Below are 72,089 nucleotides of genomic sequence, written 5' to 3' on the forward strand. Positions count from 1 at the left end.
GCAGCGATGCGGCGTCGCCGGCGTCCCGCGACGAGGCGGCCCTGCTCGCGAGCGACAGCGAGGGCGAGCCCCCCGCGCCCCCCGCCGCCCCCGCGCCCGCCCCCGCCAGCCCCGACTTCTATCTGGACCCCAAGATGGACCGCGCCAACCTCTCCGTCTCCACCCTCTACTACCCAGGCAGACCAGAGTAAGTTATCTCCTTAGTGTATCAGTGACAGACACTACGGACAGTGTAGAGATTGCCATTCTAGTAAGATAAGTTGTCAGCCGGTGCTAACTATCAAGGATGTGTTATGAAGTGAAGTAGAGATGATTTTTATTACTGAACCGATATTAATTAACCTGTATGTATGTAGATGTGTGTGTGATAAGTTAATTAAGTATGTGTATATGTTGTTCCTCAAATAAAAATTCTTATGTGCAGTTTATCTAATTTGGGTATTTTCAAGTAAATATTTCCTTTATATCATGTTTTTGTATGAACATGCTACTTACAGAATTACAAGAAGATATCTATTGCCAAAACTCTTATGTTAATATGTCAGTGCGAGAAGAAAAGAGTGTTTGAAGTGATTTGATTTATTGGAAATGTTGACAATCAATTGGAATTAGATTAAATTACTTTAAATTAGTGTAGATTACTTTTAATATCAAATTATCTCTTTTAACTTGAGACTTATTTTTTAAATTATGTGTCAATTGCTTTTCGCTATTTGTTAATTACTTTTAAGAAATGATAATTACTTATACTTCTAATCAGTGTTAATTTCTTTTACTTTGAGTTACTTACTTTTAATAATTTATGATAAATGAATGCAATGTTCTATGTGTGTCTTTCCATGGCCAGTGCAAAATTACCCCTTTATTTTTCCTCACAATTTCCCCTACATTGATATTCCCATCCCCACTTATGTGATGTAATACTCAATATTCCAGCTACAAGTCAGTGGGCATGCTGACGGGCTCGTGGCCGCAGAAGCCGCCCAAGCGCAAGCGGGCGCGGCGCTACTGGCAGGCGCCGGCGGGGGCCGCGGGGGGCGAGGGGGGCGCGGGGGGGGAGGAGCGCGCGGCGCGAGTGGACGGCTACCAGCGCCTGCTGCGCGAGCGGCCCCAAGACGAAGCGCTCTGGATGCAATTCATCGACTTCCAGGTAAGTGTATAGTGGTTATCGTATTAATTGAAAGTTATGCCACAAGACTTGTTTTTCAATTTAGGATTAAAAAAAAGTGTTAGCGAGCCTAAAATGGCTTCAGTTAGACCAAACTATCGTTATTTCTAAAAGACTGAAGTACTAGCTTGCTATTCTAGCCTGAAAAACTAGCCTTATGTATCCGGGCGTTATAGGTAAAAACAATCAACTTTTAAGATTTCAAGCCACTACAGCGTTTATTATGTCTTCTCAAACTCCTATAATTACCAGAATACAATCACTTAAATCTGGACATAGGCCTATTCTATTCTATGCACCTGGCTCTCTCGAATGGAATCTTTGTGCATATCCCCAAGGTCTAAACTGCCTTCCTAAGCTTGGACCATTTTTCCTACCACGCTGGTCCACTGCGGGTTGGTGGGTTCACATATCTAGATGTGCTAAATCTTGATATGCAGGTTTCCTCAAGATGTTTTCCTTCACCGTAAGAGCGATGGGTATACATTGTACTTAAGTTAAAAGAACTCATTGGTACATTTCAACGCCGGGATTCGAACCCGCATCTCTGGCTTCCGCATCGCTTACCCGACTGAGCTACCACCGCTCATAGGCCTTTTACATACAATTATTATTATTAGGAGTGTCACTGCGGCGCGGAGGCGGCCCTGGCCACGGCGCGGGCGGCGCGCGCGCGCTGCGCCGGCGCGGGGCTGCTGGCGCGGGCGCTCGGTCTCGCGGAGCAGGTCATGACCACCACCGACTACCTGCAGCTACTGCGGGACGAGCTCGCCACCGGTGAGGATGAGGAGACATGTGTCTCAATGGAGTTACCAAATTAAATTGTTGACTGCATGGTTAAAGTTGATTATGGACCGTCCCTTAGTGGTTAAAGTTGCATGTGTTTCAGAACGGTCTACTACCTGTGTCTCAATCTTCTTCTTCTTCTTCTTCTTCCTAGCCTTTTCCTTATTTAGGGTCGGCTTTGTGCGTCATGTCACGCCATTTTACCCTATCCTCTGTCATATCCTCATTCACTCCACACTCTCTCATATTTTCTTTCACACAATCAAGCCACGTCTTTCTTGGTCTTCCCCTCTTACGCCTTCCTTCAGGTCTCATTTCTCAATGGAGTTACCAAATTAATTTGTTGACTGCATAACTAGTAATGCTTATGGTTAAAGTTGATTATGGACCGTCCCTTACTGCCAGTTTCTATATCTCTATCTATCCATAACTGGTAGTTACTTTCATATGATTTTGACATAATCAAAATAATAATTTAAAAAATTAAAAAACCGACTTCAAAAAACCACTAAAATGTAAGAAATAATTTAAGGTTTACACAAATTCTACTCGTATGAGACAGTACAAATATACCTAAGCAGGAACTGTTCTTTTTTGATGTTGGTGCGGTGACAAAGTAATCTGAAGAAATATGGCACCAACTTCAAAAAAGAACAGTTCCTGCTTAGGTATATTTGTACTGTCTCATACGAGTAGAATTTGTGTAAACCTTAAATTATTTCTTACATTTTAGTGGTTTTTTGAAGTCGGTTTTTTAATTTTTTAAATTATTATTTTATTTAATAGTTTTTAGTTTATTTGTAATAATTTTCAATCAAAAGTAAGGTGCAAATGATACCAAAAAGTCCTACTAATCAATACGAATCATTCAAGCCTAAACACGAAGTAGTTGCTATATACCGTTGAGGAGTTCCCCTGACTGCCTTCCGTTTCCATCATCAGATCAGCTCAAGGTCACCATCATATTTTTTTGTTATAAGAACTATATTTACGTTCTTAATTTCATTAGAATCTGTTAATATGTGCCCAAAATGGAATTTCATACCCTGTTTTTACCCCTTTACCCACCCTTGGGGGTGAGATAAAATTCTGAAAAAAAAATGGGACCACCTGGGAGCTCAACCCAATACAACAAAAAAAGAATTTTCAAAATCGGTTCATAAACGGCGGAGTAATCGGTGAACATACATAAAAAAAAATATAAAAAAAAAAAAAAAGATCCCGACGAATTGAGAACCTCCTCCTTTTTTTGAAGTCGGTTAAAAAGTAACAATCTGTCAAAATCGAATGAAAGTAACCACAAAGTAACTACCAGTTATAGATAGATAGAGTTATAGAAACTGGCAATTAGTGGTTAAAGTTGCATGTGTTTCAGAACGGTCCCCCGATGCGCTGGCGCTGCTGTGGGGGCGGCTAGCGGTGGCGGCGGCGGGGGGCGCGGGGGGCGCGGGGGCGGCGCGCGCGGTGCTGGCGCAGGCCGTGCACGACACGCGCCACGAGCCCAGCCTCTACCCCAGGATTATACTCGAGTATGGTACGTACACCTCTTTTATACTCTTGTGCAGTTACCCCCTTACACTTAGCGTGTATCATAATAGAATAGAATACTCTTTATTTTGCACCATTAAAAAAACATTACAATTTCACAAGTTATGTATAAAATAGTACAACAAAAGTCGGTCTTATCGCTTAAAGCAATCTCTACCAGACAATTATTTATAGCGAGTTCATTTTCCCTTTAAAACCTACAAAAGAAAAATAAAATGTATGGATTTGATAGCTGTCATAGGGTTCTTCCCACGTTCTTCCTACATTTTGTAACTCAGTGTCCGTGTTTTTTGTGTTTTTAATTATTAAATCCTAACTAATATTATAAATACGGAAGTAACTGTGTCTCTCTGTTACTTTTTCACGCGAAAACTACTGAACGGATTAGAATAAAATTTGGTATACCGATGGTATAGACCCTGACAAAGAACATAGGCTACTTTTTATCGTGGAATTCTCACGGCAAAACTTTTAAAGCGAAGCTCGCGGGAACAGCTAGTTTGTTAATAATGTGTAGTGTAAGTTGTGTTGTAACTACCTCTGTGGTCTAGTGGTAGAAGCTTCGCTTCATGACCCAGAGGTCCCGGGTTCGATTCCCGGGTGGGACCATCAATTTGTGTTTCTAAATTGTGGTTCTAAGTTAGGTTAGGACATAGAAGGCTGATCACCTGATGTCCGAAACAGTGAAACGATCCATGCTGTCGGATGGGCATGTAAAGCAGTCGGTCCTGCGCCTAGCTCTCTCCAGTCGTGTCGGTCAGTCCGTCCCATTGGGTTATGAGAGTGATGGAACAGAGAGTGCTCCTGTGTACTGCGCACACACTTGGGCACTATAATATACTGCTGATCTCAAATGAGATTGGCCGCCGTGGTCGAAATTCGGCTAGGAGGACATCATTATTAAGTGGTCCTGTGTGTGCAGGCTGGCTGCTGCGCGAGTCCGGGCACGGCGAGGAGCAGGCGGCGCTGCTGCAGCTGCTGGCGGCGCTGGCGCTGGGCGGCGAGTGTGTTCCCAGCACCCCGCCCGGCGCCGAGGAGCTGCTGGCCAAGGAGGAGGACAAGGTCAGCCCCCCCACTCTTGAAAGGAAATGTATTGCGTCTGTCCTGCGTACTCAACATTAAAAAAAACATAACTTCTCTTCTAAATCGATTTTACAAAAAGTTAAAATACATAAATGTTCATCAAGATAAGGCTTTTTTTTTAGAATCTAGCAGTAAGAACCAAATACCCAGAATGTAGAATTTATTTTAGATTTTGGCCGAAAAATAATTTTTTGGCCTTTTTGCAAGTTAACTACTAAATTTTAGGCATTATATTATTGTTTGTAGGTTCTCCAAATATTATATTAATAATATATTACTAGGCATTACCTAGCTTATCATATTAGTATTTTTACTTTTTGAAAAAACTGCTCCGAAGAGAAGTTATGATTTTTTTATTGTTGGGAACGCAAGACAGACGCAATACATTGCCTTTCAAGAGTGGCACCACAGGCAGTACTATACTCAATCATTTATTGCTTGCAGTGGTCGTGAGTCGTGGTGGCGTCGGGTCTCACTCGTGTAGCTGTTCCTCGAATCCTGCCATGTACTTACCAATGATTTATTCAGAAACAAGAAACACATTTTTTTCTTTATTTTTTCACTGTGACCGAGCCACTTTAACGGACACCTTACAAGTTACAAGGCTCTGGTCACTAGTTTACAAATGAGTATTGTAGAAAGAAAATAAAGTATTGTAGTAAACGCCACCAGATCAGTACACAGTAGAGGTTTATTTATCTTCCAAGATATCTATTTACAGCCATGTAATAACCAATTTAACTCTTTCACAATATATTTCTCAATTCAGCGTCCCTTTCTCTCTCTATCATCCTCCATATTACTTGCCGATTGTCAGTTCCGCTCACATCCGGTGTTGCCAACACTTTTCATCTCTCAGAATAATCATGAAATAACTTTAACATTAGCATATTTTACAATGCACCTTACAGTATTAGTATTGGTATTTGCAGATCAACAGCAGTGGCATGCCGCTATGGGTGCGGTGGGCGCGCGTGGAGAGAGCCCGCGCCGCCGCGCACTGGGCGCCCGCCTCCCCCGGTCAGTACATTCATATAATAATAACATAATATGTGGGGACATCTCACACACGGCCATCCAACCCCAAGCTAGGCAGAACCTGTGTTATGGGTGTCGGACAGCTGATATATCTACACAAATACATAGATAGATAGATACTAAATATAAATCAACACCCAAGACCCGAGTACAAATATCTGCCTAGTTTGGGGTCGGATGGCCGTGTGTGAGATGTCCCCACATATTTATTTATTTATTTATATGTAAGTTTAGTATAGGTATCGATCGATATTATATATATTTTATATTGTGTTGTTTTATTTATTTATACAGTATGTACTGTTTAAGTAGTATAAATGTACGGAACGACTGAAGATGTTATAGTTTATAGTTAGTCTTCTTTGTAAATAGTTCATAGAAATTACCAGATAGAATAGTTAGCCCGATCACACTTACACCCACTACACACACCACTAGTGACCATCATGCTGACACCTACCTAAACTTAATTCATTCTATTGGTTATTGGCCGTCTCACAACATACCTACCAGAGGTTCTAGCTGTCTGGATCATGTCCTTGTGAAAAGCGTGAATACTACCACTACACTTATCATGAGTAGTTCAATTACCGATCACGATGCTGTTCTTTTTTCGCTACATTCAGCCAATGTGAAATCCAGACCAAAACGCCTTATTCCAAAACTTAATTACCCTTTAATTAGTAAAGAACTATCTAACTTCGATTTTAGTCCTATTTTACAATCGGACGACTGTAACTTTGCTTCAAATTATCTTGTTAAATCCGTATCTGACATTATTCAACAAAACACTACCTATGTCAAGTTATCCAGAAAACAAACACTGTTAAAGCCCTGGATGACATCAGGAATACTTCGTTGCGTTAGAAATAGGGACAGGCTACATACCCAATCTAGACATGAACCAGGAAACGTTATTCTTAAGACTACTTATTTGCGATATCGCAATTTTTGTAATAAGCTTATTAAAAAGTTAAAAAGGTTACACGATCGCACTGAGCTTGAAAACGCAAGTAACTCCGGTATTAAACAAACTTGGAAAGTCATTGATAAACTTACAAATAGAAAACCCAAAGTGACATCTGCGCATGATTTAATAAGTAATCATTGTACTCCACAAATAGCCGTTAATGAAGTTAACTCATTCTTTGTCAAGGTTGGCGAAAATCTTGCTGGTAAAATTGCTCCCATAGTAAATCCTGACTTAAACCGTTCCCGTTTCCATAACCCCATTTCCTCATTCGCGCTTATTCCTACTAACTTAAGGGCCGATTTTTCAATGCTCAGATAGACAGATAGATAGCGTTTATTCGACAGATAGCGAAATATTACATTTTTCAAATGTCAGATAGAACTTATTCGTCCAATAACTCAGTTACCTGGAGAATAAATCTATCTGCTGCTTGGGCCGCCAGATAGGGCTTATTCGATTGATAATTTGACATTTGAGGTTATTGTAAGTTCTTTTTTGCGTTTATACCAATTCTAAACTACCAAGCGCAGAGAATAATCGTCATTTTCAATGGATATTTTCGATGATATTGATGATATGGCGATCGAAGAAGAGGCAGTAATGAACTAATATTAATCCATTTGAAAGGAAAGTCACCGTCGTCAAAACGAGGCCTGATCATTATAGTATGGGGGATGCAAAAGAATTTCATCTCCGAAAGGCACCAGACTAGAAACATTATGTTGATTTATTTTCAATCATTAATTTTATAAAACAGGAATGTAGCAGCACTTCCTTCATAAAAAAATATTAAGGTACATATAGTTTTTCATTTTACGATAAGTAGGTAACCTATGCTATATATAAGTATCTAAGACATCCCTCCGGCTTGGTGGGATGATCTTCAATGTCCAGTATTGGACTGCTATAGGCTGAGGAGAAAAGAGAGAAACCATCCAGTACTTGATAATAAAACATAGGTGTTATAATTATTTCTTTCAGTTTTTATTTGTTAATTCTAAATTAAGGATATGTTGAATGGTGTATTGTTGGAGCAAATGCCTAACACCTTTTCTTCTACATCGATAAATGGAGGTGCATTTGAGGGCCCACCTCCAGTTTTGTACATCTACTGTCTTTGCAGGGAAGACTTCTTCTTCATTGTTTTTTTGATGCCCTCGTACTTTAACTTAAGGGTTTTCCATGAGCGGACACTTGTGGTTATACAACTGGAGTTAAAAGAAATCTCAATTTTCTTCCATGCAGTCTCCTTATCTATATTTGTTGCAGCATCGGCCTTTTTATTTTCTATGACATGTTTGAATTTATCTACCAAACTCACTACACAGTAACTTCAGCATTATTAAAATTTGCTAAACGCTCTCTGTTTTGTGAAACCATTGTGATTCAAAAATAACAAATTTAAATACCAAAATCAAAACAACCAAACCAAACAGTCAGTGAGGCTTGTGGCTTGATTGCTCTTTGCTTGACAGTGATAGTTGACACTGACAATTGAAATAGTAGTCTGTCCTGCTTTAGCACTAGTGTCTGCCATATACTTGTTTCATCTCTCCTGAGTTCAAATAGAAAAATCGGTAAGATAGTTATCTATGGAATAAATCACAATTGAAAAATGGTTAAGCAACTACCAGGCCGATAAAGAGCCAAATAAAATAATTCGTTAGATAGTTATTTGACGTTTTATCCTGGCATTGAAAAATCGGCCCTAAGTGAAGTTGAATCTGTTATTGACTCGTTAAAACTACTGGGTTCTGTCGGTTGGGATGGCATATCCTCTTCTATTGTTAAATTAAATAAATCATCTCTTTTGCTACCTTTAACTCATATATGTAACCTTTCTATCAATACTGGTACCTTCCCTTCCGCCTTCAAAAAAGCCATTGCTGTTCCTGTTCATAAGAGTGGTGACAGAACTATTATTAATAACTATAGGCCTATCTCTATATTGTCCTTCTTCTCCAAAATCTTGGAACGTTTAATTAACACTCGTCTGGTGGACTTCCTTGAAAAAAATTCTCTCCTGTCTCCCAATCAGTTTGGTTTTCGTAGTGGCAAGTCTACGACCGATGCGGTGACCGAACTTACTGATTTTATTGCTCTTAGCCTTGACAAGGGTCAAAAATGCTTAGGAATCTTCCTTGATCTTGCCAAAGCATTCGACACCGTATCGGTACCATTGCTCCTGCGGAAGCTTGAGTGTTATGGAGTTCGTGGAATAACTCTAGATTTATTTAGTGACTATCTCACGAATCGGTTACAAATGGTAAGGATAGGAGAAATCACTAGTGATCCCCTGCCAGTTACTTTTGGTGTGCCCCAGGGAAGTATTCTCGGTCCCACTCTATTTCTGCTGTATATTAACGACCTCTGTAACATTCCTTTACACAAAGGAAACATTTTTACTTTCGCGGATGATACCGCCCTGGTTTTTCAGGGAAATAGCTGGAACGATGTTTTTAGTAATGCTCAGAATGGTTTCAACCTAGTCAAGGAATGGCTCCGCTTAAACATACTGACCCTAAATACTGACAAAACTAAGTTCATCGTGTTCTCAATTAGAAAACCTCGAATACCTATATCAGAATTCAAAATATGGGCTCATGAAAACTCTTGCTCCGATTGCTCCGCTTCTTGTATCTGTCCCTGCCTTGAATCAGTATCACAAATCAAATACCTTGGTATACTAATCGATTCTCATCTTACTTTTAAACACCACATTGTAAACCTCACCATGCGAGTTAGAAGATTGATGTCCATTTTTAGCTCCCTCCGCCATATTGCTGATCCTAGACTACTTAAACTAGTCTACTTTACACTGTGTCAGTCTATTCTAATTTATTGTATTGCTTCCTGGGGAGGGACCTTCAAAACCTACCTTCTGCCTCTTGAGCGTGCTCAAAGAGCAATTTTAAAAGTAGCTACATTTCGGAAAAAGCAGTACTCTACTACTGAGCTTTATCAAAATTGTGGAGTCCTAACTGTTCGTAAGTTATTCATCTTTAACACTATTCTTAGAACTCATAAACGCGTTTTCTTAAATCCACTGTCCCTCAATAAACCTTGTTCATCACGTCGCTCATCTAATATATTTTCCACTTGTAGTTATAAAACATTTTTTGTGCACAGATTCCAATGTTACTTAGCTGGCTTCCTGTACAACCTAGCAAATAGGCTACACTTCATCTACAAAAGTAATTCCTTTGAGGCGAAATCTGTTTTGATTAAATGGTTATTTTCTCTCGATTATGACGAAACGGAAAAATTGTTATCTTCCCCCCTCCGCGGTTGATCTTGTCACTTTTGGTTGGTTTGGGTGTATTGAAATTGTTTTGATTTTTCGATTTGGAAAATTAGATAAACAGATAAATATTATTTAGTAATGTAAGTCTTTATTAATTTAATTTATGTGGACGTTTTTACTGTAAGTCCTTGTATTATTAGTACTTTTGTTTTTTGTTTTTAATTACTTTCTCTAATGAATGTATATATTATAAACTCATTCTACACTGTAATACTCTTTGTAGTGCCTACCATTAAGTTATAAAGGAAGAGCTTGTTATCTAAAGCACAGGTGATGAGCCTAGTTTAGGTAACAATGTAAATTCTTTATTTAATTGTTCAACTTATGTATACTTTACATATTTTTTCTGTCAATAAAGTATATTCATTCATTCATTCACTTGCGAAGGTTCTGGAACATTCCATAGTTTTCGTGAAGTTACCATAATGTTCTAGATTAATAAGTATAGAATAAATAGTTCGACAATAGTCCAGAAGGTTCTAGAACAATGGCCAGGGAATGTTCCATAACGTCCGCGAACCTTCTAGTCGCTAAGTTACATAGGTACTTATAGTTGTTCGTTGTATTGTTTACGTTTGTACCTACTTTGCTTTGGTAATAATAATAATAAATAGTGTGACCTCGGGTATCTCTGGAACTATCGGGGAGATCGCTCGCCGGACTATATAAAGGGATGGGTGTTTAATTTCTTGCGGGTTAGGTAATTGATAACTTCACTTTGATTTGTATGACACGTTTATTGTCACTTTTGCAGTAGGTAACAATTAAAATACATTCAACTCTTTTACGACATATCCAAAACCAAACCATACCGAGATGTAGAATTGGTTAGACAGCGCCATCTCGGGAATAAATTAGAAACTAAAAACTTATATAATTACACATTCCGCCCACCAAGGCGTCAGCCTTAATAAGCTCTTTGCTGACAGAACTTAAACACAATAAAAGAAAACAAGATAAAATAACACCGCCCACCGTGACAATACTCTAAATGAATAGGAACTATACCTTGAAAAAAACATAGAATAACTACTTAATAACTATGCGATGACAATTTATTGCAACCAGTAACCTATAACATAAGCTACAGCTGCTCAAAAGAACACAAACTTTAAGTTATACACAAGTTATACAAAAAAAGAACACAGTATCAATTTTTTGGTAAAATACACAATTTATTACAGGGGCGTTTCAGTACATTATTTTTACACCTTATTGAAACTACTCTTGTAATACCATCCTTACCACTATGCCTCGCAATCACTCTTCCTAGCAACCACTTAGCTGGTGGTAAATTATCCTCTCTAATTATCACCACATCATCTATTTCGGGTTCTATTTGACGATGCGTTCACTTATAACGTTGGTTAAGTGTAACTAAATATTCTTTGGACCACCTTCTCCAAAAATCAGTTACCATTTTTTGGACTAATCGCCACCTCTGTAGCCCTGTTACATGAATTTCTGAATAATCTTGGTCTGGAATAGCTATAAGTGGCTCTCCGACCAAAAAATGACCTGGGGTTAATGGAAGAGGTTCATCAGGATTCTCACTTAACTTTGTAAGCGGGCGCGAGTTCAGACAAGCCTCTATTTGTGTTAACACCGTGGAAAGCTCTTCGAAAGTAAGTGTAGAATCACCTATTACTTTCTTCAAGTGAGTTTTGGTAGAGCGCACTCCAGCCTCCCACAAGCCACCGAAATTGGGTGCACTAGGTGGTATAAAATGCCACTTAGTCTGTTCCAATGCAAGCAACTGCACAAATTCGGTTGGAAGCTCTGATTTCGCACGATTACACATCTCTTTAAGCTCTATATTAGCTCCAACAAAATTTGTGCCATTGTCACTGTACAGATCTTGACAATGACCTCTCCTTGATACAAATCTGCGATATGCAGATATGAACCCCTGAGTCGAGAGGCTCGACACTGCTTCCAAATGTATAGCTCTTGTAGCCATACAAATAAAGAGGCATATATAGCCTTTGTATGATTTTGACCCTCGACCAGGTGAAAAGCGTATGTTGATGGGACCGGCAAAGTCAACTCCGGCTGATTTGAACGGTCTGCTAGGTCTCAATCTTACTTCTGGAAGACGTCCCATCAATTGGTTGTTTTGTTTGCTATATCTCAAACAAGTTACGCACTCTCTGTAAACCTTCTTTACTTGATCACGCGCGCGAATGATCCAAAATTTAGATCGCAAGATATTGAGCATGACCTGTGGACCGCCATGTAGCGTTTTTTTATGAGCATCCAAAACTATAAGCTTAGTAAGATGACATTTAGTAGGCAATATTATGGGATGCTTTTTGTCATACTCTACATGAGCGTAATGAATGCGTCCATCTACCCTTAGAATACCATCTTTATCAAAAAATGGATTAAGAGTATGCAGTTGACTCTTCTTCTGCACAGTTTTTGCTGTTTTTAACTGTCGAATCTCTTCACTGAAATAAAATTCTTGCGTCTGTTTGATACACATGATATAGGTTGCTTCAATTTCATCTACTGACACCACATTCGAAAATTTCACGTTTTTAATCCGTAAGATCCTTCGGCAATACGACATTATGCGCAACATTTTTTGTAAATCTGAAAATTTTGTCCAGACACAACGAAATTCTTCTTCCTTGTCCGTGTGTGTGAATAAGACTTTAACGCTTCGTACCTCTTCATTTGTTGAATAGTGCTCGGTTGAAATATTAATGGTTTCTTCACGAAGCCAATTCGGTCCGTTCCACCACAGTGAATGTTCTGTCAATTCGCTTGGCTCTAGCCCCCTTGAAGAACAATCTGCTGGATTGCAAAGTGTCGAAACATGGCTCCATTGTTCGACGTCTAGAATGGTCAATATTTCTGACACTCTGTTACTAACGAAAGTGTTCCAGCGATTAGGCAGTCCTCTCAGCCACGCCAAGACAACTGTGGAATCAGTCCAAGCTCGTATATTTTCCTTTGGAATTTTCATAACTTGGCTCACCTCAAATGCTAACTTTGTAGCAAGTAATGCGGCACATAATTCCAAACGAGGAATTGAAACTTCTTTCTCAATAGGAGCAACCTTAGTTTTTGCTGTGATTAAACTCACACTAATATTTTTGCTTGCATCGACTGCCCGGAGATATACCACAGCTGCATACGCAGTTTGAGAAGCGTCCGCAAAAGTATGCAACTCAACTCGACTCTTTTTGGTTGTGTGAATCCATCTCGGAATATTAATGCCTACTATTTTGATGAGTTCATTTCTGAATCGAAGCCATTCATTCAAAAGTTCGGGTGTCAGATCAGTGTCCCATTGCAGTTGAGATTTCCACAACTTTTGAATAAAGACTTTGGCTACTATCACCACTGGTGCGATCCAACCCATCGGATCATACAGCCTAGCTATATCCGAAAGAACTGATCTTTTGGTGAATGGTCCGTTAACTCTTGGCAATGATATTGTATACTCGAAGCTGTCAGTTTGCTTGTTCCAATTAACTCCTAACACTTTAACCGTGTTGCCAACTTTGATTGGGATGGACTTATTCAATTGTTGATTCTCTTGTTCAATATACTTCAGTAATATTTCACTATTACTGCACCATTTTTGCAATTGAAAGCCACCTGACTTCATCAACTTGGTCATTTCATCGTAAATCTCAATAGCCTCCGCGTCTGTGTCACAACCAGTCATTAAATCATCCATATAGTAGTCTTCTAGCGTGATTTTTGCTGCCTTTGGACAATTCGGCATCTCATCTTTGGCTAATTGTTGCATAGCTTTGACTGCTAAATAGGGTGCGGATGCCGTCCCAAATGTCAATGTCAATAGCCGATTATGTTGAATTGGTTGGTCGGGCGACGGCCTCCACAAGATTCTCTGAAAGTTTGTATCATCTGGATGCACTCGAACTTGACGGTACATCTTTACCAAATCAGCCACTAGGCATATCTGATGAGACCTCTACCTCATAAGGATGTGACGAAGATCCTGTTGTAGCTTAGGCCCGACAAGGAGATTATCATTTAAAGACACATTGTTGACACCCTTACAGGATGCGTCAAACACGACACGAACTTTTGTAGTCTCCTTGTCTTCCCTAACCACCGCATGATGAGGTAGATATACCGCTTTTTCGTTATTCTTTTCTTCACTGTCGGTAATTAAAGACATGTGATTAAGCTGAGCGTACTCTTCAATCACACCTTCATAGTCTTTCTTTAAACCTGGATTCTTCATCAGTTTTTTCTCTAGTAACTCGAATCTCTTCCTTGCTATGTTTTGTGACTGTCCGTATTGACACTCAGGATCCTCTGTATTGAATGGCAGTCTCACAACATAGCGGCCTTCTTGATCTCTCTGGTAAGTTGTATTAAATATCTCCTCACATTTCTCTTCTTCTTTCGTCAGCCGTTTTGTTATACCATCTGGTTCGTTTTCCAGTTCCCAAAACTTCTTCAGAAGAAAGTCTTCTTTAACTTGCACATGCATGCTGATCACTGGTTTTGCTGAAGCTTGATTAGTTTGAACTCTACCTGAAATGATCCAACCAAACATAGAATTTTGTGCGATAGGTCCATTGTTGATCTTTATCAAACCCTCTAAAATGATCTCACCATATACTTCAGCTCCCAGTAGAATATCAATTCGACTGGGTGATTGTATGTCCGAATCAGCTAGTGGTAAGTTTCTCAGTTCTAGCCAATCAGAAACATTAACAGGTGATGCCTGCTGGAATGATGTCAATGATGACATCACAAACGCATTAACACGAATGGATAGAGCTGGGCTGTGGCGTGATTGTAGTATGAGTGAAACCATATTTTTAATTTTAGTTTCACCATCACCCAAGCCAGCTACCGAAGCATTCACCGGAACTCTTTTCAGCCTAAGTAACTGAGCTGTTGACTCTGTAACAAAGGATGCTTGGGACCCTTGATCGAGAAGGGCCCTGATTACATGGGATTGAGCATAGCAATTGTTTGATTTAGCTTTGACCATAGCCGTTGCCAATAAAACACTGTTTTCAGTGTGCTCATCTTTAACAAAATTTGCTACTACTCTCGTCTCTGCATCTGCAGTTGAAGCTACACTTGTTTTACACCTCTTTCGAAAGATGTTGACTCTGACTGCGTTGATTTCGGAATATCTCTCTCATAGTGAAGCATCGTGTGGTGACGTCTACCGCAACGTCGACAGCACGTAGCTTGATGACACTGCCTTACTGCATGTGTCGGTGACAAACAGTTGAAGCACAATCTCTTTGATTCTACTACACTAACTCGCTCTTGAGGAGATTGCTTTCCAAACTGTTTACATTGATAAAGCCAGTGTTGACCTAAACATAACCCGCAACTAATACTATTGTTATTGTCTTTTTTCTCTTCTGGTACACTTGAGGTGGTGGCATGAAACGACTTTTGTGTTAATGAGGAGCTAGATTGTTTGGCATTGTAGCATGATGGTTTCACATTATAAATATTAGATGAGTCTACCATTTCTAAAGCTCTAAATCTACATTCAAGGAAATCTACAAGTTGTGCCCAAGTTGGCAACTCATCAGACAAACTCACACTAAGTTGGTATTCCCACTGCTTTCGCGACTCTTGGTCTAATTTAGACAGAACAATATAACTAACGATAGAGTCCCAAGATGACGTAGAAACACCAATATTGTCCAATGACTTCAGGCACGACGTAGTAGTGTCCAGCAGCAGTTTGATTGCAGTTGACGATGCTGAATTTATAGCCTTTTGATTAAAAAGTCGCTTAAATATCTCATTTACATTGTATCTCTTGTTGTCGTAGCGACGTTTCAACTGCTTCCACGCTTCATCATAGTTTGCGTCTGTTGTTGGTAGGTTGCGAAGTAGATTCTCTGGCTCACCCGTTAAACTACTTTTTAAATAGTGAAGTTTCTGGACATTGCTTAAAAGAGTGTTCTCATGGATAAGTTTCAGAAACAAGTCGTGAAATGCTTGCCATTCGTCATAACCTCCCTTAAATGTCGGCAATTGTATGCGAGGTAACTTGACATCACAGCTAACTCCCGCTGTACCTGTTGGATGACTCTGAGCAGGCGCACTGACATTTTGATTTGGCACAAGCTGTTTCAGATGTTCCTTCATTAATGTCTTATATGAAATGTACAAGTCTTCGACCTGTTCATAAAAGTCCGATTCAAAATATTCAGACTCTTTCTTCTCATCTCTACTCATACCAGTCACAATCTCTAAATGATCTCCTTTAAATTCTGTCCATAACGCTTCTAAATTTTCCAGTCGTGCTTCTATATATGTAGGTTTTAATCTCTCTTTACTAGTCTTTTTGTAGTTTCTCTCAGCCTTAATTAGTGTCTCATATCTATTTTCTTGTCGTAATAAAATCGCCTCCATATTTAATTGATAGAACTAAAACCCTTTTTATTCTAAGTTCAGCCTTTGAAGAAATTTTCTAACACATTTTTTGAACGCAAATTTTCTAAGTCCAAGTTTAACGAAAATCCTCAAACACTTTTTTCTCACGCCAATTCGGCTAAGTCCCAAATTTGGCAAAATTATTCTAAGTCTTTTTCACTAGTAAATTCCAACAGTAATTCTTCTAAGTTCTTTTTAGACTCAAATTTTTCTAACACTTTTTACTAGTATATTTCAAGAGTACTCACAGACCTCACAGTCACACGATATTTTGTCCATCACTCACTGTACACGCACTTTATTCCCGGGTTTCGGCACCAATGTTTAATTTCTTGCGGGTTAGGTAATTGATAACTTCACTTTGATTTGTATGACACGTTTATTGTCACTTTTGCAGTAGGTAACAATTAAAATACATTCAACTCTTTTACGACATATCCAAAACCAAACCATACCGAGATGTAGAATTGGTCAGCGCCATCTCGGGAATAAATTAGAAACTAAAAACTTATATAATTACACAATGGGTCCGGCGACTAATATAGTCAGTCTAATAGTAACAGCAAAACAGTAAACAACATACAGTCCACTAGTACCAGCCTACAGTGAAGATCTCCAGAGACACTCGAAGTTAACAGTGAACAGCAATACCGGTGTTTTCTTTGGAAGACTCTACAGGCTAACAGCTACCTCAACAGTGGCATTTCATCATCTTCTTCAAGAACCAACAGGTGCACCGCCACTTCCTTCGAACCGTACAGTTATAGTTCCTAAACGGTCGAGGTGATCCGCACAATAAAGTATCAAATAAATAAATAAATATACCTTGCACCTCTACTCCCATTAATTATGTTAAAATTGTCTCTTCCATCCAAAGGTTGTCTGGTAGAGATTGCTTTAAGCAATAAGGCCGCCTTTTTTGTACTATTTTTTATGTATATAAGTTGTGAATTGTAATGTTGTCTTTAATGGTGCAAAATAAAGAGTATTCTATTCTATATGTGAGTGCACACACTGTTACAGAGGAGGCGGTGCTGGTGGCGGACGCGGCGCGCGGCGGGGCGCGGGGGGCGCTGGCGCCGCTGCTGCTGCCCGTGGTGGCTCGCGAGCCGCGCCTGCTGCTCGCCGTCAACATGCTCCGGTAACACACTACTACCTATTATATTCTATTCTCTGTGGGGGTGACTCCAATCGACATCTTTTTAAAACGAAACGGAAGAAGTAATCGAAGTATGTCTGTTCCAGGATGCTGGACATCCCCGTGCTGCCGTGCGGCGGGGCGGGCAGCGCGCTGCGGGCGCTGGACGGCGCGGGGGCGGCGCGGGGCGCGGCGCGCGGGGGGGCGGGGCTGCTGCTGGCGCTGCTGGCGGCCGCCCCCGCCCCCGCGCCCCCCGCCCCCGGCGCCGCCCGCCGCCTGCTCGCCGCCGCCGCCGACCCGCCGCACTACTTCACCGATCGATACGGTCAGTGCACTGCGATTACTGTTTTGATGTCAATGGAAATGGCGGCTGACTTGAGTTGTTATAGCTAAATTATTACAAGGCAAAGTCGGATTTTAGTAGAATCGATGCACTGCATTTTGATTACTCGCAAGGTATTAAACGCCATTAAAAACGTAATAAACGAGAATTTAAAGTAATAAAAAAATATTGAAAGTTATTATCATTTTTAAAGTAAGTAATTAACATGTAGGAATTAAATCAGATGTTGTATTTATCACTTTTTTTATATAAGGGTCAAAATAAAATAAAGAAATATGAAATCGTCTTTACGTCTTTATACGTCTTTCACTCTCTGCTTTCACTCTATGCTCCTCTGTTATTCGTCGTCATGGATACTTCACCTTGCGTTCTGTTCCACTCCCACACTCGGCCATCCTGACATTAAGGCTGCCCTCAGCCTTATTCATTACAATAACTGTAAAGTACAAGGTTACACACAATATAAAACATAGCATTATCAAACGTTAAAGATAATCTTCTTATTAAAACAAAAAAAACTAAAAACTTAGCAACTCAAGTTAACAACAATTTACATTAGTTAGATTTCAACTTAGGGTCTAGACAGAAAAACATAAACAACTATTCTATGCAAACAACATCTTGAAATACCTATTCAAAATACCTATAATACCTGTTTTGTTTAAACACACCTTTTGTAAAGAATATGAGCCTTAAGCCTTCAAGACTTAACCTTACAATCATTACAAAACCTATCTAGATTGACTTTATTTACTGCTCACATATAACTTATTTATTACCATCACTGACTTTTTCATTCATCATCACTATCATACCGACACCAATAGAATATTATGCAATAACAAAACAAAATAAGAACTTACTTACTCTTTATGGTCTGGCCACGGTTTCATGTGGTCTGCAGAGCTAGAAGTACGACCTGGACCTTCGCTGCTGGGATCTAATTTCTCTACATCATACCTGTCATTCCGCTTCACCTTCTTTACTACGTAGGGACCTAGGTACTTAGGTTTCAATTTAAGACACACACCAAATTGAGTCCTCTTAATTGCCACCAAGTCTCCCTCCTTGTACTTGTGACTCTCCTTCCTACCTCTGTCTTTCACCATTTTCCTATTTAACAATCTATAATCTACACAGACTCTGGTGTCCCCGTCTTTCTTCTTAACTAAAACTAAAGGGCTAGCATACTCTGAATAACTCACCTGAATAATGTTGTCGTCCAGCCACTCTCTTACTTGGTTTTCTACTACCTTTTGCTCTGCTAGTGAAATACGTCTCGGCCGCTGAGCCACCGGGATATCATCCTTCAGCACGATCTTCATCTGTATGGGAGCCTCCTTGACCTGTAGGGGCTGGTAGTTCTCTACCATCTCCGTCAGCTGCTCCTTGTACTGGATATCACCAATGTAATCTACAACCACAGAATCACACGTATAACACCCTACTTGTTTCATCCATTCGTCATCTTTCATACTTAAACTCACGCGTCCGTCTTCCATAATCAATACCACTCTTCTCAAAAAATCTTGACCAATTATCACATCGTAAGGCAAACAACTTCTATTCACAACATGAAACAATACGTTATTATAATGTTCTTTATCTATCTTCACACTTAAAGCGACTTTCCCTAGGGGTTTCACTTCCAATTGTCCGAGTCCCACCAAAGCACTCACATGTCCCTCGTCAAACTTAGGAGAACCTATCAGTTTGTAGTATTCGTCGGTTAACAAGTTAACTTCACTGCCCGTATCTATTAAAGCAGTCATTTTGCAGTCTGAAATTTCAATAGTCTTCATCGGCTTTCGTCTTTCCGTCTGTTTGTTTACATTTGCATTCGCATCTGTCATCTTGACGTTGACGTCCATACAGTTTGAACTGTCACTGGCTGTCATACCGTTTGCGCCTGAATCCGTCGTGCCACTCGTAGCGCTAGTGTAGTTCTCACGTCGTTGGTCGCTCCGACTCGCTGCTGAATTTTCGTTGTTTGACTCCGTAGGCATGGTGAACATTGAACGCCTCGGCCCACGCTGAGGTTGCTGCAGACCAGGTCGTCCTCGTCCAAACGCGTCGTTGCTCCGCCAGTTGCCGCTTCCGCCTGGCTGTTGACACTGCGTAGCAATATGTCCAAAGTCATTGCAGCGGAAACATTTAATACCTCTCTGTCTGTACGGGCAATCTGCTGACATGTGTTGACTCTCTCCACAGTTGTAGCACAGTCGCACGGCCGTCGTCCTGTTGCCTGGCGCGAGTGCAGCTGCTGCGGGGCCTGCGGGTGTAGTTGCAGTAGGTAGACGATCGAAGACCGGTGCCCGTCTTCCGCTCGACTTCTGCCTGATGGTCTCGTACACTTTCAACTTATCTTTCAGATCCCCATAGGTCGTCACGCCGTACAGCATCACCTTATGTAACTCGTCGTCTAGTATTCCGTCCACGATGTATTTTATAGCGACGTAGTCTGGCATCTTGCCTCGCTTGCCGAGCTCTTTCATTAACAGCATGTAGTCTAGGCACGTCTCATTTGCTTTCTTCTTCCGGCTGCTCATTAACTCATGGATCGTCTTGGAATCTACGGTGTCTGGGAACTCCTTGGTGACCGCCGTCTTCAGAGCCTCCCACGTCTTGAAGGGTTTCTCTGAACGCAGCCAGAGTGCCGCCGTACCGGTCAGTGACCTGCGCCCCACGATCAGCCGCTGCAGCTCCGTCCACCCGAAGATCTCGGCGTTGTCATCGACCTCCTGCGCCCACCGTGCTGCGGAATCGGTCTGGTCGCACCCACTGAACTTAGCTACCAGCTCCTCCGTGTACGTGATCGGTCCTGATGTTCCGACTGCCTCCCCGTCATCTCCCGTCGTCGTCCGTGGCATCTTCTTGTCGTCGTCGTTACGTCTTAAAATGGTATATGTTCAGACCTGAAGGCGTTGTGATGCGAAGAAAAATTTTCTTGTAAAATTTGCAACTGTCAGTCTTGTTCTTTTTATAAAAATCCGTCTTCATCCGCCGTAATCTCCGAGATTTTTTTAATTTTATTTATCCCGGACGAGCCCCCAATTTGTAGGAATTAAATCAGATGTTGTATTTATCACTTTTATTATATAAGGGTCAAAATAAAATAAAGAAATATGAAATCGTCTTTACGTCTTTATACGTCTTTCACTCTCTGCTTTCACTCTATGCTCCTCTGTTATTCGTCGTCATGGATACTTCACCTTGCGTTCTGTTCCACTCCCACAAACATGTATAAAAAATATATTTAAAAAACATAATATTTATAAAAAATATGGTCCGCTATCAAAGGTAATTTATAGTTATTAAAAGTTGTACGGTCTAGGGATCGTACTCTAAAATAGGAGCGAAATGACGAGAGTTGAATACGTTTAAAGATCTATATTGTACTGATATTAATGCTTAAAGTAAATGATAATGAGTACACGGCGGCGATTGATTGTGAACTGATGCACGCGCGGCCGGGCGCGCGTAAACTGCTAACGCAGCAATAAAATGTAGGGCAGTGCCGTACATATTCCCGGGGGACAGAAAAAAAAGACTGATAGTATTTAGGTAACATTACAGACACAGCTGAACAAAGATAGGAACTAAGACGATAAAATTGATTGATAAAAAAATTGCTACTACCTAACTATTTACCTACTGTTAGTATCTGACTAAACTAAAATGATGATGAGCTATGCTAATAACAAGGATGATAATTACAATAGTTAACCTATGTTAGTATGATAATTAAGTTTCTAAAGATTCGTATCTTCCGTGAAAACTATTTTAGAAATGATAGGTGATGATGCCCTATTCACTTTTTCATTTAAACGAAAATTGCTCATAGAGCCACTTGCGTTTTCACTCAAATTGCCCATAGATTCACTCACGAATTTAGACACAAACACTTTATGTCCACTACTACACGGATCTTCACTGATCCCAGCGGCGGGTGCCGCTGGTGGCCTGGGTAGCCGAGGCCTCCTGGCCCGGGCGGCGGCGGCGGCGGCGGCTGCGGCCGCGCGTCGGCGGCGGCGGTAGCGCCACACCACTCCTGCTACTGCTGCTGACGTCATCATGGTCACCAGCACATATGATAACGTGTAGTGATGAATGTCGTGATATGATAACTCAACATTCTCACTCGACTTCAACTTTTCGATGGATTCCTTTAAGTTTCGTAGATCCATAGTTGACTCATCCCCTTGTATTGTATAATTATCTGATATTGATATATTTATTATATGATTAATTTGAGCAATTTCTGGTATATTAACGTTAGGTGTTATTCTAATGTCAGATGATCTCTCCTTATGCGAATAAACTGTGAAGTCCTCTGTTTTGATGACACAACCATTTTCAATAGAAATAAGTCCCCCACTCGTTACTTGCTTCATTGTAATTTGATTCTCACATATGATTTTCAAAGTGCATTGTTCGGTGCAGCAAATAAAAATATATGTGTTGATTTTATTCAATTTCATCCATTTACTGTAACATTTTTGTTCTTCTACTTTGCATTGATTTGTTCTATGATCCTTTTTGCAGAGATTCTGGTCCGAGTTTAATTGATAAATGGGTTTGTCTAGCTTGCAAATCAAGACTGATTCATAATTTTGTATACATTTTCCTAACTCTTCATTCGTGATAGGTATGTAAGTATCTCTTTTTAGGTTCATCGCTATATATTCTGATATGGGTTGCACTGATAACATCATGTCACCTCGTATTTTAGGTATTGGTAAAGTCCTATACGTATCAAAGTGGTCTCTGCTGACTAATGGGACCTTGATCTCGAATATCACGGATGATTTTGTGACGGCTGCCTTCACAACAAGAAGCTGATATATGTACTTGAGGTCTGTTTGCACGCTACTGATTGGTAAGCTTAGGTCTGCCGAGAGATGTCCGGATATCTTGTTTAACTCTGTTTTCAGTTGACTTGGTGATATTAAGTTTAGGTTGAATTTACCATGATAGATATTTGTAATCATATCCAACAAGGTTTCCTGAACACTTTTTAAACTGGAGAGTAGATTACTGCTTAAAATTGATAAAAGGGCGAATTCATTTTCATTGTGAAGGATCTGTATATCGGAATTGATAGTGTTTATGGCATGATTCATTGTTAATAATTGCTGATTGATGTGCTTATGCTGTTTGTCGATAGATTCGGTCATTCTTCTTAAAAAGTTATACTCCGCCTCTACCACTGAAGTTTGATTTTTCATTAATGATAATATATGCTTCTCATTATATTTTATCTCACTGATGTCCTTTTGATATAGTTGCGCAAAGTTGTCGTCAAGCAATCCGAAAAGGCTATTCGCGACGTAACCGACACCATTGATAAGGCCACGACGCTGTCTACCGGGTTCGGAGCCTTGCTGATTCAGTAGTATTCGGTCATTGTACTCTATTTCTGCGAACCCGTGCTGTAATTGTAGCAGAATTATGTCACACAATGCCGTACCTTCTGTTGAGTTGCAACTTCTTTGTAGTAATTTATTATATTTGTTTAGTGTTTTTGTTGCTTGCCAGTAGGGGTTCATATCGTAGAAAACCACGAGTTTCCACTCGTCCATCACTAGCTGCATACCTGATAGCCTGTCAAAATAAATTCCTTTATTCGACGAATTATAGTTGATATTTGTGTTGCATTGGCCGACAGTTGCTAACGTCATGAAAAATAGGAATGATAGTGCCAATGATATAAAGCTGATTGCGTTTGTTCTCAGGGAACGTTTTCTTGCTGGTTTTTCCGAGGGCTTATGTTGCTTTTCTGATGGTGGTTGATTGACAATCTCGTCGTAGTTACGAACGGGTAACAGTGATAATCTATTTACGGGTCTTTTTAAGAATCCGTTCTTGGTTTTTAACGTCACGACTCGGACGTATCCGTCGCTACCCGGATGTACTTCTACAACTTTTCCCATTGCCCACTTGCCAGGTGGTAAGTTCGCATCACTGATGATTACAACGTCATCTTTTCTGACATTCTCTTTTGATTGCCTCCACTTGCTTCTGCTTGATAATTGTACTAAGTACTCGTCTCTCCACCGCTTCCAGATATCTTGGAATAGCTTCTGTGATAAGCACCATCGCGTACGCTCGTCTCTCTCTGTTTCGACAAGCGTAAGATTTGGACCACCTGATAAGAAGTGTGCTGGCGTCAGGAAATTGATATCATCGGGATCTTCTGATAATTGACACAACGGTCTTGAATTGAGGCATGCTTCTATTTGTGCTAGTAGTGTTGATAGCTCCTCGTATGTTAACTTCTGATTTCCGATGACCCGCTTGAAGTGATACTTGAAGCTCTTCACGGCTGATTCCCAGAGGCCTCCGGCGTTCGGCCACGATGGGGCGATGAAATGCCATTCTATTTCCATCTGATTGATTTCGTCGAAGAATTCCTCATTGAATACTTCTTTCAGTTCTGATAGCTCCTGCTTGATTACCCTGCTGCTCCCTACAAAATTTGTCCCATTATCGCTGTAGATGTGGGAGGGGGTACCTCTTTTGGCAGCTAGACGACGCATTGCTGCTATCGTGGAGGATGTTGATAGGTCCGACACGAGTTCAAGGTGGACCGCCTTAGTCACCATGCATATAAAGACGGCCACATAACCTTTGCTTGATTTGATCCCACGACCTTTGTTTGATTTAACATCAATGAATCCAGTAAAATCTACTCCCGTATGCTCAAAGGGTCTTGATGGTGTGATCCGTTCTTCAGGAAGTTCTCCCATTATTTGTATCTGTTTGCTTGGAGTGTTTCTTCTACAGATTACGCACCTTCTTAAACACTTTTTGACGGCTCTGTTACCACCGATTATCCAATAATGTCTCCTAAGGGTAGCCAAGGTTAAACGTGGCCCTCCGTGAAGTGACAAATTATGCGCATTGTCGATTAACAGCTCGGTCAGTTTACCATAATGAGGGATGATGATGGGATGCTTCTGGTCTTCAGTGATATTTGCATGCTTTAACCTGCCTCCTACTCTTAAAAGTCCATTTTTGTCTAAGAATGGCGTTAACTGTAATAGTTTGCTATCGGCACTGATTTTTTGACCTTTTCTTAGTCTGGTGATCTCTTCCGAAAATTCTACTTCCTGTACATATTTGATGATGATGATTCTTGCTTGCTTTATTTCTGATAAAGTGATATAAGGTTCTTTTTTGACTGATTTTGTCTTTGTGAAACGGAGCAGCCAAGCTATGACTCGTATTACTCGCACCAATTTGCTGTGCTTGCTTAACAGAGTGCCTATTATGTTATCGTCGGTGGTAATGACGTTTGTTTGTTTACACTGTCTCGTTTCTAAATCTGTGATAAATACCGTTTGTTGTGACGGTTCATCTGATTTATATGATTTTAGCCATTCTGGCCCGTCCCACCACAACCTGTTTTCACTAAGCTGTGAGGCTGATTGGCCGCGACTGGCGCAATCTGCTGAATTTTCACTGGATTTTACGTAATTCCAGTTATCGGGGGGCATGATTTATCTTATTTGTTGCACTCTATTCGCAACATAAGGCGTCCACCTGCCAATGTCCCCTTGAATCCATCCAAGCACGGCTGTTGAGTCCGTCCAACCTATTGTTTTGATAAGATGATTTGATAGACAAGAACGTATTTTACTCATTAGCTTTGTCAGTAACACCGCGCCGTTGAGTTCCAGTCTGGGCAGCGATATATTCTTATTCACGGGCACCAGTCTTGCTTTTCCTGCTATCAGTGTTACGGTTGATTCACCGTCCTTGCTGACGCGGCAATATACAACACATGCATATGCCTTTATAGACGAGTCGCAGAAACCGTGTAACTCGACTTTGTCTTGATTTTTCGTATTTAGCCATCTAGGCACTTTGATTTGATTGATACTTTGCAGATCGTTTCTGAATGATAACCATTCCTTGATAAGGTTTTCTGGTAGTTTGTCATCCCAGTCTAAAGATGTCAGCCACACCTTTTGGAAGAGTAATTTTAATTTAGTAGTTAACGGTGACAGCCATCCCAGCGGGTCAAATAACTTTGAAATGTCTGATAATAAGGCCCTTTTCGTTAACTTTGATAATTCTTCAATTTTCAGTTGGAACACAAATATGTCTGACTCAGGTTTCCACCTCAGGCCGAGCATTTTTGTTGTTTCAGCCTGTTTAAAATCAAATGAAAATTGAGTCGCTTCACCTTGGACTTGTTCTAATATTTGCTTTTCGTTGGAAGCCCATTTTCTGAGGTTAAAGCCTGCTGATTTTAACAATTTAATAAGCTGTTCCTGCAGCTCTAACGCTGATTCGATTGAGTGGCTCCCGTGGACCAAATCGTCCATATAAAAGCTCTCTTCGAGAACTCTTGCTACTTCGCTTTCACTCTGATTGACTTCTTTTCCAAGCTGTCTGAGCGTCATCATGGCTAAAAAGCCAGCCGGTTTCACCCCATAAGTAAGGGTTGATAACTGATATTCTTGTAATGGCTGTTGATTAGAATCTCTCCATATGATCTTCTGCAGTTGCCTTTCTTCTGGATGTACGAGAATCTGCCGATACATCTTCTCGATGTCCGCTGTGTAAGCATATTGATACTGTCGCCATTTAATTATTAATGATTGCAGGTCCTGCTGTAGGTTTGGTCCCCTGTGCATAAGGTCGTTCAAGCTGAAGCCGGTACTAGTACGGCAGCTGGCATTAAATACCACACGGAGAGCCGAAGTCGCTGACTCATCGCAATATACAATGGTGCGGTAGATAGCACTGCGGGGCGGAGCTGCTTGAACTAGCGGGTTCCATGTGACCTAGGAAGCGGTATTCGTTGATAAATTCCTTGTAGGCTGTTGCTATTTTTTCATTATGATAAAACTTCTTTTCCAGGATCCTGAACTGCGCTATTGCTTGCGGCTTAGATGTACCAAGTTTTTCTTCAAATTCTGGTACTAGTGGCAACTTCACTACGTAACGGCCATCCGACTGCCTTGTCGTTGTTTTCTGATATAATTCAACGCAGAATAGGGAATATGCGTAATTTTTTTTTATACTTTTATTGGATAGATTTACATCACTTTACACACACACACACACACACACACACACACACGCACTCACGCCTTGTACTAATGTACTCCCTTGCGGGGTAGGCAGAGGTGCATTGCTGCACCCACTTTTCGCCAGAGTGTTATGTTAGTCCCAATGTAATAGGGGGCGGGCCTATTGCCATTTTACGGGCACATCCAAGACCCGAGAACAAATATATGTGTTTAAACAAATATCTGCCCCGGCCGGGAATCGAACCCGGGACCATCGGCTCAGTAGTCAGGTCACTAACCACTACGCCATTCGGTCGTTACATCACTTTATTATAGTAAAAAAAAATTCAACGCCTAAATAAGTAATTTAAGGTATTTTAAAGAAAGTTAAAAAATTACAACCATCACGACCACTTTGAAATTCCCGTCAGGATGGCGGGCTGTCGTGACGTCATAATCGTTTAATTTCACGGCTCAGAATAATGAGTCCCGTCAGTCGGCAATGTCGGCATAGATTTTTTACCTAATCAAGTAATCACAGAGTACTTTTGTATTTTCAACAAACCAATGTTGTCATGGTAACAAACGAAAAGGGAAGTGTATAAAGTGTGATCAGTGGCTGTTTTGTAATGGTAATAAAGTGTGACCAGTGGCTGTTTTGTAATGGGAGCTCGTAAATAGCTGCTAGTAGCTCTTTTGAAATGGGAGCGCGCAAACCAGAGGACCTTTGTACACAATATTACGCTATTATGGCAATATGAATATAAAGTAATATTTGTATTGTACGTGGGTGGTCTGAAAAGTTTCCGACCTAACATAGATACAAGATTTTTTTTCTTAAAATTTATTTTTATTCTTCTACATAGCCTATAAAACAGTAATTAGGCGGCGCCAAAACACGGATTTAGTGCGCCTAAACTGCGCCAACAGAGCATTGGAAATGTTCATTCGAATGCGTCGTTGGTCTGACGTTAGCAAACGCGGCAGCCAACGCGCGGACAGCCTTCTCATGCCTAAATCTTGATTTAATATTTGATAAACACGTTTTATGGACATTTTCATTGCCTCTGCTATCTCTCTCACTTTAATTCGGCGGTCGTCTAACACCATTTGGAGAACTTTAGCGATGTTATCGCCAGTAGTTACAGTTTTTGGACGTCCCGAACGTTCGTCATCTCCGAAGCTCTTACGGCCACGTTTAAATTCGGCTGCCCAAAATTTTACAGTGGTAAATGACGGTGAAGAGTCCCCGTACACAGAATCAAACTCATCTTTGATTTGCGTAGGGGTATTCCCTTTCAAAAACTAATATTTTTTGACAGCTCGATACTCGATTTTTTCCATTTTCACAGAAATGCTCACATCGACTCACTCAAACGACTGTAAAATAAAAACCACGCGTCAAAAATGGCTGAAACTTTGAAGTGTTGCTGTCAAAAGATGCACAGTTACATTCCTTGACTTTAATTGATGTGTGCTGCCATCTTCACGTTGGGGTCGGAAACTTTTCAGACCACCTACGTATGTAAGTACTTACTGTAACTTTGGTTCTCAGTAAGAGAGACTAGGGTTAGTGGGTCATTCTATTCTATTATCTGTGGGGGTGTAAGAACCTGCACCTGGCTCTCTTGAATGGAACCATTGTGCATATCTCAAAGGTCTAAACCCCCTTATCTAAACTATCGAATAAGAGTATAAAAATATATGCATATTCCCTAATATTTGGGCACACGGCTCTCGACTTTTCAATAGTATTTGCTGTCCTTTTCCGCAGCTGGCCACAGTTTACTCGTTCATACTGCGTAATAAATTTAATGTGTCCAGTTCTTCTGATTACGAGAATTCTTGAATAACTTAATTTAGAAAAAAATAACAACTTTTGAAATATACTAACGACTGCCATTATAACCTAAAAGTAGAAAGAGCAACTTGTGTCATGTTCATGTCATAATACTTACAATACAAATTTAATTTTATTGTGTTGCAATATGAAGCATATTTGAGTGGCTCGTTGACTAGCGAATGGCTGTTTACGCCTCATTACAATAGAACAACTAGTGGCAGCCTATACACTACCAACAAAAAATATAAAAAGTCCTAAACTTTGCAAACAAACAAGCATATCAAACAAGAAGTGGAGAGGTTATAGGAGGCTAGGATCTACTCGTATTGGAAGAATTTTTATGTGATCCATCGTATCTGATCACAACGAGCATCACAAATACTCGGTGACATTAACATTTCTTTGTTTACACTTGACATTTATTTAACTATACGCAAACGCAAAGAAGTTATTATTCTGAGATTGATATATAAAGAATTATGACGTCACATCCGCCCTAAGAAAATGGGTGACGTTTCTCGGAAGTTAGAATTTACCGAAGTTTTTTTGTACTTTTCAACTTCATTTACTTGCTCAAAAATAAATTATAATCAAAAATAATGATAGAGTCGTAGTTATGAAACAACAAAGTTTATTATAAATAATATTTGACCTTTATTTGAACCACTTGCATATTCCCTATTGATCATCTTTTGATAATGTACTCTGTTCGGTGATGTCTTCCATCTCCCAGAACCGCTTGATGTCGTCAAGGTTGTTAATTACGACGTTGCAATGAAACTTACTAACAGTCCCAAATAAGATCCAACCCAGGTGTGTTTGCTGTGCTATGGGCTGCGACTGAACCTCACCCTTAATTATTCCATCCAACATTATCATTGAATATATGTCTGCTCCCAGCAGTAAGTCCACCTCTCGACTTTGATAAAATTCAGGGTCCGCTAATTTTATGTGATTGATATGCGACCATGATGGCTTCGGGAACGACTTGCTTGGTAAATGATTGATTAGATGATTCATGATATATACACCGGTAGTGAAGGAAAACTCACTGTTCAAGGACGTACATTTGATGCCGATGGTACCCTTAGAACTATTATGTTTATCTCCCACACCGACAATAATTCCTTGACATTTCTGCCTCTTTATGCCCAGTTGCTGAGCTGCTCTTTCAGTTATAAGTGATATTTGGGAGCCCTGATCCACCAGAGCCCTCAAGGTATGATCTGATCCATCTACTGACTTAACCTTAACCAAGGCTGTTGCTAAAAGGATTTCATTATTTTCCTTGATTGATAAATTGCTCTTCAATGATGACGTGTTTTGATTATTTTGTTCAGTTTGAATTGCATTTGATGTCATTGACTTTGCTTTACCTTCCTGTAAATGCAAAAGTGTGTTGTGGTTTCCGTTGCAGTTGCGACATCGCGACGACGAAAAACATGTGTTGCCTTTATGATCATATAAGCAGTTTTTGCATAAATTAAATTTCTGTGCTGTTTTTATTCTTGCCTCCGTTGGCATATTCAGGAATGTGTTGCAACGAAAAATCATGTGTTGTTTGTTGCAAAGCGGGCAGTTTGCTGAGTTTGCACTAGAAACGTGTAAAGTTTTATGGCCATAATTATTTGATGAATGATATTTGTTTGATTCGTAACGAGTTTGATATTTAGGTTGAGATTTGCTTGATGAAATTTGCGGATGCGTCGCTTGTGACTTTTTGATGCCCTCTTTTCTCTGCGATGAGAATGATAATGATTCGAGAATGTTAAATTTTATTTCTAAAAATTTTAAGAAGTCCTCCAACACGGGAAGCTCGCGGGAATTGTTTCTTGATTCAATGTAGTCATTGTATGATTGAATATCTAATTTGTTTGATAACAGGTAGACCAACAGTGGATCCCAAGACGAGATATCCACTCCGAGATTCTTGATTGCATTCAGACATTCATTTGATAAGTCATGAAGCTTCTTAATTTGCCCCAGCGACTGCTGCTGCATAGTTTGAAAGCTTAGGAGAGTGCTGATGTGCGAATTAAATATGGCGTTTTTGTTGTTAAACCGATGGTTGAGAATGTCCCAACAAACAGCGTAATTATCCGAACTGATAGGTAGATGTTGTATCAATCGTTCAGCTTCTCCTTTGACCTTGTTCTTCAAAAATTGCATTTTCTGCGCACTTGATATAGATGAATTATTGTGGATAGGTTCCGTAAACAGATCTTTAAATGACACCCACTCGCTGTAGCTGCCTTTATTTATTTATTTATTTATTAAGAAAATTTACAGCGTATACAAAAGTCTTATAAACTATTACATCGTTATTTAGTAAGGCCAATTACAAATTTTCCTTCATAAACAGCATAGTAACAAAGGTGCACACTGTGCAATTTAACAATTTTATTTTATTTCAAATTTAAAATCTTAAATTTAAATATGAGCATAACTGAAAAGCTATACCTACATAATTCAACTTATTGTTTCGAAATACATATAAAAAGCACACATGAGAAGAATAAAGAGATTATAAGTTATAAATATTATAATGTAAAGATGTAATATAATATAATACATAGTTAGGTATAAAATAATTATTATATATAAATAATCACAATTTATTACTACACTACACATATTTATTTTTATTATACTATTATTCATAATTGTGATATGTATATGCATATATACCTACATACACACATACGCACATACTTGCATATACATACAATTAATACTACATAATTTACCTACTTATTTATAAGCAGTACTTACTAGTTCAATTGGCATAATTTATCTTACTGCTTTTCGATCAACTGATTAAGAATCCTGGATTTGAATGAGAATTTGGTATGAAGGAATATGTCGATGTTGCTAAATGTTTTATTATAAGTTCGTGTAAGACGTGTGATGGGTTCATTGGTAGCGTAGTTGGTATGGTGGAATGGCACCTGCAGCAGCGGCGTGTGTCGCGTGCGGCGGCGCGGCGTGCAGTACGCCACGCCGCCCACCAGCTCCGCGCAGTCCACGCGCCCGTGGACGAGGTCGTGCAGGAAGCACATGTCAAGCAACGTACGTCGTTCCTCTAAGGTATTTACGTTATTGATACGGCAACCATCCTTGTAGGAATTAGCGGAGTTACGTAGACGAAAGTTAAGGTGATTTATGAAGACTTTCTGTACCTTTTCAAGCCGTTCTTTGTAGATGGTATAATGTGGAGACCATATGGTGCTAGCATATTCCAAAGTACTGCGTACATATGCGTAATAAACCGATTTGATAGCTCCTATGTTAGTAAATGGTTTGCAAGACCGCAGTACAAACCCGAGATTCCTATATGCTTTGTTAGCAATGTGGTCTATATGCTCAGAGAGAAGAAATTTTGAGTCCAAAATGATACCGAGATCCCGGACGGAGTTGACTCTCTCGATAGTGTTACCATTAAAGGCGTAATTGAAATAGGAGGGCTTAGGTTTTCGAGTGAAACTAATACACATGCATTTTTTGACATTAACTGTTATTTTGTTATTTAGGTAGTAGCGATATAAGGCATCCAGGTCTGCTTCAACAGCTTCATGATCTTGTAGGTTGCGTATTTTGTAAAATATTTTTTTATCATCAGCGTACAATAAATGTTTAGAAGATGTGAAGGCTGTGTCTATATCAAACAGATATGCGTTATAAAACAGAGGGCCCAAGTGTGATCCTTGCGGTACACCAGAAGGTATACCGACAAAGTTGGACCTGAAGCCGCCTAACACTACTGCTTGTGAGCGATTGGTCAGATATGATTTTATCCAGCGTAAAAGGTCTGCCATGAAACTCGGGAACATCCATTCTCGGAGTAGCGTATTCTCTATGCGAAACAGACCATAATTTCTTGTTTATTTGCTTGTTTAACTGATTAAACGTAGCTTCGTGCTTACTAAATGTATTATCATAGGCCTCATTTTCTCCATTCAGCTCTGATTCAATCTCCCAATGAAGAGAGTCAATTGCCATCCATCTCATTTGCAAGGTTTTAATAGTGCTCTCTAATTCCCATTTCTCCGTAATCTCTTCTAAGTCGATGTTTCCGACGGTTCTCAAAAATGCCTTGAAATTGGCTGCTTGCTTGCGAAGCATGTCCTCCGACTTGCTAGATGACGCATAGTCCCGGACGCCAGGACTACGTTTGTCCGGCTGCTGAGCGCCGGCCAGGGCGGCGGGCGCCTGCTCCACCTGATGCTCACGAGCAGCTGGGTTTGGACTTATCGGACGCGATAAAAGTACCTCGTACTGATTTTTTATGGTTGCTTTGATATTCTCATAAACTTGCTTTGTTTTATCAAATTGCGAAGTAGTAAAATAAGAGTGATCCCTATCATACTGACATAACTGAAAGTGATTATTCTGGAATTCGCTCCAGTATTGCTCTAACTGATTTAACTTCTTTTTGAAATAATCAACAGTTTTCCTCTCAGCTCCTGTTTTCTTGAAATTTGATATAAATTGATTAAATACTCCAACAAGTTCTGCTTGATTTGCCAAGAGGGTTTCCATTGTTGCTGACATGATGATGATGATATAATTGCTTGATTGATTGATGTGATATAAAACGGAAAGATCTTACTTGATGTTTGCCGCACTGCTTGATGGCTGCTAGAATCGACTCCTGTCGATCCAAACTCACGCGCTCACTCCTTGATATGATAACAGCTCTCAACGAGACCTGTTGTTGCTGCTGATGATGGGTAAGATACACTCACTCACTGATAGGTTTTTATGATAGTATGATTGATTGCTCTGAATCCACAGTTCCAGTTCACGAACTCACACAACGATTGATATACCGACGCGCGAGGTCCGTTTTGCTCGAAGGACCATTAAGATGTACGGTCTAGGGATCGTACTCTAAAATAGGAGCGAAATGACGAGAGTTGAATACGTTTAAAGATCTATATTGTACTGATATTAATGCTTAAAGTAAATGATAATGAGTACACGGCGGCGATTGATTGTGAACTGATGCACGCGCGGCCGGGCGCGCGTAAACTGCTAACGCAGCAATAAAATGTAGGGCAGTGCCGTACAAAAGTAGTTCCATCCAATTAAAACTTATCATTTTCAGTTAATCAAAATTACTTCAAACTAAATCAAAGACTAAAAACTTAATTTATGAGAGGTCCTGCAGGCTATCAGAGTTGGATCCTGTCCGTGTGGCGCGTGATCCTGGAGGTGTTCCCGCCCCCGCCGGCGCGCGCCCCCGCCGCCCCCGCCCCCGGCGCCGCCCCCGCCCCCGCCCCCGCGCCGCGCCCCCCCGCCGAGCGCGACGCGCTGCTGTGTTGGTGCGCCAAGTTCCTTCACGCACTGCTGCTTGCTCAGGTATATTGTGCCTATATTTAGGGAATGCAATCTCGTCTCGCCGAGATCTCGATCTCGCGAGATCTCGGCCATATTTAACGAGATTGAATCTCGTCAAATTTTGTACGAGATCTCGCGAGATAACGAGATCGAGAAATGCAGCGTGACGACGTGTTTTTCATGCAAAATATGTGTTTTTTGACAAGCCATTTTCAGACAAACTAACTTGACTTTCCGTACCTTGATAACTTCATATTCCACTTTAAACTTATTGTATTTGATTAATACGATCTCACAACATTTATTTCAAACTTGTGAAGTAAAATTTTTGTTTTTATTTATAAACAGTAATGTTTTATTACTCTTAATTATTGAAACTAAAGCAATACTTAATATAGATCATTATTTTGTTACCAATATTGTATGAATTTGAACTTATTAGCTACAGTAGGGACTTATAATAATTAGGTATAGACATAAACAAATGTTATTAGAGTTAGAGACAAAATAATAAGTACTCTGCTGTTGATTTTTAAAAGAAACTTACATTATTTTAATAACTAACAACGAAGTTACTATTTACTTACTTACAAATCATGTCAGTTACTAGTTCCTAATACAAGCATTTGCATAATGTTTTTATTGACATTCTCCCAATCTCGCGAGATCTCGTAATTTGCGAGATCTCGCGAGACTGCGTTTTGAGTCTCGCGAGATCTCGCTAGGTGGAAATCTCGTACGAGATTGCATTCCCTACCTATATTATAGCATAGCCTAGGTATCGTCGGATTCGGCAAGGATGATATTATTATAATTAAACATAGTGTAATTTCTTCAATAAATTAATGAATGAAATGATGGACCGAACTGTACCTGTCGACTAGTAGTGTCTATCTATAATATGTGTGATTCGCCACAGGACCCGAGCAGCCCGGACTATCCCAAGGAAGTGTCGTCGTTGCGGCGCGCGTACCGCTCGCTGCTGCGCGCCGCGCCGCCCGCCGGCCCGCTGCCCTACGCCGAGCTGGCGCGGCTGGACGCGGCGGGGGGCGCGGGGGGCGTGGCGGGGGGCGCGGGGGGTGCCGGGGGGCGCGCCTGGGCCGCCCTGCGCGCCGCCATCGCGGACGAGGACGTGCCGCACTGCCACGTGCTGTACGTCGCCAGGTCAGTTATAAGCACTCATTAATGTTTATTTATTTATTTATTTATAGACACTTTATTGTATACACAATGCAAAGACAAAAACATGGAGACAGAAAAAGTAAGAAGTACACAAATGATTGAAGTATTGTTACTATTTGGCTTATTATTTAACTGTTTCTTACAAATTTTATTGAAAAGCACGTGCAAGTTTTCTTCTAATGAATCTCGTAATATTGATAATAAATTGAATGTTCTCAACCATATCCATAACGTTAGCTCTATTGTATCAATTAACTGTATTTTTTTTTACAATGTACTAGTCTAAATTTATATTTTACTAGCTGTTCCCGCGCGCTTCACTTCGCCTTAAAAAGTATTCCCGTGGGAGTTCCGGGATAAAAAGTAGCCTATGTCCTTTCCCAGAGTCTAGAAAATCTGTATACCAAATTTCATTCTAATCCGTTCAGTAGTTTTGGCGTGAAAGAGTAACAGACAGACAGACAGACACAGTTACTTTCGCATTTATAATATTAGTTAGGATTTTTACTGTCTTTAAGAAATGTTACCACACACTTCAGGGTGGTGTGTTCCCTGTGCGGCGCGTGGAGCCGGGCGGGGCGCTGGGCGCTGGCGGCGGGCATCCTGCGCCGCGCGCCCGCGCCGCACGAGCTGGCCGCGCCCGTGCCCGCTGACCTGGTGCTGCAAGCCACCAACCAGGTACACACACACAGTGCAGCGAGCATAGGATTCGAATCTATACGAAGGGTCACTTTTACCAAACGCTAAACGTATTGAAATCAAATTTTAAATACATTTTGTACTGACAGACGAATGATAGGCTACTAAATACGTTTAGCGTTTGGTGAAACTCCACCTAACATATGGAAAAAAACAAATGTCACTTTTGGAACTAACTTTGCCTTACATTTTGACAGTGGCAGTTGACGATACGCAACGTTAACGGAGGATCGAAACTTGTGCTCACGACTTCATTTCATTTAAGAGTATAGCGCTGTAAAGTACCTTTTGTAACTTTAAAAAACCGTTTAACATATTTATGCAGTAATCGTTGAACGTTGAACGGTGAATCAGAATATCAGAATGAACTCTTTAATATTTTTTCCATTAGGCTTCCTATACCCGTTCAGCGGAATATTACATATTTTCAGTGCTGGATGAGCTGCTTCGAGCTGGAGGAGCGGTTCGAGGCCGAGGCCGGGAGGGCGGGAGCGGGGGTGGGGGCGCGGGGGGCGGGGGAGGTCGGGGCGCAGACGGTGGCGGGGGCGCTGCTGCCGGGCGCGGGCGAGTGGGCGGCGGCGCGCGCGGCGCTCGCCTCCCCGAGGCAACTAGACGAGATGTTCCACGAGCTACAAGCACACAAACACGTAATACATTATTACTTAATACTTACGTCGTAACAGATGCGCCCTGTTTGGATCCTCTGTGCTTACTGGCATCACCTTATTTTTGGCCCAACTCTTTACCATGCGATAACAAGTCTGCCACTAATCATCATCTGCTCTTAATCGTCTATTTCTGGACATAGGTCTCCCAAGGAGCGCTTCGAGAACTCGAATTTACGAGTCAAACAACCTCCATCCATACGTACAATCGTACATACGTACAATATACAGTCATGTTGTAGTAATATTTTGTAGTGATTAACTTTATTAATGTCTCTAGCTCTCACGCTCCGTTCTTCTCCGTAGACTAAGAACCTACCGAAATAGAAATTATCAGACTTAAGTTAATAATTGAATCACTAATTGCAAAAAGTAACTGAATATTCTCCTCTGACATGATGACACAATTGATTAACAATCATTAAAAATAATTAACAATCATTAAAGATTATTAACAATTCCTAAGGTTTTCTTCATAAGATATAGGCCAAAGGGTAGTGATTGATATCTATTTGCCGGATCCACACCAAATGATCCAACGCGTGCGCCAATAAGGAATCTTAAATACAAAATGCCTTGCTGCGCACTATCTGGTCGCGTTGAATCGTCTGGTGTGGATCGGCTATTAATGATGATGTTTTAACTACTGAACAGTACCGACCAGACGTTGTGTTGTGTTGCAGTGGGCCGAGGGCGGGTGGGAGGCGGCGCGCTACCACGAGGAGGCGTGTGCGGCCGTGGCGCGTCTGTGGCGCGGCTCGGGGGGCGCGGGGGCCGGGGCGGGAGGCGCGGGGGTCGCGAGTGTCGCGGGGGGCGGGGGCGCCGCGCGCGCCGCGCTGCTCGCGCCGCTGCACCCGCTCAACTACGAGCTCGCCGCGCGTCAGTACACACTACATTCGCAGTCAACTTTAAAATCAATCAATCTTGAGCACATGCTACTAAGAAACTCCATGCTACTAATTCAAACTGTATTTTTTTAAAGCGACTTAAAGTTCAGAATTTAATTAGAAGGCCGAAGCGGCTGTTTTAAATCAAACATTTAAGTACTCTGCGAAAAATACTTGACAAAATTAAATACGTATGCGTTTCAGTGGGCGGGCAGGCGCCGCTGTGGAGCGTGGCGCCGGGGGCTGGGGCGGGGGCGGGGGGGGCGGCGCGCTGCGCGGTGTGGGCACTGGGCCGCGCGCTGCCCGCCCTGCGCGCCGCCGCACACGACAACTGGGCACCTGCAAGTGAGTCACGATCACGATATACATATAAAATTCAAATTATGAAACTAAATAAATATGATACTGACACCATGTTTGATTTACGAAGTATCTTTTGGGACTACGAAAGCTTTTTTCATTCGACCATTATATAGAAAGCCAGATAAGGCCAGACTGTGCGTCTTTATTATGTATCTGTTCAAGTGAATCAAGGGTAAAGTGGAGCTGTCAAAACAGGCCCATTATATTGCGATGCGACAGAAATAAAAACAAATGACTAATATATTTATATTATGTTTATTTATACAGGGTGTCCCAAAAGTCAACGTCATCCCTTAAAGGCCTGATAGATCAGCTCATGAGAGGCCAGAATATCACAATATGACCTTAGTAAAAACTCGATGATTTTCGAGATATTGACACTTTTATAAATTTGCTGAAAATCGACACCTTGGATCAGTTTTTTGCGTGCCGCCGGTAAAAAATCCATATTGTTAGAATTTGTTTGGTGTTGCATCACCCTGTATAGCCCTGCTATTGATCGCAGTCAAAAAAAATATCGAGTAATCCTGTATGTTTAAAAAAAACACGGTTTTCAAAGTCATAAAAGGTAATCGTATTTTTTTATAAACAACTTTGACTCTACATACTGTAAAAAAAATATACCACGCAAACCTGGCACCTTATTTGAAAAGATTGCTCATTTAATGCAGTTTTCAAAATGGTATGAAACGTTGCTATAGTTTGAATTAACAAAAAAGTTATTGCTATTTTAGTACAAAACGACCTCGATGTAAAATTGTTTGAAGGAAATTTATCTGACTGAATTTATTAAGGGTAAGTCATGTTGGAATGAGTAAAAGTAAAATAGGTGGTGGGGTCAGCCGTGGCAACATAGATGAAAAAACTTACCAAACTCTTATAAAACATATTTTGCGTTTTTTACACCATATTTAAAAAAAAAACAAACATTTATTGACTTTTATTTTTATTTCTCAAAATTATAACACCACCTTATTATAGTACATAATCAGCAAAAAATAATACTCATTAATGGTCATAATCATAATTTTGAGAGTTTAGTTTTGTTTAACAATAACTTTAAAATAAATAACAAGTAATTAGAAGTAATGTTAATGACAAACTGATCTGTCCCTTTTTTGAATACTGTGGGTGTACACTGTACAATGTACATGTGTAAGCGTTTTACTTGTACAATATCACACATTAGCACTACTCAGGAATGTCGTTACCATGCGCTACATTTATGGGGAATGTGGAGTTGCTATAGTCCACTTTTTTCGAGAAAGATACTCAAAATGCGTTTTTTTTATTAACTGTGACAACGTTGTCTCTTTTCCCACTCCCGCCAAACACCACCTATTTTACTTTTACTCATTCCAACATGACTTACCCTTAATAAATTCAGTCAGATAAATTTCCTTCAAACAATTTTACATCAAGGTCATTTGTACTAAAATAGCAATAACTTTTTTGTTAATTCAAACAATAGCAACGTTTCATACCATTTTGAAAACTGCATTAAATGAGCAATCTTTTTAAATAAGGTTTTTTTTAAACATACAGCATTACTCGATATTTTTTTGACTGCGATCTATGGCAGGGCTTTACAGGGTGATGCAACACCAAACAAATTCTATTAATATGGATTTTTGTACCGGCGGCACGCAAAAAACTGATCCAAGGTGTCGATTTTCAGCAAATTTATAAAAGTGTCAATATCTCGAAAATTATCGAGTTTTTACTAAGGTCATATTGTGATATTCTGGCCTCTCATGAGCTGACCTATCAGCCCTTTAAGGGATGACGTTGACTTTTGGGACACCCTGTATATTCATAACTTATATGTAGGTACGTATTTTATATTATACAGGGTGTTAACTAGAATGCGTTTGAGCGGGAAATGGGGGTTAGTATTAGTCTAACCAAGCACGTTTCTAAGAAAAAAAACATCAGAATCTCGAATATTTATGTTTAAAGTCTAAAGTAAAGTGGAAAGTTTTACCTTAATCAAAAACATGGTCACCCTACACAAACACATAACCAATGAGACATTCGATTGCAAAAGAACACACACTGTAAGTTTGTTATCAACTTCACTTTTCATAATTTATTTGATGTAACTATGATTGTAATTAATTACACAGTAGGTAATTATTAAATAAAATTGAAATTATTCATGGTGATTAATGACATACTAATCAACAATTAAACAGCTGATTGTCATAAAGTTTGATAGATCGTACAGAATATAATTTATGACTTTCTAGGAGCTCAGAACAATAATTAAACCTTTTTACTCAGAATAAGGTAAGCGTTTAGTATTCACCCTTGATACTCACCACATTTTATTTTTCTTTTATTACCTAAAGATGCGTACAGACCGGCCCAACGAACGCCCACCGATGGACATTTATCATACATAATACAGGGGCAGATTGAGCAACGAAGGTCAACAAAACCCGTTCGTTGGCGTTCGTTTGGCCGGTCTGTATGCAGCTAAAGATAAAAGACCACAATGCATAACAGGATGATAACAGGGTCTACTTCAATGACGAATTGGTTTACTTACACTCGCTCATCTCGATTTGTGTTGTGTACTTGCGATTGAGACGTCTTTGATGACGAATAGTACGGAAATCCTCATAATAAGTATGGCCTCACTTTAAATACCAGTAGAATAATAACAATCTTGCGTATCATAACCATCGAGTATTTATGATAGTCATTACCTTCTCTGTGGATCTAGTCTGTCAGTCAGTCATTGTTGTTTACTTGTTTACAATCATTTTTTACAATTATTACCTAAAAGGGAAAAGGTACCTACAATTCTATCTTTTGATTACCAAGCCTTGTTCCTCATTTCGTTTTATGTTGTGCTGTGCTGTGAATACGTGTGACCTATGTTATGAAGCATAAAATGAAAATGTTCTGTATTCATAAAAGATAATTGTGTATCAATAAAGTGATACTTATGGAGTAAAATGAAATGTCTACAATGGATTGGGTACTTTGAGTACCCAAAATCTCGGTAGGTACCTTGACGATGTGGCTCCACGAGTGTGGTGCAGATGCACGCATACTTTTTTATTGACCTTGGCTTTGAATTGTTTGGCCTTGATCTTGGCTTTCAAGTTCATGGTCATTCTGTCAAACGTACCTAAACCTGAATAGGGTGACTATGAAATTTTAAAATGTACTAAATAAAACTGTTTTATGTTGGTCAGCTGAAAGCAAATAAAATACGTTTTTTAATGTCTTATCGTGTTCAGTATCATCAGCTGTATCTACCATTTCCCGCTCCAACGCAATTAAGTTAACACCCTGTATTTGGTAATGATTATTAAGTGACTTGTTTTAACTTTGTAGTATTAGTGTTGTTTTCTTTTTGCACACCTTATAATAAAATTTTCTTGCACCTCCTGTGGGTTGACTGGTAGAAAATGCTTGTAACATGTCTACCCTTTGTACACTTATTTTTATATTTGTGCAATAAAGGATTAAATACATAATAATAATATGTATGTTTGCAGGTGCGGAGCGCGTGTCTCGCGTGCTGCGCCGCGCGATGGCGGGGGGCGCGGGGGGCGCGCTGCTGTGGGCGCTGCGGCTGGAGGCGGCGGCGCGGGGGGCGGGGGCGGTGGGGGCGCGGGGGGCGGGGGTCGTGGCCGGCGCCGTGCAGGCCGAGCCGCTCGCCAAGTGGCTGCTGGTGCGGGGGGCACAGCTGGCGGGAGGCGCGGGGGGCGGCGCGGGGGACGCGGGGGGCGCGGGGGACCTGCACGACCTGTTGCTGCTGCGCGCGCTGCGCCTGCGCACGCTGGTCGACGAGCTGCCGCAGTGACCCCCCACTCCCGCCCCCGCATGGAAGAGTGACTAGTTAGATAAAAAGTTAGGAAAATGTATAACTTTCGCAAAGTCTATGTACTTACAGTACTTAGGCGCCTGGTAGCGAAGTTACATATTCACGGCTAAATTGCCGATGTGTTTTTGCAATAAATAAATATTTTCTCTTTATTATTTATTTAAAATATAGGTATTTTGTTCCCTAATGTAGAAGAGAATAGAATATTGCTTTATTGAACACCACATAAATCAGACAATCAAAAAAACATAATTATAGACTAGAACTAATGTACAATAGGCGGCATTATCACTGAGAGAGAGAGAGAAACAGATCGTTCTCTAATGTACCTATTTTATTTAGCGCGAATTACTCATGTATTGTGTTGTGTTCAAGAATGTTTGTGGAAAGAAGAAGTACATGATAAATCTAAAGATACATTATAATTTAGTACCTACCTACGTAATGTAAAGATATTTATATAATAATATACTTACCTAATATAATTCTATGACTTAGTTAAGTAAAATCTGAATTAGTTATAAGTTGTTATTAATAAGAAAATAAAGTTTTTTAGTGTTATCATAATTCATTGCGTATTATTTCCATTGAGTAGAAACCTCATGGAAGTAATAATACAACAGGAATGCGCACTGCACCAAAAAAACGAGCCGACAGAGATAGTCAGCACGGAGCCCTCCATCTCTTTCTATTTTTGGTGACCACCATTTTAGGTAATTCATGAGACATCATGTCATCATCATCTTCTAATCTATCATGTCGCGAATAGGTGTCGATGGTCTCAAAGTCACCTATTATTCGAACAATTCGATGTACAGGTAAGTAAATAACTGACAATGATAAAAAGTCTTAGCAAAATCGCACTCTTTATTGTCAGGACTTTATAGTCGACTGTAACGATAATAAACACTTGCGATGAATCGTGATTTATCATCGGGTTTAAAATGATGAAAATTTGTGGAAATTACTTGGAACCACCTTTGCTATGTTTCTTCATTGGAAGGAAAGCTGAAATTTGGGAATATATAATTTTAAGTTAATAAAATTAAGTTGGCTGTAGTGTTGACAAGAAAGTGTCAAAACAGGTTAACATTAAACGCAACTATGTACCTAAAACGTGTTTACTCTGTGGGTGTTCCGTTTACATAGTCCAGTTGATGAAAATCATAAGATTTCAAAAAAAATATCTCAACCTAAGTGCTTCCGCCGGTTTTAAGCTTGATAAGTTATCTTATAATACTCATATATATCATAACTCTTTACCAGCCTTATAAGATAACAGCCACAATAATACCTAATGATACTTAGGTATAAAATAAAACAAAAAGTTGAATGAAACAGGTCCTAATTAATGGAAAGTGATTCAAAAGTACGAATGAATGGTAACCATAACGTCTCTCACAACAGTATAAACGTCATCCGTCATCTTGACAACTTCGGTCTTGTCGTAAAGTATTTAGAAAAACTACCAATATTTTTTATGAAATTATTATTCATACAAATACCAAATATTTCATTAAAATTACATGTTTATAATGATTTATTATAAATTTGTTTTTGAAAATGATATGATATACAGTAGACTATGAGTTAATTTAATATTTTTTTTGCATTGCTCTCTTCGTACAAAATCTACTAAAGTTTACACAACTAAATCCTGGCAATTGTTAGAAAGAGAGGAAGGGCTCTGTGGTAACCCTCTCTATCGGCTCGCGGCCTCTTTCACTTCAAATATAAATCTTAAGATGAATTCGTTAGGTCTATTTTTGTTTGCATCATTTTGGTGAGTGCGCATTCCTGTTGTATTATTACTTCCATGAGAAACCTACATAAAATTTAGGTACTTCAGGTAGGTAGGTAAGTCAAAGTCAAAGTCAAATATTTTTATTCATCGTAAAAATATAAAATTTTCTGATGAACGTAAATTTTTAAAAATTACTCTTCGTTCGGATAAGGGGGGGCTCTTTCTGGTATGTAGGTCATTGATAAGTAAGTACTTATGTTCCTTTCACATAATATTGTAATTTTTTACCGAATCTGTGATACCGATAGATAATTTTTAACACTACCACGAACAATGAAGCGTCCATAGTCGAGCTGGCTTCAGTGATCGTAACTGATCACTGAGGTTAAGCAACAACTGGATATGGGTGACCGATTTTAAGTGGTTCTTTTCTGGACGCTTCGGTGGGTCCCGCTTGCTGCTTCGGCAGCAGTCGTTAAGCCTAGTCAGAGGTCTTCGGGCAGCTTGAAAACATCTGACAGTCGGATTGCCCTTACCCGACAACTTCAGTGCATTGTACTCATTCAAAAACGACGATACGGCTCGTGACCTATCACGTGAGTACAGAAATGTACAGCGATTCTCTGACTACTCTTTCAGGGATTACAGTCGTGAGCATATTATTATGTGAAAAGGCTTGGTTGAGTTATGATCGGATCGATGGTAGTAGAAACTAGAAGCATCGTTTATTGATATAAATACAAAGATTAATGACAAGAAAGAACTCTTAATATCGATATACAGATACCGGGATAGTGAAATCTATTGATAACTGTTTACAACCTGAAGATACCACCCACCAAGAAAGTACCTAAGTTCTTCATTACCACCCCCACCATGAGGTCAAGGGGGTACCACAAGATGCATTGACTTGATAACAAGCTGATAAGGGCCTACATGTAACTTGCGTGCTATAAGATCGGGTCGGTATTTACAATTTAAATTTTACAGTTACTTTACAATGCAATTATGATAAGCTAAGATCTTCATCTTCACTGCTGATGTCTGCATTGTCTCTGGCACCGCTGAAGTGGCAAGCGATAGGCACGATGTCGCTCCGCTCGTGAGTGTCGCCGCTGGCATCCTGTCACCGGTGCACTGGACCGCTGCTGCTGGGGCTGCTGACTCCGGTTACCTTGACCCGTAGCGAGCCTTGCTGTGATGTGATGTCTGGTGCCCCTAAGTGCTTAATATTCTAGTCTATGGTCATGGTCAGAGACATTTGAGTCTATAGTTTCTAGCGCCTGCTCAAAAAGTGGCTCTACTCTACTACATGCACGAACAATGAGGTTATGAAAAAAACTGTTGATCAACTGTTCTCTCTCCTTAGGTCTCCTTATTAGGTTAGGTCTCCTTCTCTACTTAGGTAAGTACTTAGCTAAATAAAAAGAAAAATAGGAAATAGGTAATAGTTAGGTACCAACAATTTATTTAACAGCCACACACACGAAAGAAAAGAACACAATACTAGTTGATGTTAGAGCGCTGGAACCAGAGCCGGCTGCGACGCGCCGTGTGTCGTTCCCCACCGCCCCCGAGCCCCCCGCGGCCCCCGCAGCCCCCGCGGCCGGCGCCGCCGCGCTGTCGGGGGCCGCGGGGAGTGTGAGGTTGGCTCGCTGGTCCTGGCGGCGCCGGGGCGCGGGGGGGCGCGCGCGGGGCGCGGGGCGCGGGGGCGGCGGCTCCTCTGCCACGGCGTACTGCGCCGCGTTGTCCCCGTAGTCCCCGGCGCGGAAGTCGGCGCGGCCCGGCTCCCAGTCGAACACGGGGCGCGGCGGCGTGAGAGGCGCGGGCGGGGGCGGCGGGGAGCGCGCGGGGGGGGCGCGGGGCCGCGTGGCCAGCGTGGCGGCGGCGCTGCTGGCGGGGCTCGCGGCGGCCGCGGGGGCGGGGGGAGTGGGGGCGGGGTCGCCCGCGCGGCGGGCGGCGGGCGGCGTGTCCTGCTCGCCGGTGTCCGGGTCCACTGCGGGCGCGGGGCCGGCGCGTGTGGGGACGAGCGCCGGCTCGCGGGGGGTGATGTCCGGCTCGCTGGGGGCGGGGTCCGGCTCGCTGGGGGCGGGGGCCGTGTGGTGCGGCGACTCTGCAGGCGGCTCGTCAGCACTGTCCTCGTCCAGCTCCAGCCGACGTTCTGTGCACACGTTTGCGCAGTCACCTCTGAAATCATCAATCGTATTAAAGTAGTTAGTGTTGTATTTATTAGTCTTCTTACTATGTATATGTATCAGTATTTTACTAGAACCACTTAGTTAGGTACCGTCCGCAGGCGCGCAGGGCGTGCGCGCAATGCACGAAGTGTCGCCAACTCGCCACGCGCGCCGCCCAGTGCACGCGGCCGCACGACCCCGCCCCCCGCGCCCCCCGCGCCCCCGCCCCCGCCCCCGGCGCCGGCAGCGAGCGCGCCAGCACGCCGCACAGCTTGCCGCCGCACACCACGCCCGTGCCGATGTCGCTCTGCCGATTTAAACATTCAATTAATGCCTTCATATTCAAACCTTTCATATTTCATTTAGAACAATAATATTTCTATCACGATAAAATATTTTTAACAGAATAAGTATAAACACGTTAACTAATACTTACTGAAATTTTAAAAAACTTACATCGCACATCTCAGGACCGGTGAGACAGAAGACACGGTCCCGCTCGAGGTCGCTGGGGGCGGCGCCGCAGTCGGCCGGGGGCGCCAACGTCGCATCCACGATGCGCAGCCGCCCCCCGAGCAGCCGCACCGCGTGGCACACCGCCCCCGCCCCCCGCGCGCCGCACTCGCCCGCCTCCATCGCCATGAGGATGGTCCGCGCGCGCGCCGCCTCCGCGAAGGGACGCTCCAGCTCCAGCAGCGCCAGGTCCGCGCCGCCGAGCACGCGCAGCACGCGGCGCCGCGCCCCCGCGCCCCCCGCGCCGCCCCCCGCGCTCGCCCACAGCGCGCCCGCCCCGCGCGTGCACGCCGCCGCCGTCAGCGCCGTGGAGCGCGACACCAGCGACCCCGCGCAGCGCCGCCCGCCCGCGCCCCGCACCACCACCATGAAGGGCGCGCTGTCCCCGTCCCCCGCCTCGTCCCCCGCCTCGCCCCCCGCGCCCCCCGCCGCCGCCAGCAGCAGCGCCGGCAGCAGCACCGCCCACCGCCTCATGCGCGCGCCGCCACCATCATACACACGCACCGCCTCGATCCCCGCACTAAGTAACTGCACAATTCATACACTCCCTGATAAATCACATCAGTAACCACACTGTACTGTTCTATTTTGATTTCATCGTAATAAAAATACCACTATTTATAATTTTGAAGGATAACAGAATCAGAATATTTGAAGCGTCAACATTTTTCTTTAGGACCATAGACTAGAAGGATAACCATAACTGGAGATTTAGGACTTCTTTGTAAAAATTTGTTCATGGTCTATGCAAACTATTGCAAACTGATGCAAACTCAGTTGTAACGTAGCGCCTTAGGGGCGGCTAGCTCAGGGGGTGCTACGCTAACATAAATGAACTTAGGGCCACTTGCAGAAACATATTAAATCTAGATTTAGTGTTAAATCTCGATTTAGTGTCAAATTTTATATGGACTGACGTTTCTTAAATCGAGATTTGACACTAAATCTAGATTTAAATGTTTGTGCAAGTGGCCCCTAATGACTGATCATTTGGGTTACCTATCTGAGTGGAGTTTGAATTGAAACAACTGATTTGGTTTTACGAATACAACGAGGATAAAATCTTTGACTTTTATTTATATATAATGCTTAACCAACAACACGATATAATTACAACATACGGCCCAGACTATGAATACGACCAAGAACCGATAATCTAGTTTTATTGACAATTCTGATGCGACTCTTTATGCTTTTAAATGCTTTTGGATATGACAATTATGCTTGCGGCTGAAGGCCCTTTTACAGAGAGGTTGAGGAAGCAGGGGTGGAATAAACGTGGTACAGAATCCGGCAGTTCCTTTGGGTTCTGGGAGCGACGCGATCGATCGAACCGCAACCAGACTTAGTAGAAGTGCCAGGTCTTTCGAGAACTCCGTAGTTCCACCAGGCTCTTGCAAACGTGTGCGGGGGAAGACCACAACGCAAGCTTGAGGAAGGCAGACTTACTGAGCCGGTCTATGTCTTAGCGCACTAGACCTCCGGAAGCGACGCGGTCGACCGAACCGCAACCAGAGCTAGGTGTGAGCACTAAGACGACCCCACGAGTATTGCCTTTCTGTCCGCGCGTGCGCCCTTTTATATGCGGCTTCTGTAGTGGGGAGTGGCGGCACGCGGCGGCGGCGAATCTTGTTTACTTCAGTGGCAGTGGAATCTTCCATGACGTCATCGAGTGGCGGCAGCGGCGGCGGCGGATGTTGTTTACTTGCTCGCGGCCGTGGAATTTTCCGTGACGTCGCGCTGTCTTCTTGTTTCTATGGTGCGCGGGCGTCACATTCTCCCCCTTCTTATGGAGATTTTTACCTGTAAAAATCACCGTCTAAGTACATGTTGTATACTCTGAAATCCTTTTGTGGTTTTGTCCCTCAAAACTTGCGAAACTTAACTATCTTCATACTTTTAAGTGCTACTTAGAAAAACTAATTTACTAACTATTCCAAGCATAGTAGTCCTATACCTATATAAGCGACTATTTTACTAACTATTTTGAAAATAGTAGTCCTTTCTGCCTTTGACTTTGAGTGAAAACAGAACAAAACATCCCTTCACCTAAAATATGACAAACAAAATAACGACTAAAAAAAATGCAGCACCTTTGCTACAACAAAAAAAAATGAATTTTTGTGCTTTACTGCGACTTCCTTGTATATTTTGGGAGTCTGACCATCCCCTTTCTGGGTTCCCCCTTCTTTTTTTTCCCACTTCTCTTCTCCTTATTTAGGTAACTGCTACCCCTATCGGCAACCACTAAAAATACTACTACAAAATTCAACGCAAATGTCTACTTTTCTAGGCCAACATTGGTATAATAATATTGTATAGGTATACTGTTTAAGGGTGATTCTTCGGGGACCGTATTTTCGACGGCGTTGAGGATATCTCTGTAACCAATTAAGATAATACCACGTAATTTTTTTTCAATACAATCTAGCTCTATCTCTATTTGTAACCAATCTCATTTTTTCAGTAAATGTTGTTTCAGTACTGAAAAAAATTATTTGAAGTGTGTTATTCTGATTCATATAGGGCGTCCGTTTGCCAGCTTGAGAAACAAAATGTTTAGTATCACATTTCCCTTTTAATTTATTAACATAAATTAAATTTTTATCAAAGGGCAATGAGTTTTCCTTTCACAAAAAAAATATTTAGTACTTATAAATACGTAAGTTTTTTTATGAATAAATAATTAAGGAGTGTCCGGCATGTAGTACTGATTCATATGTCGTAACATGTTGATGACCATACTTGGTCTTGTAGTGGCAATGGGAGTCTGGTTGTCCGCTCGCTGGAAGCCAGCTTTCCAACGCACCAGCCAGTAGATGGAGGTGCTCCTAGAAGGCCTACATCCAGGTGAAAAGAAGGTCATAATCTGATTCATATGGTCTTGGTTCAGGTACCCTTCTGATTAATATGTCTCCTGTAAAAAATATATTTTCTGAGTATGATTCTTCAATATGAGTTTCATGTAATACTCTTGGGTTACAGATTTATGAAAAAAATATTCAGCACTGTAGTGTGTATGTATTACGAACTACCTAAGGTTTTATGCAAAATCCTGATTCATATGTATATGATTCATACGGTAAAAAACCTCATCCTATACAGGATGTTCCAAAAGTTTACGTCATGCTTTGGAAGGCTGATAGAACACCTTAGGAGTGACCAGAATATTGCTATATGACCTCAGTAAAATGTCGATAGTTTTTGAGATATTGACACTTTTATAAATTTTCTGAAAATTGTCGCCCTAGACCAGTTTTTGCATGTCACTGGTACAAAATTCAATATTTTTAGTTTGAATTTTATTTTGCGTAACCTTCTATAGTTCTTCTATTGATGACAGTCCAAGAAGATTACCAGAAATGTTGTATGTTAAAAAAAAAGATGGTTTTCCTTGGTGTTCTTTTTTCTGTTTCTGATTCATATGGCCACAAAAAATTGTAACGTCAATAACTCAAAAACTACTTGATAAAAACGAGTGCCTTATCCAATTATATGTTATTTGCTATATCCATTTTCATATAAACATATGTTATAGAGCTAAAAATGAAATTAAAAAATGGCCATATAAATCAGACGAAGAATGGAATTTCGAAGAATCACCCTTAACTACAAAAAATAAATGACAACATTATAACTTAACTATGTTTTTAAACGACTTTAAACTGATTTCACGACTTATTCCATTATAACTGATTTAATGCACGGTTATAAAGTTTATTCCAAATAGATATTTTACATACTATTTCTAAAATAGCAGTCCTACTGCCCTCGATGGCACAACAAAACTAAACTATGTCCTTTCTTCTGGACAGAATCAACGAAAGTATGAACATAAACTGCAAGTTCCTTTGACAAATCAAAAATAACAACTTTGTTACGACATCAGCGTCCTCTGACCCATGTAATAACAAAACACTATAGGTGTGTATAACACTATTATCTCTTTGATTTACTAACTTAGAAGGCTTGCCAGGCTCTTCCTCAGACTCAACGAAGTTGCTTTATCCATAAACAAAACTTATTTCGAAAAACTAGCTGCACATGTAAAGAAAACCACATTCACTTAGTATTCTCAGAACGTATAAGCAAAGACTACTTTACTAACTATTTCTAAAATAGTAGTCCTATAAACCTATTATTGATTACACTGCGACAATAACAAATAAAAAACGACCTACATGACTAACGACAGATCGTTGCCCATCATACAAAACTACCACCCTATGGTAAACTATTAATTCCTATAATATGTATCCTATATCCTAATGCCTAATATCTACTTAGTACTATTTGTTTTCCTCTAAGTTTATTTTGTAACGTGTATTTATTGTACCTACTATTTATACTTTTATTTATTAAGCTTAACTGTATTTTACACTTTTTTTTTTTTTGTTTTGGTTTTTATACTTTTTATCTTTATTTTAACATCTTTCAATTTTAACTTGTTTTATTTTACTCCGATTCTTATATATGTACAAGTTCCTCCTTTTAATATCGGTTACGGTATCCACTTATGTCTTGTTTACTACGATTTTACCGTACCTGCTGCATACTTTAATTTTACATTTTCTTATTGAGCTTTTATTCACATCTTATACTTATATCGGTTGTAATTACTCACTGCTTCTACTTTAAATCAGATTTTTTTATATACCTAAAGGCCTTCATTAACATATATTTTTATGTGATACGCGTATCTGTCTAATAAGTACTTATTTATACATTCCCCACCGGTGGGATTTACTAACTTATACATGTGTTTATTTACATGACCCAACTAATGACCTGTTTCTTACTTGTGCCCTTATGACAGACAAATAAGTAAATTTATCATTACTACTCGTACCCCGATATTTAGTTTCGGTTTTATACTTGATCTATCTCAAGACGGTTTTCATTCCTATTTTTATTGCCTTATGTCGCCTTTTTTTTCTCAATTTTTTTTTCCAATTTTTAGGTGTACTATGGAGGTGGAACCCGTGCATTTCCTCAGCCTAGGTGTTCCAGAGCTCTTAGTTATCCCTGTACCTTGATATAGCTATTCCTTTATATTCTGTTGAATAACTATCCTTGTGTCCTTCCCTGTACCTTGATATAGCTATTCCTTTATATTCTGTTGAATAACTATCCTTATTTATTTGAATATTAAATTATTTTTCACTTCTTAGCTATTCACTCACTTGAACCAACTCGGAATTTTTACACCCCCTCTTCATGTTGCTTCCTCCACACTATTATCCCTTTTTGGTCTGTTACTTTAAAATAATATACGGTTTTTTATTTAACTCCACTCCACAAATATATTCTGTTTCTTTTATATTTTAAATATGATTTAACTTTACTCCTGCGTTAATATTTGTCTAATTCCTCGATTAAAAAAGATATATATATATCCTCTTTTACTTATTGCTTATTTTCTGATTTTTCTATTAATTATTCCCTTATTTACTGATTATTTCTTGCTATTAATTTTTTTTTTTTACTATTACTTTACTTACTACTTTTGTTAATTTACCAAATACTTTACTGAACAGTACTGAACGTCCGTCGTCCCTCATACTTATTTTGTATACCTCCGAGCAAGTATACCTACTGATTGTCTTACCGACAGACTTCTACTGACCAGGTGGACAGCTCCACAAGTTGGACTTAGTTACTCACTTAACCATGGTACGAAATATGACAAAACGATCCCCAGTTATGGATCAAAGTTGACGCGTAAGACCTGCTTTGCCTGTGAAAGGACTTTTACTCATATATCTCGGTTTGTAAATGCGTACTGACATTTACCCTCTATTTTTTTTATAACTTGACTTCTTTAACTAATGACGGACGGACTTCTGACTGATTTACTCTCTGTATTTTGGGTTCGAATCTTGAACCTACTCCCAAATACCTAACCCGAATGGGTCTTCGAGTTTGAGACCAAATTTGACATAAACAACGTAGCTGCTCACTCAACTATAGTTCGAGATATGCAAAGATGATACTCAACGGCGGCGGTAAACCATTGACCGGCAAAATGCAACGAAATCTACCGAATCACTTACTAAACTGAGTCGATTTTGACGTATCCTACTAAGTTACTCATAATACGACAAAAACCGAACCTCCCTTGTGGTTTGACCGACCGATGAAAACGAAAGACTACCGAAGTACCTACTTGTACTCTTGGCCTGAATTCCGAACAAAATGGTCTTCCCGTTTGGATTACTAATTTTGGGCAACAAATGTAACGTAAATCTTATTATTACGAAACAAGTGGGCCTACCCTTTTAGGGTTTTTACGTTGGGCGCCAAATGTAACGTAGCGCCTTAGGGGCGGCTAGCTCAGGGGGTGCTACGCTAACATAAATGAACCTAATGACTGATCATTTGGGTTACCTATCTGAGTGGAGTTTGAATTGAAACAACTGATTTGGTTTTACGAATACAACGAGGATAAAATCTTTGACTTTTATTTATATATAATGCTTAACCAACAACACGATATAATTACAACATACGGCCCAGACTATGAATACGACCAAGAACCGATAATCTAGTTTTATTGACAATTCTGATGCGACTCTTTATGCTTTTAAATGCTTTTGGATATGACAATTATGCTTGCGGCTGAAGGCCCTTTTACAGAGAGGTTGAGGAAGCAGGGGTGGAATAAACGTGGTACAGAATCCGGCAGTTCCTTTGGGTTCTGGGAGCGACGCGATCGATCGAACCGCAACCAGACTTAGTAGAAGTGCCAGGTCTTTCGAGAACTCCGTAGTTCCACCAGGCTCTTGCAAACGTGTGCGGGGGAAGACCACAACGCAAGCTTGAGGAAGGCAGACTTACTGAGCCGGTCTATGTCTTAGCGCACTAGACCTCCGGAAGCGACGCGGTCGACCGAACCGCAACCAGAGCTAGGTGTGAGCACTAAGACGACCCCACGAGTATTGCCTTTCTGTCCGCGCGTGCGCCCTTTTATATGCGGCTTCTGTAGTGGGGAGTGGCGGCACGCGGCGGCGGCGAATCTTGTTTACTTCAGTGGCAGTGGAATCTTCCATGACGTCATCGAGTGGCGGCAGCGGCGGCGGCGGATGTTGTTTACTTGCTCGCGGCCGTGGAATTTTCCGTGACGTCGCGCTGTCTTCTTGTTTCTATGGTGCGCGGGCGTCACACAGTAGTCATAGAACAACGCGGACTTGCTCAATGTCAGTAGCAATGATCGGACCAAGTGAACCATAAACTTTGACTTCATTATTATTTACTTTATAATATTAAATTATTGGGGCTTCGACTGATCATCATCATCATCATCATCATCAGCCCTCTATCGCCCACTGTAGGGTATCTCTCTCTCAGCTTTCTGTAGTCCACTGTTGGACATAGGCCACCCCAAACGGTCACCCGCCATCTGCATCCAGCGGCTTCCCGCTACCTTCCGCAGATCATCAGACCAACGGGTTGGGGGGCGACCGACACGCCGTTTGCCGACACGGGGTCTCCACTCCAGAACCTTTCTACTCCAGTGGTCGTCGGCTCTGCGGGCTACGTGGCCAGCCCATTGCCACTTCAGCGTGCTAATCCTGTTGGGTATAGGCCTCCTTATTTGTACGCCAATTCTTCCGGTCCTGTGCCGCTCTGGTCCACTGCTTTCCGGCAACCTTGCAGATGTCATCGGACCGTCTAGCAGGTGATCTGCCAACCGCTCTTCGTCCGCCTCTTGGCCACCATTCTGTGACCGCCTTTGTCCACCTTCTGTCCTCCCGACGAGCCAAGTGTCCCGCCCACTCCCATTTCAGTTCGGCGACCCGCATACCGACGTCGAACACTTTGGTCCTTTTGCGGATCACCACGTTGGGAATACGGTCTCTAAGCGAAATGCCTAACATGGCTCGCTCCATAGCTCTCTGTGCAACTCTGATTCGGTGCACAGTTTCCTTGGTCAGCGTCCATGTTTCGGCACCGTATGTTAGTGTGGGTAAGACAAATTGGTTAAACACCTTGGTCTTCAGGCATTGTGGGATCTTAGACTTCAGGACATCATCAAGTTTTGAAAAGGCGGCCCATCCCAGTTGAATCCGCCTCGTGATCTCTTTGACCTGGGATTATCGGAAAAGGATAAACAATGTCCAAGGTAAGTATATTCATTCACCACCTCCAGTTTATGGTTTCCAACAGTAATGTTGGAAACTTCGGTGGGAATGCTGGATATGACCTTAGTCTTGGACATATTCATCCTCAGGCCAACCTTCAGGGATGCTTCATGCAGTTCTGCGAGCATACACTGTAGATCCGAGGCGTCTTCAGCCAGAATGATGATGTCATCAGCAAACCGCAGGTGCGACAAGCGTCTGCCATTTATGTTGACTCCTCTCTCATCCCAGTTAAGAGTCTTCATTACATCTTCCAGTACATTTGTGAAGAGCTTGGGTGAGAGATTGTCTCCTTGGCGAACACCCCGTTTAATCTGAACGGGGCTGGTAAGATTATGTATCTGCATAGAGGCGGATCCATATAACTCCCGGAGCGTGTCAATGTATCGCTTGTCGATGTTGCAACGATGGAGAGACTGGAACACGGCCGAGTGCTCGACTGATGAAAATTTAAAAAATAAGTCGCTCGGAATGACCTTCTGAGTCACCCCTTACTTTCTATACCACTTTTACATCACCCTGTAGATAGCAGAGCGAAGCGGGGCAATAAAAACCTAAACGGCATTCCCTAAACCGTAAGGAGCCGAGCAACGCCTGCATTCCTTAAAGCCTAGAGAGCCAAGCGCAGCGAGGCAATTCAAACCTTATCGGCATTTAATAAACTTAGCCCACTTTAATAGATAACTTATAAACTTTGGTCACCAAACCAAATACTTATTGCCTCGCTTCCCTTAATTTTTTATATTTTAGGAAATGTGGGATTGATTATTTTAGGAAATGCGGGGTTAGTTCATGTGGCCGCGCTTCGCTCGGCTCTTTGGCGTTTAGAAAGTGCCGATTTGACCTCAAGTGTTTAGGAATGCGGGGTTGGTTTGTATGACCTCGCTTAGCTCGGCTCTTTGTGATTTTGAAAGTGCCAGTTGAGTTTGTTTTGCCTCGTTTCGCTCGGTTCTCTATATAAGCTTCAGGGTATGCAGGACTGAGATTTATGGTCTCACTTCGTTCGGCACTTTACGTCATTTTCATTTTCATTTTCATTTTCATTTTCATTTTCATTTTCATTTTCATTTTCATTTTCATTTTCATTTTCATTTTCATTTTCATTTTCATTTTCATTTTCATTTTCATTTTCATTTTCATTTTCATTTTCATTTTCATTTTCATTTTCATTTTCATTTTCATTTTCATTTTCATTTTCATTTTCATTTTCATTTTCATTTTCATTTTCATTTTCATTTTCATTTTCATTTTCATTTTCATTTTCATTTTCATTTTCATTTTCATTTTCATTTTCATTTTCATTTTCATTTTCATTTTCATTTTCATTTTCATTTTCATTTTCATTTTCATTTTCATTTTCATTTTCATTTTCATTTTCATTTTCATTTTCATTTTCATTTTCATTTTCATTTTCATTTTCATTTTCATTTTCATTTTCATTTTCATTTTCATTTTCATTTTCATTTTCATTTTCATTTTCATTTTCATTTTCATTTTCATTTTCATTTTCATTTTCATTTTCATTTTCATTTTCATTTTCATTTTCATTTTCATTTTCATTTTCATTTTCATTTTCATTTTCATTTTCATTTTCATTTTCATTTTCATTTTCATTTTCATTTTCATTTTCATTTTAAATAGTAAGTACAGATATACAAACTATTCTATATATATATATATAGATCAGGACTTAAATACTGTTTTCAATAAAGATTTTAACAATTTTAACATGTTCTGTGACTCATTGGTGATAGGAGCAGGCTTGATTCTAATGTCAGCATAAAACGCGAAAGAGGTGGGCCAATGTCAGCCGTCTTCGGAGAACTTAGTAGATTACTGACAGTGGCTCGCTCTCTTCGTTGTTACAGATGTTGGGTTGCCTTACAGTGAGCTGCCCCTTTCTGTGATTTTATACATAAATTAAAGTATGTTGTGTTGTTTTACATGCAAATATTATATTTTCATATTATATTTATTTATTATTATTATTATTACAGTTATTACAGTTATTGTTGTATGAGGTATGTTGTTTTACATGCTTATTTTATATTTAGTTATTATTAGGTACGTTATGTATATTAACTTTTTTTTTTTTTTTTTTTAATATATATATATTTTTATATCGGTATGTTTTTTTTTTAATGGTATATTGTTTTCCATTGTTATAAATATTCTTTTTTTTTTTTTTAATGAATATATATATTTTTTTATGCTTTTTTTTTTTTTAAATATTATACATAATTTTCTTGTCATTGTTATACTTATAATATACTTATAATGAAGTTGTCAAATCCGGTAGGTTATATATTATTACATTTCACAATCTTCTTATTGAGTATTGTTAGTAATTTATTTTACAGTTATTGTTGTACTAGGTACAACTTGATGGTATAGTAACTTTAACTTGATGATATAACTAATAGTAACTTTAACTTGATGATATAGTTTTAGTAGCTTTAAAATACAGTTATACAGTTGTTATTTATATGGTTGTATTGTATTTGGTGTATACGCTATCGTCGGTCTCCAGCACCCCCGCTGCCAGGCAACTAACACTTGGTTTTTATATATATTTTATTCTATTTTCTTCGTGGCCATTTCAGCCGGCGTGTCGGGCCTGACTCCGGATCCCGCAAGACCTGGAGAATCTTCTCCCGAGTAAGGTGGTCACCTTGCCTTATGGCCATTTTTAGGTTGTAATCTATTATTTTTGTCGTCGTCGCACTCTCCGCACGTAGGATCAAACGTGCGGTGGCATCGTTTTCGGTGCTGTCCGTATAATACGTGCAGCACTTGGTATGCCTGGAGATTGCGACGACGGCATGGGGAACACTAAGGAGGACTTGGTGTGGGTGGGATGTTGCACGCACAATTACCACTGTCTCATAAGTTAACCCCTGCGCTTCATGAATGGTTAGAGTTCGGGATTCCGGCTGTTCTCCATAACCCTGGCTGATTAGCAGTGCCTTCTCAGCCTGGGTGTGAACAAGATATAGGGTGCCGGCTGTCTTTGGAATTCCCGAACCCGTGTACCTTTTCATCGCTAGGGATTTGATGAGAGTTCTGGACGAGTATATGCCGCTGTAGATTTCGTTGAGGGCGTATGCTGCGTCCATTGGGCTCCTGTGCGTACAAAGGAGTTCTTTGTTTATGTTGCAAACCAGGCCTGGTCTGTGGTAAAACAGCGGAAATAGGTTGTTCCGCTCAATGTAGGGCAGTTGATTTATGTCCCCTATGAGGAGTTTTTCACTGGCACGGGCTACTTGTATTGCCAACACTATGGACCCAAAATGGTTCATGAGGGCTTCGTCCACCATAAGGCGTTTACACGATTCGCCCTCTTGAGTACCATTTACTAGTAGGGATGCCATAGTGCGTACCCGTGACTTGACTTTGTGTCCATATTTGGCTGCCAGTTTCTCTCTCAGATCTTTTGCTGCTTGAGCGGTGGTTGTGACCACTATGTCTCCATCCACGTCAAAGTTCGAGACTATCCAGGTGGATTTCCCGCAACCTGGGACTCCGTTTACCCATGTGAAAGTAGGCCTCGTCCAGTGCTTGGGGTAACTGCTTTCGGACAGACTGCCTGCTATGGTGGTTGCCATTTCAAGCACCCTGTCATCCAACATCACTCTGGTGCACTTGGCAACTACGACTATTGGGTCTTCTGGAGGTGTTTTGAAAACATGAGCCCCTTTGATTTTGGTTTTATCTTCTTCACTTTCCACAAAACCACATGCGCTGCTGTAAGCTGCCATATACGACCCAGACATGCTGCCCGCGAGGACTATAGCGTTCTTATTGTCGTAGATGGCAGCCTCGGCTTCGCTTAATAGAACCTGTAGCAGGCCAATTGTGTCCCGTCGGTATACCTGGATGATTTTCTCACAGGTGTCCGAATTGACCTTGCGGGTGGCCTTGGTTACTGCTACAAATTCCATGAATGCGTTATACATGTGATCTTGTGGCCCGTGGGCCGATATAAACCTTGGGGGTTCCACTTGTCCCTCGTCTGCGCGAGTGCGCGGTGGACTACGTGGTTCCGAACTTTGACGCGGAGTGGGTTCCATGAAGTCCTCCACAGCCTTCTCCGCCGACCTAGTTCTTCCAAGCCTGGTTAGCTTTTTGGATATTATATTCGGGATCGCCTGGAATGCCCTGCCCAGTGTCGCGAGCATCGACGAGGTGGCGTTTGCGTCGACGGACTTAGAACTCCGAGCCGCTTCTTTCTCCGATTCTACCCGTAACTGGAGACGTTCTGACCCCGATATCTCCGGGTTCGAAACGGGATGGTCCAAGTGATCGGTGGGGACTCGTGGTGCACCGTGACCGTGGTGTTGGGTCAAAAGGTAACTTAGGCTCTGGCCCCTGTCCTCGTAAACCACGATTTCGTGGTGTTTTGACGCCAGGAGTACTCCCTCGTAATCCTTTGTTTCCCCTTTAAAGTAGGCCACGGTCATGGCGTCCACGCTGATCTTCCGAGGAGCGGTCTCAGGTGTGGCCCGGTTGCCTATACGCGTCAGCGCATTGCACATCTGTTCGAACTCGGTGGCGTCTGTGCAAAGATCGCCCGCGCAGAACAGTACGATGACCTTGTTGTCCTTTCGCACCAGTCTGCACGTGACATCTTCAACTTCCACCTTTGGTAGTTGATCGAAAACTTTGCGGCGCATTGTGATCTTTTTAGTGCTGCCGTTTACAAGTGCCCCTAGGCCTGGTGATAATGTGACACTGTTTTTGGCCAAAGCATTGCAAAACGCTATCCCTAGACATTCGGTGTTGTTGTCCATGAACAGCGCCGTGCCTCTCAGCCGTATTCCAGGGCGACCCGTATGTGCCAGAGACAGGAGGTCCAGCTTCTGAGTTGCGCGTTTTAGAGCGAAGGGCTTCTGTGTTGTGTTTTGTGTTGGTGTTGGTGTTGGTGTTGTGGTGTGATCGGGTGTGGGTGTTGGTTTGTTTAGAGTGCTGTTGCGTCTAGAAGATATTTCAGCAACATATCCCATGAAGTCCAGCAGGTATTGTCTGGACTTTTTGCACTCTAAAGCTATGTGTAGTGTGTGATGAGTCAATTTGGTGTTTATTAAATATTCTAAGTCCTGGCGTCTCAGCTGGAAGCGGGGGCACTCGAGCAAAAGATGTAACACCGACTCATTTACGGTGGCATCGCACTCGCACCCGGGGTGCTGTTTTAGGTTAAACCTGTGAAGGTATTCCCCGAAACCCCCGTGGCCCGTCAGGATTTGAGTCTGGAAGTGGTTCGGTTTTGCCTCCCTGATGATACGGTACGCTTTATCAACGTCCGGGAGGAACATTTTTGTGATTGAACCAGTTTCAGAACTGTCGTATCGATCCTGCCATTTCTGAACAGTTTCGCTCCGGATTGTTTTCCTGACGTATGAGAGTGGTACCTCCGCATAGTCTGGTTGCGATGGTGTTTTTGAGGATGCTGCCTTTGCCAGTTCGTCTGCTCTTTCGTTACCCGGTGTACCGACGTGGGCCCTGAGCCAGAATAGCCGAACTTGTCTTCCATCTTCTGCGATCCGAGCCATATCCTCTTTTATTATTTTGGCCAGAGGGTGTGACAGTTTCGGATTGTTGAGTAGTTCTAGCGAAGATCTGGAGTCGCTTAGAATGTTTGCTACTGATACCTTACTGTCCTTTACCTTCCTGACTGCCTTATGGAGTGCATAAAGCTCGGATTGGAAAACCGTGCATGTTTTATCGAGGCTGAACAGTTCGTTCGAGGTCTCTCTTCCATCCTCCCACCATGTGAGGGCGGCGCCAACTTTCCCATCCATTTTACTACCATCTGTGTAGATTTGTGGTCCGGTAATATGGAGGGTTGCTATAGTGTCGCTGTCCATGTTCTCCAGGAGCTCGTACTCGGTAGTTATTTGGGTAGCAGGATGCGGGAAGTCTGCAAACTTCACTTTCTGCTCGAGCTGTCGTCCCGGAGGTAGGAAGGTGGTTGATAGTCCCCGCTTGGCCTCGTACATTGCGGCATTTTCTTGTATGCGCAGGTCCAATGGTAACGTCCCCGATAGCGCCAGCACCGATGTCAACGATGCTGTTCTATATGCCTTGCAGATTTTCTGAGCAAAGCAGCGCTGTATTGCTTCCAGCTGTTTTTTATTTGTTTGTAGTTTAGTGGCTTCTGACCAGGCGCATGAGCCGTAGGTGATAATTGGCCCAATTACCGCGACGTATATGGTCCTTATAATTTCTCCATTCAGTCCCCAAGTAACCTTGGCCGCACATGCTAGTTGTTTGTAAATATTTGAGGCTTTTTTACATACTGCCTTCACGTGTGCGTTGAAATTGAGGTTCTTGTCGATGGTGAGCCCTAGGATTTTTATTTCGTCAACAATGGCTAGCGTTTTACCGGACATTTGTATGGCGGGGGGGTCGAACTTTAGTTTCCTAGTTAGCAGCATAACATTGGTCTTATGTGCTGCAAAGTTCAGTTTGTTGTTTTCCCCCCATTCGGTCACTTTTGCCAGCACACTGTTGGCGGTTTCCTCCATTTGGGCTATGGACTTTCCAGAGAAGATCAGGACACCGTCATCCGCGAAGGCTTGGCAGTAGACATCCTCGCCGGACAGTATCTGGAGCAAAGGGTCAAGGATGAGGTTCCAGAAGGTTGGTCCACCAATTGAACCTTGAACACAACCCTTAGATGTGGTCCTCTCACTTTTTGCCCCTGCGTAGTTTACTGTTATTTTCCTTCCTTCGAGGTATGAATCTACCAGCCTCCTCAGATTTTGCGGGCACCGCCTGGTCAGTAGTTGGTGCTTGAGAGCCGGCCACCACGCGTTATCGAAGGCACCCTCTATGTCTAGTGAAACTACAATGACCGATTGTTTTGCCTGTAGCTGAGACCGGATATGTTTCACTAAGTCATAGAGCGCGTCATCCGTACCGCGCTGCGGCATGAATCCGTACTGTTTGGGGTTGAGAGTTGGCAGAAGGTGATACTGCAGCCTGCCCACCAGGAGTTTCTCGAGAATCTTGCCTAGTACTGATAGAAGGCCTATCGGTCTATAAGATTTCGGGTGGGTGTAGTCTTCCTTGCCTGATTTCCTTAGTATGACTACATGGGCCGATTTCCACTGTGATGGGAAGTAAGAAATGGCTAGGCATTGATTTGCGATTTCCATGAATACTTCCTTTTCACAGCGTACGGCTCTGGCGCAGATATCTGCAGTGTACCCATCTGATCCTAGGGCTTTCTTCGGGTTTTGTGCTTTAAGCACAGCTTCGACTTCTGCCTCAGTAAAAGGTGGGTCCACTGCCGTATTTTCCCTCACTTGGTGTTCTTTCCCGCACTCCACTGTATGTCTGAGTTGCGTATGGTATGGTTTGTCTGTGGTTGCAGAGTCCTCAGGGTAGAATGTGTCGGCTAGTAGTGCGGCCGACTCTTCCTGGCTGAGTGTTTTGCCGGTGCAGTTACGCAGTAGCATGTCTTCTTGCCTGCCTGCAGTCTGCCTGAGTACTCTGTACACTCCATCCCACATGCTCTCTCTGTCCTGTGCAGTGCAGAAGGTTTTCCAACTCTCTGTTTGGGCTTCAGAGGCTTTCTTGAGATATTCCTCTTTGGCCTCAATGTATTCCCTCAGCACGTGTTCTTTTCTGATTGGGGCAGCATTTTTAATTCTACGCTTTTTGCGCAGTACGTCCTTGTGCAAGGTGTTCAGCTCTGGTGTCCACCATGGAGGCGTGGTGTTTGTCTTCCTGTTGCCTGTTTTCGGAATCGCGTGCTCGCACGCTTCCTCGATGGACTCTATGTAGGCTTGTATATACGACTCCAGTTCCTCGTGGCTTTTTGCCGACCTTATTGTGTTGACGTTGATGTTCCTCCTTACGAGAGATTGATGTAGCAGTGAGTCGAAATCCTCCCAATTTGCCTTATTACAATTGTACCTCCTGGTGGTAGTTCGAGGAATTGGTTTTAATTTTCCTCCCACCGCCAGGGTGAATGTTATTGCGTTGTGGTCGGCTGTGGTCAGATCTCGGTCCACATACCAGTTGTTGATCTTCCCAAGCAAGGGTGTCGAACATGCCGTCACATCGACAAAGCTGCTGTGCAGCTTCCCTCCGCGGTATACTTCGAAGGTCGGTGTGTTGCCGCTGTTTAGAACTTGGTAGTCCATTTCTGACAGGAAGGAAACATAGTCCTGGCCTCTTGGGTTTTCGGACGGGCTGCCCCACCAGTGGCTCCAAGCGTTTATATCCCCGCCGATAAGTATGTTGGCCGTGAAGGAGCTTAGTTTTTCGCATACTGCTTTAGTACGCTCAATGTAGGGTGAGATACTGTCGTCACCTTCGTAGTATACGGACACGATTCCAAGTTTTAGTGGGCCTGCTTCCACCAAGACTGCTGCTTCCGTTTCTGTGACAAGCTGGGGGTCATGCGTTACTCTCAGCCTGTCACCGAAAATTATTACAGCAGCCTTGACGGGCTTCTGGCGGTTGAGGGTGCACTGGATTACTGTTGTGCCGGGAACTTGTTTGACTATGCCAGAGGATCCCACATATTATTATGGTTCCTGGACAATAGCTACCGCGGTTCCGTTGTCCTCAGCCGCTTTCAGAAGCTCGGCCGTTGCCTGTTTTGATCTTTGCAGGTTGGCTTGGATGAAGTGGAGTCTTGTGTGCCCGTGATTACTTTGGTGGATGTTCCCCTGTTGAACTGTTGCGTTAGCAGTACGCGACCCTGGACCGCGCTATGTTGTCCCACATTTGTCTCTCAGGACATAAGTCGCTGTAGGCTATGTGGGGCTCAATACTGGAGGTGTCGCCCTTCTTTTTTAAGCAGTTTTTGCAGGTGGGTGGTTTCTTGGCCTCCCTGGCTGAACATTCCTGCCAAGAATGAGATTCGCCGCAATAGTTACAGCTCTGATTCTCATCTTTGCACATGGGTTTTGTGTGTCCAAAGCCGAGACATTTGGCGCACTGTACGAGGGGTGATTGGTCCTCCACTGCAGCTCTGCCCAGACCAATATGGACCAGACCCACCTCCACCAACCGCTTATGTAGTACAGGCGACACCTCCAGCACTGGGTGGCACTGGAGGTTGTTGCGTGCCTTTTTACGGTAGCGCACCGTCATTTTCTTTTCGTCCAGTGCTAGGCCCTCAAAGGTGTTTTTGTTTTGGGCCTCCAGGATCTCTAACAGCTCCTTATCGCTGTGGTAGGCCATAACATTTTTTAGTCTTACCAGCGGGTTTATTAGTTTTCCACTAACTACTTCTAAGTCGTTTCCTAGGCGATCAGCTGGGACTTGACCTCTTTGGCGCTCTCCTCATTCCCCATGCTCAGCACCACTTTACGGTTTTTACCCTTACGCACTTTGTCGACTTGGATGCCCGTACCTTTGAAGTCCAGCGACTTCCGTATCGTCTCTATGACGTTGTCCCCGGTGTTATTGGGATCCTTGGACGTCACTATGATCGTATGTTTCGCCTTAGGTTTGGGGCGGGCCGCGGCAGATGCGTAGGTGGTGGTGGTGCTTAGAGGTGTGAGCGCCGATTTATTTTTATTTTTTAGGGCGGAGTTAATCCACACCAAGTTAGAATTTAGGGCCTTTGATTGGCTGGCCATCTCTGCCACATCTGCCCTAAGGGGAGTTATAATTTCCTCCAGATGTGTGGCCGTGTCGGAGATGGCCAGCTCGGCTCCAATTCCAAGCTGCCCCGATGTTATTGGCCCGCTCGTGTGTATTTGGTCCTTAACTTCCTCAAATTCTTTTATAATGTCGTGGGACCTGGCTTTAAGTCCCACTGTCTCCTCCCTAATTACCTCCCGTATGGTTTCCTCTGTTACTGGTCTCGTGCTGCGGAGCCAAGTTGCTATTTCTTGAAGCTCGCCCTTGAGCACGGAGATCTCCCGGTTGATCAATTGGAGATCCTCAGTAATTCCGGTACGGGGGGTCTCTGGGGGTGGGGATTTTGGAGATGGGTGCCCTGTAGGTGGAGTCTGGGCGTCCATCTTCATATAGTGGATCTCATTGGCCAGGTCCCCGAGTTTTAATTTTATCTCCTCCAGAGCCGGTCTGAGGTCAGGATGTAGGTGTTCGTTTGCAGTGGTCGCCATGGTTGTATCCTGCGTAGTTTTTTGGGGTCCTTCGCTGGTTTTGTTCGTTGGAGGTGTCACCTCTTTTGCTTCGATATGGACGGCTTTTATGGTCTTCATAAAGCCGTCCATCTCAAAGTTCAACCAACTTTGGACCCCCGTTACCGCCTTATGGGTACCGGTCCAGGCTTCCTTTGCCTCGCGCAGCAGCACCTCGGAGCGCTGTCTTTCTTCCACGAGTTGTTTGTTGTGGGCGCGTTCCACCCTGACCATTTCCCTGGCTGACCTGCACTTTTCCTCCTCTCTGAGGAGCTTGTGCCTGTTTCTTGAGTCAGCAAGAGATAGCACCATTTCATAGAGGTTTGATAGTTGTTCCACAGCGATCGCCCGGATTTCTCTTTTTAAATTGTTGGCTGACTCTATGGCCCCCTTGCCGGCCATGAGATATTCCCGTGCCCTGGCTGTAGCTAGGTCCTTACAGACACCGGTGTGCTTCCCAATAACGGGAGGAAGAAGGCTCTCCCTTCCACTGGCCACACTCTCGATGTCCGTCCAGTCTTCGTCCGTGAGCGCCTCCTGCTCGTCATGTGCTGCTTCAAGTTCCCTAGATGGTGATGGGGACTTTCTAGGTGACTTCACGGGGGTGGTCGAGACAACGATGCCGTAAAAGTCATTTTTAGCGTGCGTCGGGGAGGCGCTGGTGGACGGTTGTGGGTCCTCGATGTGAGCCTTTTGGGCCGTATCTTGACCGGCTTCAGGGGGACTGTGGTGTGATTTGTCTGTTGTGTGCGTGTTTTTTTTGTGTGGTGTGTGGGGGTCACAGAGGGATTCGTCTGCCACAAGGTCGCGCGTCTCGTCCACGGACATCTTCCTTGCGACGGATTGCGCATTCTTTATGGAGACTGCCCTCCGTAACCCTCCCGTGTGTATCCGCTTTGTAATGCCCTTTGCTTGGGCGATACTCCGGCAAAGGTTGCTCGGTCCCTTATTGCCACTAAGTCTTTTAGGTTTAGTGGCAGCCGCCCGGTGTTTGGCGGCTGGGACCGGAGTGTAGGATATCCTTTTGCCGATGCTGGGTCCTGCCTTGATTGTTGGGTTTTGTGGGGTTTTAAGGGGAGTTTGTAATGATGACTCGGTCCTCCCTTCCTCGATGGTCTCCGGGGTCCCCGCTGAGATGTTGTCCTCGAAGAGGTTTACTTTAGTTGGTGTTGTGTTACCTGACATTGTGGCTACTAAAAACCGACGATTTCGTGCGCAAACTTAAAGAAATTCTTAGTAGTATATAGTTAACCTCTAGAACTGTGATGTGGATTATTAATATTTTATTATTTATTAAAAGTTATTGGCAATAATTACAATATCTTTCCCTAAACCGAATTTGGAAAAACCCTTGGAGCCAATCGGTAGGCCTTGTTTTTCCGATTCTAATGAGCCCAAGCACGGGTCTCTGCGGCCAAAACTGGCGGAGTAAGGCTCCGAGGGGGTGAGGTCAAAATTTTGAGGGGGGGAGGGGGGGGGGGGGGGAGGTTTCGTGGGGAGTCTATGTAGGGGGGGTTATGATTGGTGCTTTTTGGGAGGTCTGGTGGGACGAGTAACTGGGGGGGGGCACAATTAGTGTGGCCAAAATTTAGAAAACCCTTGGAGCCAATCGGTAGATCTTGAGATTCCGATTCTAAGGAGCCTAAGCACGGGTCTCTGCGGCCAAAACTGGCTGAGTTAGGCTCCGAGGGGGTGAGGTCAAAATTTTGAGGGGGGAAGGGGGGGGGAGGTTTCGTGGGGAGTCTATGTAGGGGGGGTTATGATTGGTACTTTTTTGGGAGGTCTGGTGGGAAGACTAACTGGGGGGGGTTCACAATGACAAAAAATATTGAGTCTAAAAAAGGGGGGGGGGGGGTGACCTTAGGTCAGATATCGCAATATAAGAAATAATCGGACTCCTCTACCTTCTTCTTCCTGGGGTACACCTGGTGAGTTGACCTCTTCGGCGAAAGTCCCAGCTCGGGGTCGTTCCTGGTTCCGGAGATCCCTCGATCCTGGACCGGAGCTGGTGCCGAAGGTGTGGTGCTGGTGCGGGTGGAAATTTGTCAGGTGCTTGTATGCGGCGGTGGAGTACTGATGTCTGCCTCCTCTCGGTGAAGTCAGTACTTCCCGGTCGTAGATGGTTCAGGAGTTCCGTTGACCCTCGGAGGGGGATCAGGAGATGGGGAGCCTTGAGGGTCTGAAGGGTTACCTCGATGCTGTGGAGAGGTCCTGGTGATTTCTCGAGATGTTCGGAAAAACCAACTCTCTGCCGTTCGCTTTTCAGGATATCCCTCGATCCCTGATGATGACCAGCCAGGTGTCTCACAGCTGGTCGTCCAAACTCCTCGAGCCCTCGTAAGTGTCTTCAACTGTGGCCGCGTCACTTGTTTACAGCCAAAATGGCTGTGACGTCGTGCAGAATGTCGGCACGTGTAAGTTGTTGGAAATTTTCCAGTAAGTTACTAAGGGAAATATGGCAACTTACGAGGGCTGTATCTCCTGATCGGGTAGGGTTATCCACGTGGTTGAAGCGCCGGTAGATGTAGCTCGGCGCTCCCCTCGCAGAGAAGTCAAGATCCAATTTTGAAAACGTTCTGGGGTGATGTAGTTGAGTTCTGAAGTTAGAGTCCTGCGGTTCCCGATTCTTCCAGGGTAGGACGTCACAAACGATAATCCTGGAGAATCAGCCACAAAACTCTCACCAGACACTAATTTTGATAAAATTTGAGCACTTTTACTATTTTTAGCGAATTTTTCCGCGGAGCAGCGTGGTGTTAGTGTCGCTATCGGATGAGTACTGGGTTAGGTTAGGTTAGGTTAGGTTAGGTTAGGTTAGGTTAGGTTAGGTTAGGTTTTTTTTTTTTTTTTTTTAATGATATTATTTATGAACTGACGCTGTTTATTTTGCGTCAACCTTTATACTTTTAATCATTTTATAACTTTTAATAAATCAAAAAAAAATATAAAATTTAAGTTTCTTTTTTGAAATTGCAATAGGTAGGAGGAAAATCCATCATGGACACCTGGGAAGGGAAGACCCAGGTAGTGCCGGACTCCTACCGGCTAAAAACCCCCTACCTTTTATCATTATTAATTTAAAACATGTGAGAACACTATGAGGTTGTCCTATCGTGGGAGTGATAGATAGGAAACACAAACTCAGGGTTACAAGTTCACTGTATTTAAGGTTCTACAGACACGTAATAATGCAAGTGAGGTAATCTTGTTGTAAATCTAATAATGTCCGTAAGGAGCGCGAGCGAGCGTGTAGCCGGGAAACGGGTTGGCGCCGACTGACTGCGCGGGCTTCGCTGGCCGGTGGCGCGAGCGCGGGGTGCGCGCGGGTGAAGGGGAGGACGCGGGACGCGGTCTGCGCAGTAGAGCTGCGCAGGAAAACGGCGCGGCGGCGTGGGACGCTAACCGTTTTCGGCGCGCGATTTGTTTTCGCGGGAAAACGGTTAGCAGTCTTGTTACAAACATTATTTTAATTTAATCATTTTCCATAATAAAATCGATATGAAGAAGTATACAATACATAAAATGATACAGTAACAAATTAAAACAGTATAAAGAAAAGAAACAATAGAAGAATACAATGTAGAAACAGAAGAACGAAGTTTAAGAGACAGTAAGTTAAAGTTACATTAAAATAAACATAATAACAATAGTAATGCATTATAACATAATATAATGCATCATTCATATAATTAACATTTTACAAATAACAATAAATAATTATAAATCAAATTCATTACATCTAAAACTAATTATATCACAAATTATAATTAAATAAATTAAAGCTTATTATAACAAATTTTTATTTAAAAACAACTTAATTAATTATACTAAAATTATCACAGTTTATTATCACCTGGTCCTATTCGCACTGTTTGCTAGCTTTACAACATTTAAGGCAAAACCCATAAACTCTGATCGTGTGGATTCATTGGCCATGAGAGCAGGGAATTCCTCACTTCTTATTCTTCCTTTGACCTTTTGTTCGCAGTCAAACCTAGCAGCTCCAAACCTAGGGCATTCCTCCAACAGGTGTTCTATGGTCTCCGGAGTCTCATCGTCACAAGAGCAGGATGGGCTCTCGGAGAGTTTGAACCTGTGGAGGTACGCTCGAAAGCCACCGTGTCCAGTCCACAGCTGCGCCTTGGTGTTGCACATTGTGAAGGAACCAAGGATTTTGTAGGCTGACGTGACATTTGGGAAGAATAAGAAGGTGACTCGGCCAGTGGAGGAGGTTGCGTACCTCTCCTGCCATTGCTTCGTCGTCTCCCATCTTATTGCATATTTTGCATGAGAGAGGGGAAACGAACTGTACGCCGCCGAGTCTTTTCGAGTTAATGCTGCTCTCTTGGCCAACTCATCAGCCCTTTCATTGCCAGGGATCCCGATGTGAGCTTTGACCCAATAAAATGCAACATCACCCCCACCCCCTTTTAGATCTTCTATCTTTTTTCTAATCTCGTAGGCCAGGGGATGGGTTGATGATGGGTCCCTCAGCAACTCCAGTGCAGATCTAGAGTCGCTGAGTATATTGCCTCTTTTCACATGGGGCTCCCTGGCGATAAGATTCAGTGCCCTTGAAATTGCCACCAGTTCGGCCTGGAACACCGAGTTGTAATTTTCCAGTCTGAAGGCGTTCGTTTTGCACTCTTTGCCATTTCTCCACAGAGTCACCGCACCTCCCACTTTACCCTCGATCTTACTGCCGTCTGTATAAACCATCGGCCAATCGTTCTCGATTTTTGAGAGTTCCCCCTCACTGGCGATTGTTTCGAAGGGTAAAATAGCCCTTCGGGCTGGGTGTGGCAGTGAGAAGGTGCTCTCTCTTAGTTCGGGTTGTCGGCCTGGAAGGCCGATGAAGGGTTTTCCTCTTTTGACTTCGTAGAGCTTATACACTTCTGCTGCTCTCAAGTCCAGAGGAAAAACCCTGGCCAACAGGACGGCAGATGTAAGTGACGTGGTGCGGTGGGCCTTTGAAATTCTGATGGCAAAGGCCCTGGTGACTCTGTCGAGTACAGTCCGTGCGTATCGACACCGCGCAATAGGAGCCCAGACACATGCCGCATACAGAACAGTTGGTTCAATGATGGCAATGTAGAGCAGCCGGAGGATATTGGCATTTAAGCCCCACGTTGCTCTCGCCGCTCTAGATACCATCTGGAACCGAGCCATGGCCTTGCCGCAAACTTTATTAAGATGGCTCAAGAAATTAAGGTTCCTGTCTATTGTGAGACCCAGGACAGTTACTTCCCCCGACAGACTGATTTCGACTCCGTTTAGTCTCAGCTGTGGGAGGTCGTATTTCAGTCGCCTAGTGACGACCATAGCCTGGGTCTTATGAGCAGCGAACTTCATCTTGGCCCTCTTTCCCCACTCAGACACGGCTTCCAGCGCCTCGTTTGTAATTCGTTCCAGCTCACCAGTACCATTTGCCGCAGCGATGATCAAAATGTCATCGGCAAATGCCTGTACGTGAGCTGAAAGTGAGTCGGAGCGCTGGAGCAAAGGGTCGAGCTGGATATTCCACAACAGAGGACCGCATGTCGAGCCTTGGATGCAACCCTTATTGGTAGGTCTCTCCACCGCTGCACCAGCATATTTGACCTTAACCACCCTATCATTTAGGTAGCTGCAAAGCAGTGTGTAGAGAGACGAGTCGCATCCTTTGGCCAGGAGCTGATCTTTTATCCCTGGCCACCAAGCATTGTCAAAAGCGCCCTCGATGTCTAAAGACACTACCGCGACAATTTGCTTGTTCTCGACATGCGCCCTTATGAGGTTAACGGCGTCATACAGGGCGTCCTCTGTGCTAGTCTGCGGCATGAAGCCATACTGCCGTGGACTTAGCTTACCTTCCGAACCGAGCTGCCAGAGAAGCCTCTTGGCGAACATTTTTTCTAAGATCTTTCCCAATACGGCCAATAATCCTATTGGCCTGTGTGATTTAGGCTGCGAGTAGTCTTCCTTACATGGTTTCCGCAGGATTTTTACTACCGCAGCCTTCCAGTATTTGGGAAAGTATCCTAGTCTGAGGCAGGTATTTATCAGAGCCAAGAAGATGTTAACATTAGCTCCGATAGCCGCCCTACAGATGTCCGCTGTGAAGCCGTCCTCTCCAGGTGCTTTTTTAGGACTAATGCCTTGAAGTACCTCTGTCAGCTCGTGTCGGGTAAATGGCAAGTGTTCACACGGTGCCGCTCTTAACTGTTCCTCAGCCCGGTCTGTTCGGATCCTAATAGCCCGCTGTTCGTCGGTCTCACAGTCCAACACGTCAGCTGGGTAGAATGTTTGCGCTAGAAAGTCGACGGACTGTTGGGCATCCAGGGTGTTTCCGCCGTTGTCCTTAAGCAGGATGTCCTCATGGGACTTTGAGACGCACCTTAACACCCTGTATATCCCGTCCCACACGCTTTCTCCATCCTGTTTAGCACAAAACTCTACCCAGCTGCTCGTTTTCGCCTTTTCAATTTCTGTTTTATATTTCTCCTTCGCAGTAAGGTACTCTTCAACTACCACATCCCTCCTGCGGCTATTTGCATTTTTGATTCTACCCCTCAGGATTTTCAACTCTCTTTTGAGGTTGTTCAGGTCCTTAGTCCACCAATTTGCCGGTTTGTATTTTTTGCATGGACTTATTAGAGGGATAGAATCGTCGCATGCTTTTTTGATAGCCGCAGTGTACTGTCCAATCGCCTTCTCTAGGTCATCCGGCGCCTCAATAGCCTCAATCATTTCGACCGTGAGGTCAGTGAGGCCTACGTCCATGGAGGCGCCAAATTTTACCCAGTCGGCCTTTTTGGAGTTGTAGAGTCGAGTTGTCTTTGGAGGAGGAGGAGAATGCGCCAGTTTGCCGAAGTCAATGGCAAAGGTGATTGCACGGTGGTCTGGAGCAGAGGGAACCAGGTCTGCTTGTACGCTCCAATTTTGCACTCGATGAAACAGAGCCGAGGTTGCGAGGGTAACATCCACTCTACTGGTGTACAAGTTATCCCCTCGCCAGATGTAAAATGTCGGCTCTGTTCCCTCGTTTAGCACGTGGAGGTCCTGCTGTGCCGCAAACTCTGAGAATGTGGTCCCTCTGGGTTCCTCATGCTCACACCCCCACCACTGGCTCTTAGCGTTGATGTCCCCTCCTAAGATGACAGTCTTAGTGTTAATGCGACTCATACAACTCTGGACAGTTGAGAGATACGGGTTGAGGCTCTTATCTCCTTCGAGGTACACCGACACTAAGCCTAGCTTAACTGGACCTCGCTCTAACACCACGGTGACAATGTTTTCCGTCACCATGGTGTGATCTTCTACTAAGGAAAAAGAGGGGTCCAGAATTATAATGGCTGACTTAACTGGGTTATCCCTGGTAGCCATTTTCTGTACACAGCGGTATTTGGTGTCTACTCGGCCTGTGGATCCAACGTAAGGTTCTTGAATCAAAACTGCCGAGTAGCCACCTTCTACTTCTGGCTACTTGGAGCACCTCATGGAGAGCGGCCCGACAACGGCCTGTATTGATCTGAATGATCTTTAGTCGGGTTTCCGCTTTCCTGGTGAGGTGGTCGTGGGTCCCAGTTGGGTAGTCGGTGTACTGAGGTGTCTGGGAGATCACAACAGAAACTGTTTCAGCAGTATTGGACTGATTGACGGGCTATTCTGTCCCAGCGTTGACGTTCTGGACAAATGTCCCAGTACGCTGGATGCGCGGCGTCCCCTCCGGCATTCCCTTTGCAGTGACAGCAGCTGGGCGGGGCAGATTTGGACGCTGGGGGACAAGATCTTGTTTCG

At 42.5% G+C, this 72,089-nt stretch overlaps 3 protein-coding genes across 3 annotated transcripts; 1 reads left to right on the forward strand and 2 right to left on the reverse strand.

Moving 5' to 3' along the window:
- Nucleotides 1–2,337: 2,337 nt before the first annotated feature.
- LOC119692612 (elastin) lies at nucleotides 2,338–42,190 on the forward strand. Its single transcript, XM_048629636.1, has 13 exons — nucleotides 2,338–2,344; nucleotides 3,330–3,488; nucleotides 4,425–4,564; nucleotides 5,518–5,605; nucleotides 17,326–17,443; nucleotides 17,548–17,765; nucleotides 33,820–34,010; nucleotides 34,909–35,153; nucleotides 35,711–35,849; nucleotides 36,302–36,517; nucleotides 37,219–37,414; nucleotides 37,627–37,767; nucleotides 41,298–42,190. The coding sequence occupies exons 1-13, from the start codon at nucleotides 2,338–2,340 to the stop codon at nucleotides 41,603–41,605; spliced, it is 2,166 nt and encodes a 721-aa protein (XP_048485593.1). The 3' UTR covers nucleotides 41,606–42,190.
- Nucleotides 21,413–26,775, reverse strand: LOC125490363. Its single transcript, XM_048629366.1, has 2 exons — nucleotides 26,543–26,775; nucleotides 21,413–22,945 (listed from the first exon to the last, which is right to left on the reverse strand). The coding sequence occupies exon 2, from the start codon at nucleotides 22,904–22,906 to the stop codon at nucleotides 21,536–21,538; it is 1,371 nt and encodes a 456-aa protein (XP_048485323.1). The 5' UTR covers nucleotides 22,907–22,945; nucleotides 26,543–26,775; the 3' UTR covers nucleotides 21,413–21,535.
- A 2,621-nt stretch (nucleotides 42,191–44,811) lies between the features above and the next one.
- Nucleotides 44,812–46,755, reverse strand: LOC119692613 (guanine nucleotide-binding protein G(s) subunit alpha isoforms XLas). Its single transcript, XM_048629513.1, has 3 exons — nucleotides 46,004–46,755; nucleotides 45,658–45,854; nucleotides 44,812–45,557 (listed from the first exon to the last, which is right to left on the reverse strand). Exons 1-3 carry the CDS (start codon nucleotides 46,532–46,534, stop codon nucleotides 44,837–44,839), a joined length of 1,449 nt encoding a protein of 482 aa, XP_048485470.1. The 5' UTR covers nucleotides 46,535–46,755; the 3' UTR covers nucleotides 44,812–44,836.
- Between the last annotated feature and the right edge of the window lie 25,334 nt (nucleotides 46,756–72,089).

Source organism: Plutella xylostella, chromosome 23 (genome assembly GCF_932276165.1).
Source record: "Plutella xylostella chromosome 23, ilPluXylo3.1, whole genome shotgun sequence".
NCBI classification, from domain to species: Eukaryota; Metazoa; Arthropoda; class Insecta; order Lepidoptera; family Plutellidae; genus Plutella; species Plutella xylostella.

Bases quoted from the DNA above. Each gene is read 5' to 3' on its own strand.
- LOC119692612 (XM_048629636.1), top strand. The intron at 17,444-17,547 runs GTAACACACTAC...TGTCTGTTCCAG, and splicing joins CTCGCCGTCAACATGCTCCG to GATGCTGGACATCCCCGTGC. The intron at 37,415-37,626 runs GTCAGTACACAC...TATGCGTTTCAG, and splicing joins CAACTACGAGCTCGCCGCGC to TGGGCGGGCAGGCGCCGCTG.
- LOC125490363 (XM_048629366.1), bottom strand. From the start codon at position 22,906: ATGAATCATGCCATAAACACTATCAATTCCGATATACAGATCCTTCAC.
- LOC119692613 (XM_048629513.1), bottom strand. From the start codon at position 46,534: ATGAGGCGGTGGGCGGTGCTGCTGCCGGCGCTGCTGCTGGCGGCGGCG. The intron at 45,855-46,003 runs GTAAGTTTTTTA...TTAAATCGGCAG, and splicing joins CCGGTCCTGAGATGTGCGAT to AGCGACATCGGCACGGGCGT. The intron at 45,558-45,657 runs GTACCTAACTAA...TGATGATTTCAG, and splicing joins GCCCTGCGCGCCTGCGGACG to AGGTGACTGCGCAAACGTGT.